This window comes from Zea mays, chromosome 6 (assembly GCF_902167145.1).
Source record: "Zea mays cultivar B73 chromosome 6, Zm-B73-REFERENCE-NAM-5.0, whole genome shotgun sequence".
Taxonomy (NCBI): domain Eukaryota; kingdom Viridiplantae; phylum Streptophyta; class Magnoliopsida; order Poales; family Poaceae; genus Zea; species Zea mays.
Genome location: NC_050101.1, coordinates 80,191,254 through 80,263,182, shown reverse-complemented (window position 1 = coordinate 80,263,182; position 71,929 = coordinate 80,191,254). Strand labels below are relative to the sequence as shown.

Here is a 71,929-nt window from a genome sequence, read left to right as displayed (position 1 = left end):
AACCAGCAACCTCACACAGCTACCAAGATCATCATGCTCAACTAGAACAATGAGAGATAGTGTGTAAGAGAATTGAGCTAACCTTCGCATCCTCATATATTTACTGTTGCAGAAAACTCGCCACAGTGACTTAGCCACACTGTCACGCACATAATATAACATACACCTCTGGTGAGATGTCGGCTCCATATGAACAACTCAACTTCTTTAATATCCTCTAGACCAGGTTTCTTGTACTCTTGCCAAATTAAGGTGCTGACGGCGAAGGCGAGGATGGTGGCTTGAAATCTGGATACTGCATACAGATCAAAGAATGATGAGCATAACCTGATGCAAACGGTGTTTTTATGCAGATGGCTAAGAAGTTTCAGGTTTACACTGACATTAGGGTATGGTGACTGAGGTCTGGGCCTAGTATTGACAGGAGATGAGCCAGTGCTAGCGTCTGCTATAGGTGCAGAATTGACCACTGCTGGTCCTTCAGTCATGGTGCTGCCAGCCTTCGTCTCGACTTCAGACTCCACTGACGGTGGCATAGGGGTTGATGGCGGTTTGAGATCTGGGTACTGCATGGAATTCCAATTGCAGAGTAATGAGTATGGCATGGGCATTCAGGCTCACTTGTGCAGTGGTTATAAATGTAAGGTTTACACTGACATTTGTATAAGGTGAAAGAGGTGTTGGCATTGCAGGATCTGATTCCGTGGTGGCTTCTACGGTAGCGTCCTCTGCTGGTGCAGTTGTTTGTGTGGCAGCAACTTGAGTCGTTGTTGCTAGTGCTGGTTGGCTTTTAGCATCGCCAGGTAAAGGTAGTAGAGCCTGCCTGATTTCCTGTAGATGAAATGAAGGAATTTCGTAAACCATAAATTTTTGCCATGAATATTCAAAAACCATTTTCTATGGAAAACAATGTTGGCTGGCAAAAAAGTACAGAAAGAAGTTACTTCGAAAACAATAATTCTCATAAAATTTCATCAGTAACAGTCCCATTGCCACTTCCCGACAATCTTTTAGTAATTTCACAGGAAATGGATGTGCAATGTCTAGGAGCACTGCCAATTAATAATACCACATATCGAAAAACAATTCATGGAAAGATTACATATTATTGTGGGAAATGTTCAATACCATATAAAGGCCATTTTAATTACACACTATACATATTACTCCGTACCAATAGGAATAAGAGCATCTCCAAGAGCTCCCTAGAAAATAACTCCTCAAAATCAGTTTTAAGGGGCATCTAAAAAATTAGTGAGGGTAGATTTTAATCCTTTCTCCAAACTATTCAGAAATCAAGTACACAAAGCTCAGCAAGGTCCCTTCACATCAAACTATTCAGAAATTGCAGCCAAAGGGCCAACAACAAATAGTCATGAGCTAATTATTGCCAAGACCCACTTCTAACTGATTTATATTTGGAAAAGGAACATAAGTGGTCAAAAGTTATTTCATGAAAGCCCCTACACCAAAAAAAGAATGAATATCATCGAAGAATAACATGTTGGACCTACCTGTTCCAGTATTGTCCAGATAATGAATGAAACTATTCTTGTGGTACTGCACTACTATGGTTCAAATGTGAGGATTACATTTATCAAATTTCATGTGAGGCTTAAACTGTTGGGCCAAACTGAAGCAAAGAAAATGAAGAGCAGAGGTGGGTAAAGAGCATACAAGTTTGCAACACTTTTGTTTATTCCTGATCCCCATTGGCCCATAGGATAAACTTGGTATTATCCTGCACCTGTCTTGGTCGACCTCTTCAAGTTTTTGCTGCACCATGTCACCATCACCTATCACTGTAATTTCACAGTAAGAAGCACATCGATACATGAATAATATAGTTTGTCTTGTAGACCAAGCAGCACACTTTTCTAGTATGATTTTAGGCCAACCAAAATCGCACCTTTGCTCTTCGTTGACAATATGCGGGTGAAAGATCATAGCATAGAAGTTTTAGGTTACATGCAAGAAATATTCAACCTGAATTTATAGGATTATCCCTTCACAATCAGTTGCACTACTTTAGTATCAAGAAGCACCTGTAGCACCTATAAAAAATTCAGGCTGAGCAAAGCCCCACCATCTTTCTACGGATGGTTTATTTGAGGTACTGATTTTGTTCCCTAAATGTTTGTTTCAAACAAACTCTTAAAATGGTTTATCTAGGTTGCTAACTTGCTATTAACCTATCATCTCTGGAAAAATAGGTTATTGTCCATCCTTGGCAGAAGCAAGCGCCATTGCTAATGTTTTAGTCCACCTCTCTAGAAATCAGCTTATTGCAGTATTTGATCACAACAGCAGAGTGGCTCAAAAAAATTGTATAAGGATACATCACTTGTTGTGAATAGGGTGAACTATTCCACTCAAAAGATAATTATGCAACGACACTTAGCACTCAACGAGCATTAGACTAACCAAGCCCGAAATCAGAATAATCAACCATATAGTACAACCTGTAGACTAGACACCACAGATCAATACTGATTAGGCCAAACTATTGAAACAACTTTGACATAATTATTCAGTTCAGTCTTCTCAGAAGGAAGTCACCCATTCAGCAAAGTTTTTTTGTTAGCGAATAAACTAACGATCATGCTAAACAGGTAGCATGCAAGGCAGAATGAAATTAACCTTTTGGCAAAGATTTCAGAGAATAGCTACACTTCTGGCTGAAAGCCTTGCATCATCTGGTACTTGAAACTAAGAAAAATAAACTCGATTAGTGATGTTCTTCAAATAGAAAAGTGAATTCCTCAAAGAAACACAGTAGAAATCGTGACAAGTACCTGTTATTTTGATTTTGTAGAAGATGGGGAAGAAGTAGTGTAGCGCCAGCACCAGGTGCTGCTGCAGCGCCTTCACCGTCGTCCGCTGCTCCAGTAGCGACACCTTATGCAGCTCCGGCCAGCATCGACGTGTTGCCCTCCCGCGTCTGGGTTGCATGGACGGCCGGCGCCAGCGACACCGGCGGTGGCAACACATATCCTGAAAGGAGAGAGGAGGAGGTGAGCAGAACTGAGAACCACTCGCGGCAAGGTCCGCTTCCGCGAGGCCATGGAGGTGAGCAAGGAGGGGGCATAGGGCCGGTGCTGGCACGAGGAAGAAGACCATGGGGCAGGGCGACAACACATGAAATAGAGAGGAGTGAGAACCGAGAGCATCATGGGGGGCCTCCGTGTGGCCGTGGAGGCGAGCAGGCAGGGGGGTCGCGGTAGCGGCGGTACGCGGAGGAAGAGGACGATGCAAGGCGACGGCACGGGAGGAGAGATGAGGGGTGAGGAAATCTGAGAAGCTAGGGTTTGAGATGCGGAGGAGCGTTTTGTATTTTCATAAAATCAGCTAGGGTTTTTTTGCAACATCGTCGCACCTAGGAAAGTTTGCATTTTCGTTTTACATTTTTTATACTATTTTGTTGACCAAAATTTAACTCTTATATTTTTAAATTCTAAATCGAAATACACTGAAAATCAAATCTGTTTTCGTTTCCTGGTCAGTAGCGAGAACGAGAAATTCTACCGGTAACCGGTGTTTCTCGAGCGAGAAACTCGTCCCTGGCATAGCCTCTCGAGGGCAAAGCCGATGGCCTTTTCATAAAAAGAGATTAGAAGAAAGAAGGAATTATTTAGATGCTGGATTTTTTATTCTGAATCTTTGAAGTGGCTGGGTTTTTAGAGTTTGACAATGTAAATGTTAAAGCACTGATATATTCAACATAGGATGTATATACCTTCCTAAACCCCTTGCTACATAAATGATAGGAATTAAAACAAAATGATGACTTAGGTCTGTTGTGTGACACATTAATGATCGAGTCACATGTGGATTCATTTTACCATCAATATCAAGTTGCAGAGATAAGTTTTACATTTTGTATCATATATATCATCAAACTAAGCCGAATTCACTATTTACTATGTTTTTTCACAATACGCCGTACCAGAAATATCATACGAATACGGTTTCGTATTTAGAAGTATCTAGTGTACTCACTAACATCTAATACATTTTTTATAGTCTATACGACTCTAATAATATCTTTATTTGAGATGGTTTCATATATAAAAGTGTCTAATATACTAACCAAAATCTAAGACAATTCTTGCAATCTTAATGACTCAAAAGATATATTTATTTGAGACGAGTTTCAATAACAATCCGTCTTAAATCAATATAAGACATTTCTTATGATGTAACTGTCTTAAAACACTTCTTTATTCAAGACGGATCTCCAACCAACCGTCTTACCTTACTCATGACCATATGATAAAAGACGCTTCTACAAAATGCATTGATATCCGTCTTAAAATGTGCGTCTTAAATAAGTATATCTCTAGTAGTGTTAATTAATATAAATATGACATTCAAGTTATTCTTGTTTTAAAGATGACATGAACAAATAAGGCATAAAGGAAGGTGGATAGGACTAAAGGGAGATAGATGTATCTCGAATTGACGGTAGTGCACATGCCTTCTTAGGGCAAACCAGGAGCTATGTGTAATGATGTAACGCCCCGAATTTTGGAGTTGAATTTTTTTCCTTTTCTTCACTCGCCAAAATTTGGGCGTTACCCTTTCTTTTTTTCTTTTCCCCTTGCTAAGCCTTGATCTTTTCCAAAGTTATAGCGGGATTCGGCTTGAGATCTCGTGTAAAGCAAAACCCTAAAATACTTTATTTTGTTTGCTGCACCATACCGAACCATGCATTTATTTTGATTAATTGAAATTGTGAAAGCATTCATCTAGAAAATGGGTTTTAGAAAAAGGAAAACCTTTTTCTTTTCCTCTTCCCCCTCTCCTCCCTTTTTGGCCTAGCTGCCCCCCTCGCGCGGCCCAGCTGGCCAGCCGGCCCAGCCGGCCTTTCTCCCCCGCTCTCTCTCCTTTCCCCGTTGTGGGCCCCGCGGCGGCCCAGCTGGCCTTGCGGCCCAGCGCGGCCCAGCCGGCCCCCCACTCCCCACGCCGCGCCCTCGGCACGGCGGTTGGAAACCGCCCCGCCCCCCTACGGGTCCCACCCGTCAGGCTCTACTCCTCCCCAAACCCCTCTCTCTATTCCCCTGCCCGACCCGCCCCGCTCCCCTGCCCCGCTCGCCGAACCACCGCCGCCGGTGCTCGCCCCCGCGCGGTAAGCCCCTCCCCCCTCCTCTCTCCTCTCCCCTCCCCCCTCCTTCCCCAGCGCTCGCCGGCGCCCTCCCCGTGGCGCGGTCGCGCCCGCCCGCGGCGTTCCGGCGCGGCCCCACCCGCCCGCGGCGTCCCGGCGCGGCCCCGCTTGCCCGCGGCGTTCCGGCGCGGCCCCACCCCGCCCTCGGCGCTCGCCGGCCCCGCCCGCCCCCGGTAGCCCGCCCCGCCCGACGCGCCTCCCCCTCGCGCGCCCGTGCACCCCGTCCGGCCATGGCGCGGCGCGGCTCCGGCTCGCCGGCGCGCGGCCGTGGCCCGGTGCCCCTCGGCGCTGCCCCCCCTAGCGCGCTCCCCTTCCCCCGCCCGGCGCGGCGCCCTCCCCGCGCGGCTCGCCCGGCCGTGGCCCGGCCTGGTTTGCCGGCCATGGCGGCTCGGCCCCGCCCGCCTTGGCGTTCCCCACCCCTGCCCGGCGCGACCGCGGCGTGCTGGCCTAGTGCGACCTTGAGCTCGGCCCGGCGTGCCCATGGCGCGCGGCCTTGAGCTCGGCCAGCGCGCGGCCCCGCACTGTCGGCCTCGGCATGGCCTCGTTGTCGCCCGCGGCGCGCAACACAGCGCGTGCGCAGCTCGGCCCGAGCGTGTGCACGACCCGTTCACGACGCGTCAGCACGGCCGTGCGTGTGCGTGCTCGCGTGATGCGCACAGTGCTTTGGCACGGCTCGCCGTGCCCTTGACGCGCTTGTCTACCCCCTAGACGTGCCCGTCTACCCCCCGTGTGTATTCCATGCGTAGTGATCGCGTTATTTAATTAATGAATGGAAACTCAAGTTGGAAATTGGTTACGTTAGGTAATTCATGTAGTTAATCATCCACCTTATTTAATGTTGACCAACTGAAAATGGTTATGATCCTATTAGTGCATGTGACTAATCCTTTTTGTTAGAGCTAAGTGGAACTAGAACACATAACGATTAGTTATGCGTCTACCCGTAATACGCCTCGAGTATAAACTTTAACCCCTATGAGACCTTCCCCCCGTCTCTTTCTAACCATGGCCAATGCAATATCGTATGTCATACTCTATGCATATTTAATCTATTTGTTCTCTTGTATGGTGTACTGTTTGTTTCCTAATTCGAATGGATGGATGTATGTATGTTTGCGCTCGCATAGAGAACGATCCGGTTGAGGAGTCCGAAGAACTCGCAGGAGAAGCCCCTGAGCAGCAGTCAGTTGGTGGAGGCAAGTGTCCCTTGACCTATCTCTGTCCTATACATACTTTAATTCACCTCCCGCATTACACATTGATACCTAAGGATTGACTAGCTTTTTGTTATCAATGTCTTTGTTTACCTATTTGGGTTGGATCATTATTGCTTAGTCTTATGCTATTGCTCAACTCTAATCAATGAACATGATGAGAATTATCAATGATACGCTGTTTTCCCCTCTTTTATTATGATGTTATACTTGCGACCTTCAAGGGGGCTCGAGCAGTTTCTCGAGTGCCTCTCCGTAAGGACCTGTTTGTTGGATGACCGCCCGAGAAAACAGTGCAACCATGAGGGTGGAATGGGGTGCCCTTAGCTGAATAATTAGAGGAACCGGGGTGTAGTTCGCTTAGCCGTCGTGCCGTCAATGTGGCTCGGTGTATGCGGCTCGCTCTGCCAAGCTTGGGTTCGCCCCCTTGGGGAGGAGTGCGGTGCATTTAGGAAACCTAACGGGCGGCTACAGCCCCGGGGAATCTTTGTAAAGGCTACGTAGTGAGACCCTGCCTACTCACCTTGGGAGTGTTCAAGGGTCCGTACAACCCGAGGCAAAAAGGGAATCACGTCTCATGGGTAAAGTGTACAACCTCTACAGAGTGTTATGAAACTGATATATCAGCCATGCTCGCGGTTATGAGCGGCCAAGGGAGCTCCAGTGATTAGTGGTACTTGATCAGAGATGTTCGGTTTGCAGGTGGCAATGAGATTGATGGTTCTTGGTTTTGACTCTGGTAATGGTAAGTGGTACTCTTTCCGTTTGGAAAGGAGTACGTTTGAGTTAATAACGTGGGTTAATCCTAAAACTTTGCTTTCTCTACTAGTAATAATAATCTAACCAACTAAAAACAACTGTTTGACTTACCCCCACATAAAGCTAGTCCACTACAGCCAAACAGGATACTTGCTGAGTATGTTGATGTGTACTCACCCTTGCTCTACACACCAACCCCCATCCTCAGGTTGTCAGCATTGCAACCACTGCTCAGGCGAAGATGAAGCCGTGGAAGGAGACTTCCAGGAGTTCCAAGATTACGACGAGTTCTAGGCATGGGTTAGCGGCAACCCCCAGTCGGCTGCCTGTGAAGGCCACATTTATCTATGTTTCTTTTCCGCACTTTGATTTATTGTAAAGGCTATGTGGATGTCTCAGACTTATGATGTAATCGACTATTATCTCCCTTTTTAATATTATTTGAGCACTGTGTGATGATGTCCATGTTATGTAACTGCTGTGTATGTGAATTGCTGATCCTAGCACGTACATGGTTCGCATTCGGTTTGCCTTCTAAAACCGGGTGTGACATAGGTGGTATCAGAGCCGTGCTGACTGTAGGACCGCTAACCTAGAGTAGAATGGTCGTTCTAAGGATTATAGACCTCTGTCCCTGCCTTGACTTTGATATCCCTTCAAAAGTTGGTCATATCGACCCAAAACTATGTTATACTATATATTATACCTTGCTGAAAATTGTGTTTTATTCTAATCCTTCATTTATTTATGGTTCATTACTTGCTGGTCATACTAGTTCTGTTCTCACTCTTTTGCTTGCGGTGTCTTTTGTAGATGGCTCGTCTTAGACACACCGCACGGAAGTCTGTCATCCCCTTCTTACCCTCTCGTCTCGCGGAGTGTCCGCTTCGCCGTCCCGTGGCCGGTCAGTCCAGTCACTTGGAGAGGCTGCACCACCGCCTGCATGAGGAGCAGGAACGTCGACGACAGGAGCAGCAGGGCTCTTCTTTCTCGCTCCAGCAGGAGATAGAGTCTATGAGGAGCTGCTCCCCCGTGCTTCCTCTGGAGGCGCCCCCTGCACCACCACTGGACGCCCCAGCCCCTGGAGTAGCTGCTGAAGGAGACCCAGACGAGGGAGGTGGTGACAACAGCTCGAGCCACGACACCGACTTTTCTGCTGACGAGGAGCCAGAAGGATGGGTTGCTTGACCCATCACTCGCGATGCTGCTCGCGGGTGTCACTTCCACAATGCGCTCGACACCCTGCTACGTCAGGCACTTGACCGGCGTACTTGGTCTATCGAGTATCGCTGTGTGGTCTACCAGCATAGTCGCGGGGTCTACCCAGACCGCTGGGAGGCGACCTGCTTGGTGCGCCGTCCGGAGAATAGTCTCCAAGGTGCGGAGGTCTGCTCAGAGCACTATTCCATCTCTGAGCGGGACTTGGCTGAGGCGGCCATGCAAGATGCCACACGACGTGCGCTTTCGCACACTACTGCTCAGTGCTCAGCGGGGTAGCCGACGGTCGCAATCTGAAGTATTACCCCCGTCGTCCATCTGGCAGCACAGGAGGCGTGATTGTTTCACCTGTTGGTGAGGACAATCCTAGGCTGAGCAGCACAGTCAACCTAGCCGCCGTGCTAAACACGGAGCTGGACCATGCATTAGACGAGCTGAGTAGGGCTCGTGCTGAGATCGCCCTGCTGCGGGCTGAGCGCGCGAAACGTCGTCACCTGGATGATGGTTCCCCCACTCCCGTCGGGACTCAGCACCCGTACCGCTCACCTCGGCGTGGACACCAGTCTTATGGCAATCCCAACTGCAAGACCAAGATAGACTTAGAACCATAGATCGTCAGAGTCAGATCTTGTAATTAATACGAAAATATATACATAGAAGCTATAGTCTTAGTGTTAGTCTCACTCTTAGTTAGTCTTAGTTAGACAGGGTAGTTTGCTTATCCTGTGCATTTATGTTTGTCATGATAAACTATGTTTGATTTGGATCTTTGTAATGACTGTCACCAGAGTGTGGGTATCCCCTGCATTTTGGTTTACCTATTATGTTAAAGGAGTTAGCTATCTAGTTGGGAAGCCTTTTATTCCACTTTCCTTCTTATCTGAGAAGTTGTGTTGGAGATCAGTAAAGATGCTCGTCTGTTCAGAGTTGTGGAGAATTCTATACTCTTTTCTTATGCTGCAAGATTTGCAAGATCAGTTCTGATGTGTGGTTGCATTCCGCAGATGTCAGAAAACAGGCGCAGAGGAGGAAGGCGTGCTCAGCAGGAGCAAGCCGCTCAGCAGGAGGAGGTACCTCAGTAGCAGCAACTGCCGCCCCCACCCCCGATGTCCATCGAGCAGATGTTCTTGATGCAGACTCAGGCAGTTCAAGCCATTGGTCAGACTCTGGACGCCATTCAGCAGCAGCAGCAACAGCCACCACCTCAACCTCAGATGCCTCAGATGCCCAGGGACAAGCGTGCTGAATTCATGAGAGGTCATCCCCCAACGTTTGCTCATTCTTCTGACCCCATGGATGCTGAAGACTGGCTACGTACTGTGGAGCGAGAGTTGCATATCGCTCAGTGTGATGACAGGGAGAAAGTTCTGTATGGTCCCCGTCTGTTGAGAGGAGCAGCCCAGTCTTGGTGGGAGTCTTATCTCGTCACCCATGCCAACCCCGACACCATCACCTGGGAATAATTCAGAGGTAGCTTTCGTCAGTACCATGTTCCTGTAGGTCTGATGGCAGTGAAGAAGGAGGAGTTCCTGGCCCTCAAGCAAGGGTCATCGTCTGTCAGCGAGTACCGGGACAGGTTTCTGCAGTTGTCTCGCTATGCTCCTGAAGATGTCAACACTGACGCCAAGAGACAGTACCGTTTCCTGAGAGGCTTGGTTGACCCTCTGCAGTATCAGCTGATGAATCATACCTTCCCGACATTCCAGCACCTGATTGACAGAACAATCATGACAGAGAGGAAGCGTAAGGAGATGGAGGATCGTAAGCGCAAGATCAGTGGACCCCAGCCTGGAAGCAGCAATCGTCCTCGTTTCTCAGGCAATCAACCTCAGTAGTTCAGGCAGAACCATCGTCCACCTCAGCAGCAGCAGTTTCAAAGGCAGTATCCTCAGCACCAGTATCAGAATCGCCACAACAATCAGTCAGGAGGAGGTCAGTTCCAGAGGCAGAATCAGCAGACACCTCGTCTTCCTGCCCCAGCAAACCAGCAGAACAGTCAGGCAGCACCAGCTCAGGTTGGAAACAGAGCATGTTTCCACTGTGGAGAGCAAGGCCATTGGGTGATGCAATGTCCGAAGAAGGCAGCCCAGCAGCAGTCAGGCCCCAATGCCCTAGCAAAGCAGAATGTGTCTCATCCTGGAGCAGGCAACCGCTCTCAACCGCGCTATAATCATGGGAGATTGAATCACTTGGAGGCTGAAGCAGTTCAGGAGACCCCCGACATGATAGTAGGTATGTTTCCAGTCGACTCCCATATTGCAGAAGTGTTATTTGATACTGGAGCAACGCATTCGTTCATTACTGCATCATGGGTAAAAGCACATAATCTTCCAATTACTACCATGTCAACCCCCATTCAAATTGACTCAGCCGATGGTAGAATTCGAGCCGATAGCATTTGTTTGAATGTAAGTTTGGAAATAAGGGGAATAGTGTTTCCCGCTAACCTCATAGTAATGGGTACTCAGGGAATAGATGTCATCCTAGGGATGAATTGGCTAGATAAGTATCAGGCAGTTATCAGTTGTGATAAGAGGACAATCAAGTTAGTGTCCCCACTAGGAGAGGAAGTGGTGACCGAGTTAGTGCCGCCTGAACCAAAGAAAGGAAGTTGTTATCAGATGGTTGTCGATAGCAGTGAAGCAGACCCAACTGATATTATCAAGGTTGTGTCCGAGTTCCCAGATGTGTTTCCAAAGGACTTACCAGGTATGCCACCAGAGCGGAAAGTCGAGTTTGCTATAGAGCTTCTTCCTGGCACCGCCCCCATCTTTAAGAGAGCTTACAAAGTATCTGGACCAGAGCTGGTTGAACTTAAGAAGCAGATTGATGAGCTGTTAGAGAAAGGTTACATCCGGCCAAGCACCTCGCCTTGGGCCGCCCCTGTCCTATTCGTGGAGAAGAAAGATGGCACCAAAAGGATGTGTATCGATTATTGAGCTCTGAATGAGGTTACCATCAAGAACATGTACCCCTTGCCCAGAATAGAAGATCTGTTCGACCAGTTGAGAGGAGCCAGCGTGTTCTCCAAGATAGATCTGAGGTCAGGTTATCATCAGCTCAGGATCTGACCTTCAGATATTCCGAAGACAACATTCATTACCAAGTATGGGTTGTATGAGTTCACTGTGATGTCTTTCGGTCTAACCAATGCACCAGCCTTCTTCATGAACTTGATGAACAGTGTATTCATGGATTATCTTTGTTGGGGGCCTTCGGCTTCCGAAGGTCCTCAAAAACATGATTTAACAATGTTTCTGGAGTAAAGTACATTAACAGGTATCTTCGGAGTCGGATCAGAGCCACAGTATGAAGAAGCACAAGGAACACAAAGGTTGGCGCAGAGCCGAAGCTGTGTGTAGAAGAGCTTCGGGAGAACGGCGGAAAAGGAAACCGACTTAAAGATGAAAAACCAGATTAGACCTCGAAGAATTATCATAGAGTTATTGATAAACGTAAAGGGCATTAATGTAATTTTGCATGGGCTGCGACCCGTGCCTATAAATAGGTGAACAGTATCCCCGTACTGTTCACGCTGACTTGGCATTCACTTTTGCGCCACATTTGTATTTTCTCTCCTTCAAGCCGAAGGTACATTTGTAATTTATTTTTGTCTACATAAGTAATATAAATAGTGTTGGGGACTTGTTCTCAAATGCTATGAGTTAAGAACAAGGCAACATAGAAAATGTTAATCGGTAAAGTCCTTCGTCCTTCGAAGCATTATTCCCCTCAGGATATAATGGTTTTCGGACGAAGGTTATGAAAGGTGTACCTTCACAAATTTACTATACAACAACGAAGGATGAATTATAAAGAATATAAAAGATAACATAGACAATTGTATATTATCATTATGTAAAAACAGAAAATAAAGTTGAATTACAAATGTACCTTCAATTTGAAGGAGATGAAAGTACAAGCGTGACGCAAAAGCGAATGCCAAATCAGCGTGAACAGTACGGGGGTACTGTTCACCTATTTATAGGCACAGCACACAGCCTATACAAAATTACATTTATGCCCTTTACATTTGATAATAATTCTATAGTAATCTATTGAGGTCTGAATAGCCTTTTCATCTTTAAGTCGGTTTCATTTTTTGCCACCACGCCGAAGCTTTCCTGCTCAGACCTTCGGCGCTGTATCAATCTTCGTATTATTCTGATCTGCTGCGATTCCGACTTGAGTCCGAAGATACCTGTTCACACATTATACTCCAGAAATATTGTTAAATCCTGTTTTTGAGGACCTTCGTAAGCCGAAGGCCCCCAACAGTAGCCCATCGCAATATTAATTTGTTTAAAATAATAAATTTAAATTGCGACATGGACGAAGGCTTTACGCCGAAGGTCCGAAAAAATACCTTCCCTTTGCTAGAATAGCAACATTCACTGACAAGCGGGGTCTTTCAATTTCCAACGCACTGGGCGTATAAATACGGTCATACCGCAAACTCATTTGGCACGCTCTCTTGCCATCTGCTCCTGCTCACTCGATTTTTAGCTCTTGTGCACTGAGATTTGCTGAGCTTTTAGTTTTGAAGCTTCGGATTTAAAAACAGTTTTTTAGTGTTTCCGAAGATGTCTGAAGATAAGAAGGCTACTGCTGAGATGAAGCTGAGTCTCGATGAAGAGAAGAACTTGGGATTTCTTATAGCGATGTCGAAGACCAATACAGAAAAAATCACTAAGGAGATTCTGGAAGGTTTGTCTGAAGACACTGGTGACAGCGATAGTTATGATGTGGACAGTGGTGGTGAAGACTCCGAAGATCGCCCCTGGCGACCAAGCCATTCAGTTTTTGGCAAGTCAGTTATCAAAGAAAATCATCTTGCCAACATGAGGGGAAGATACTTCCGGGATTTATCCATTGTGAGGGTCGACGAAGGAGAGAAAACTTGCCCGATCCCTAAGGAAAATGAAGTCGTAGTGTTCCGAAGCTTTTTGAAAGCTGGACTACGATTTCCCCTGAGCAACTTTGTTGTAGAGGTGCTGAAAATATTCGAAGTCTACCTTCACCAACTTACCCCCGAAGCAATCATAAGGCTGAATATCTTCGTGTGGGCCGTGAGAAGCCAAGGTCTGGAGCCTGATGCAAAAAGTTTCTGTAATATACACGAATTATCATACGAAACAAAACCTTGGGGTAAGGAACATTATCACAATAATTTTGGCTGCTACAGTTTCGTTTCTCGATCTGGGTCAAGCTGTCCCGTGCCAACCTTTCAGAAGAGATGGCCCGGCGACTGGATGACAGAATGGTTTTATGTGAAGAATGATCTGTCAGTACGAGAAGATATCAAAGGTATAATTATGCGCCCTATTTGGCAAAGCTTCGGCCTTCGGAGGCCGAAGGTTGAAATGAATGAAGCTGCCGAAGAATGCCAGAGAGCCTTCGGCGTTATCTGTTCTTTTATTGGAACGAGAGATTTGGTACAAGAGCATATTGCCTTCAGGGTATGGCCGCTTGCGGAGAAATGGGAAATGCTGCAAGAAACCATAAAAGAGGCCGACGAAGGTGGACTTATCAGGTTGAAGTACACTTTTAAGTTTGGAGATAAATTCGTTGAGCCAGATGATGACTGGTTGAAAAGTATTGAAAATTTAAGTGATGAACTGCTTGGGGCTTATTCGAAGGCCGAAGACACTGCACTGCCAGCAGCCTTCGGAGGCCAAAAAAAGAAGAGGCTGAATCGGGTGCTTGATGCCATCGGGTTCGTCTACCCTGACTATCGATATCCCATTCGAGGACAGAAAAGAAAAAACACAACCTTGGCGAAAGAAGAAGCTGCAACTGCTCCTAGCGAGCCAGAACCGAAAAGAAAAAGGATAAAGGTCCTCACACATCGGCCGCGCTATATTGAACCAGCTTCGGTGCCTGAGTTTACCGGGGAAACTTCTTCGGCCACCGAAGCTGAAAAACCAACCGAACCATCCTTGCTGCCAGAAGTCGCAGAAACGGCCGAAGCGCCAACGAGGATAGAATTGGAAGAACCAAAGATTTTGTTACCAGAAACGAAAGAGAAGGCCGAAGTGCCATCCACAGAAAAAATGGAAGAAGTGAGAGAAGCAACTGAGGGATCAAAAACATCAAAAGTTTTGAGTCCTGCAGCAAATATTGAGACAGTAAAAAACCAAAAAGTGCCAGTAGTGACTCCAAAAAGGAAGAGAATGGTCAATGTGCTAGATGTTCTGGAGACAATTAAATCTTCAAGCACACCTCCAAAGAAGACTGTTGTCATCCCTGAAGTAAAAACTGAAGTCTCTGATACTAAAGCTCCAGAGCAAGAAACTGAAACCGAAGCTGGGTCCTCAGAACCCACGAAGGTAAAATCCCTGGAAATTGAAGAAGAAGAAAAAATAACAGAGCCAACTTTTGTTGAAGAAATCAGTGCTGCTGCCCCCGAAGCATCCCCCAAAGTCCTTGATTATATTGTTCGCCATGCTTCGGGAAAACAATTATCAGAAAAAGAAAAACAAGAGGCCCAGCTCTACGCCCAAAAACTGAAGTATCCAAAGGGGGCGTTAATATTCAATGGCAGTGGGGAAGAAGACTTCTTGTACTGTCTCTCGGACAGCAAGGAGATTTCTGTCTGCCGGGAGATGAGCAAGAGCTTCGGATTCCCAACTCTAGAAGACGGACTCTCGGTGCTGTCGAAAGACGAGTTGGCCGACAGCTTGGCGTACAATAGTTTAAAGGTACAAAATTTGAGACCTTCGTATTTTTTGTTGAAATCAAAATTTTCCGTTTGGTTAAATGTATTGACACACACACATTTGTCTCTGCAGGGCCTTATACTTAGCAATGCCCTCAGGGCCCAAAAAGATGCCGAGGACGAAGGATGCGCTATAGCCCTGAGCAACCTTCGTTCCGAAGTAATCGAGCTGAGGAACGAAGGTCTCGAAAAAGATAAAATATTACACTCATTGATAAATAAGATAAAAGAAGACGAAGCTACTTTTAAAAGTCAAGCTGAAGCTCAGAAACTTGAAATCGAAGATCTTCGAAGACAATTGGCCAGAGCCAAAGAGGAACGTATGCTTGAAGAAACGAGACGAGAAATAAGCGACCAATGGGCAAATCATTTAGAGGGAACTGTTGAAGAGCTTCGTTCATCCAAGAAGAGATGTTATAACAAATCTATGGATTGTGTTAAGAGGTTGAAAACTAGCTTCGCCAGTGTTGGCGCATTTTCAAGTGAAGAAAACTTTACGAGAGGCAACCCCGAAGGCCCCATTGAATGGATTAGCCACGAAGCTGAGGCCTTCGAAGAAATTTTAAACAGCCGCGGAGATATATGTGCTTTTTCGGGTGCCAGGGGAATTGCCACCATCCTGGAGAAAAAAGGCTGTGAGCATGTAAAGATTTTGGCGCAATCCGAAGCCACCCTGCTCTCCGAAGATACAAAGGATCCTTCAGCCGAAGCTAGCATGGTTGGTGGAAAATTTTTCACCGATATCTGGGACAACGGTGGCCGAGAAATGGCACGAGAAATTATCCAAAGAAGCGAAAAAGGGATCCACGAAGCTAGAAAAGTAGCAGAGGCTGCTGAGAAAAACGCAGGGTCCGAAGGACAAATAGGTATTAACTAATGGTTTTTATTGTGTTGTAACTTTTGATTTTAAACTTCGCTCGCAATCTGTAATAGCAATGTAGTCGTATCCTGTCCTCCCTCAGATCCTACTGAAGCGTCTTCGGGCCCTTAGCCTAAGGATGACGATGAAATTAAAAAGATGGCTGAAGATATCATGGATGAAGTTGTCGATCGACTTCTGAACGAAGCTGCAGAAGTAGTACTTAGGGAGATGTAGGTGCTATTGTAAAAATATTTGAAGTGTAATATATGTAATATCTTGTAACCTTGAACGTAATACATCTGTTTTTACTGCTCAATTCTTTACGATGCATGAAATTTTACTCGCGTACCGTTTTTGAGTCTTTGACGAAAAAACACCTTCCCTTCTTTTCATGCTTCGTGAAGAAGAATTTCTACTTGTCACAACAATATCCATAGTATTCTGGTGAATAATATCCAAGCTTCGTGAAAATATTTTCCGAAGTTGCACTTCCGAAGATCGATAGTGTATTTCTTTGTAACTTGGCATGATTTTCCCCCTTTTTCAAAACATTCTTCGAAGGTCGATATTATGGCCCCCTTTTGTGCTATATGCAGCATGATGTATGATGCTTATGTTATGCGAAATGATGCGATGATGTTATGTTATGCAAAATGATGTTTATTCCGAAGATACAGGCACATCCTGCGATAAATCACATAAGCTTTTTGAATCAGTATTGACTTTTTGCTATAAGCCTCCCTTAGGAGCTTCTTCGCCTTTTACTTCTGCGGAATCAGCGTTTATTTTTCGCTGTAAGCCTCCCTTAGGAGCTTCTTCGCCTTTTACTTTCAGCAATATTCGCGTTGACTTTTCGCGCTTCGCCTTTTACTTAGGCGGTATCAGCGTTGACTTTTCGCTGTATGCTCTGCATTCCTTTTGGAACGACTTTGGAGCAGAAAACTTACACTGCGTTCCCTTTGGAACGGCTTTTTGTGACTTCGACAAACTTACTCTGCGTTCCTTAGAACGACTTTTTGTTACTTCGAAGAATTATCGATAATCTGAAGGTCCTCTTTGTTAGCGCAAATCTTTAAACTTCAACAGCTTAAGCCTGTGAAGAAAATATATTTTCTTTGTGGGAATCAACAAAATTATTTACATGAAACCTAAACAATGTCCTTTATTACACAGAAAATAAAACTGAATGAAAAAGGTTGCTATTAAGGTAGGATATTTGTCAATAGATGTGCTTTGACTCTGGCACAGTGCTGTTGACTGTGCGAGCTTCGGACTGTTCTCTGAAGTCCCTTTGGTGTGGAGCATATTGGCTCCCTTCTGGCTGCTGGCCTTGTTGCAGCGGTGGTGGAAGCGGAGGCTGTTGCCAGGAAGCTTGAGGTTGACTCGCCGAAGCAACAGAAACTGCAGGGTGATTGCCTACATACTCTGGGATGTAAGGCGAATGATACGAAGCAGTGTGCATGACCTGCTTCGGCTGAGCCTGTTGTGCTGCCGCTTCAGCTATTTCCTTTTGCTTCTGGATGGTAACATGGCACATCCTGGTGGTATGACCTTTGTTCTCACCACAGAATAAGCAAAAGATTCTTCTCGGTTGATCGCCAAATCTTCCGCCGAAGCCCCTGGCGCCTCTGCCTCTCGGAGCTGGTGGTCGGAAGGAGCCTTGCTGTTGCCCCGAAGCTTGTGAGGAACACTGTGGCCTTTGCTGTTGGCTCCCTCTATCATCATTTTGGGTAGAGTTATGAATTGATCTAACGTGCCTCAGATAGAACCTCCCTCCGAAGCCCCTGGTCATTTCAGAAAACCTGAAAGCCTCCTCCCTTCTTTGGCGAAAATCATTATCGGCCCGAATGTACTCGTCCATCTTCTGGAGCAGCTTCTCCAAAGTTTGAGGAGGCTTCCTAGCGAAGTACTGAGCTGACGGTCCTGGCCGAAGCCCCTTGATCATGGCTTCAATGACAATTTCGTTGGGCACTGTTGGTGCCTGTGCCCTCAAACGCAAGAACCTCCGGACGTACGCCTGAAGGTACTCTTCGTGATCCTGGGTGCACTGGAATAGAGCTTGAGCCATGACCGGCTTCGTCTGGAACCCTTGGAAGCTGGTTAACAACAAGTCCTTCAGCTTTTGCCACGAAGTGATGGTTCCTGGTCGAAGGGAGGAGTACCAGGTTTGAGCAACACTCCTGACAGCCATAACAAAAGATTTGGCCATGACCGCAGCATTGCCACCATACGAAGATACTGTTGCTTCATAGCTCATCAAAAACTGCTTCGGGTCTGAGTGACCATCAAATATGGGAAGCTGAGGTGGCTTGTAGGACGGAGGCCAAGGTGTAGCCTGCAGCTCAGCGGACAGAGGAGAAGCATCATCGAAAACAAAATTCCCATGATGGAAATTGTCATACCAGTCGTCTTCATTGAGGAAACCCTCCTGATGAAGGTCTTGGTGCTGAGGCCTTCGGTGTTGCTCATCCTGAGTAAGATGACGAACTTCCTCAGAGGCTTCGTCTATCTGCCTTTGTAGTTCAGCTAGCCTGACCATCTTTTCCTTCTTCCTCTGCACCTATTGGTGAAGCATCTCCATGTCTCTGATTTCTTGGTCTATCTCATCCTCTGGTGGTGTCGGGCTAACAGCCTTCCTTTTCTGGCTTCGGGCCTCCCGAAGAGAGACAGTCTCCTGGTTGTGGTCCAGCGGTTGGAGAGCTGCAGTGCCAGTTGCCGAAGCTTTCTTCGGCGCCATAGCGAAGGTTTATGATCGCCGAAGATGTTCAGAAAACTCAAAGAGTGGAAGTGAGTTCACCGGAGGTGGGCGCCAATGTTGGGGACTTGTTCTCAAATGCTATGAGTTAAGAACAAGGCAACATAGAAAATGTTAATCGGTAAAGTCCTTCGTCCTTCGAAGCATTATTCCCCTCAGGATATAATGGTTTTCGGACGAAGGTTATGAAAGGTGTACCTTCACAAATTTACTATACAACAACGAAGGATGAATTATAAAGAATATAAAAGATAACATAGACAATTGTATATTATCATTATGTAAAAACAGAAAATAAAGTTGAATTACAAATGTACCTTCAATTTGAAGGAGATGAAAGTACAAGCGTGACGCAAAAGCGAATGCCAAATCAGCGTGAACAGTACGGGGGTACTGTTCACCTATTTATAGGCACAGCACACAGCCTATACAAAATTACATTTATGCCCTTTACATTTGATAATAATTCTATAGTAATCTATTGAGGTCTGAATAGCCTTTTCATCTTTAAGTCGGTTTCATTTTTTGCCACCACGCCGAAGCTTTCCTGCTCAGACCTTCGGCGCTGTATCAATCTTCGTATTATTCTGATCTGCTGCGATTCCAACTTGAGTCCGAAGATACCTGTTCACACATTATACTCCAGAAATATTGTTAAATCCTGTTTTTGAGGACCTTCGTAAGCCGAAGGCCCCCAACAAATAGTAGTATATCAATAATAATAATGTTTACAGAAATCGTGTTACCTTCTGTATTTTGTTTGAATATTCTTCATTCTTTACTATAATCATGAAGGTACGTCTTTCATGACCTTCGCTCTCATAATCATTATATCCGAAGGGAAATAATGATTAAGAGGACGAAGGGCTTTTGATATTTAACATTTTATGTTGCCTTGTTCTTGATTCATAGCATTTGAGAACAAGTCACCAACATTGGCGCCCACCTCCGGTGAACTCACTTCCATTTTCTGAGTCTTGAACACCTTCGGCAAGCATCATCTTCGTCATGCCGCCGAAAAAAGATTCAGCAACAGGGGCTGGTACTTTACAGCCGCTGGATCCCAATCAGGACGTCCTTTCTCTTAGAGAGGCCCGAAGCCAGAAGAGGAAAGCTATTAGTCCAACACCTCCGGAGGATGACTTGGATCAAGAAATCCAAAATCTGGAGATCCTTCAACAACAGGTGCAGCGCAAGAAGGAGAAGATGGCTCGTCTAGCCGATCTTCAGAGACAGATAGACAAAGCTTCTGAAGAGGTTCACCATCTTGTTCAAGATGATCAGAGCCGAAGGCCTCCACGCAGAGAGCTCCATCAAGAAGGCTTCCACAATGAGGACGACTGGTATGAAGATTTCCATCATGGAAACTTTGCTTTCGATGATGCTTCTCCCCTCTCAACAGAATTGCAGGCTACACCATGGCCCCAGTCTTACAAGCCACCCCAGTTACCCATGTATGACGATCATATAGACCCGAAGTAATTCTTGATGAGCTATGAAGCAACCATATCTTCGTATGGTGGCAATACTGCAGTCATGGCAAAATCTTTTGTCATGGCCGTCAAGAGCGTTGCTCAGACCTGGTACTCTTCTCTTCGGCCAGGGACAATCACTTCTTGGCAGAAGTTGAAGGATATGCTGATAACTAGCTTCCAAGGGTTTCAGACGAAGCCAGTCACTGCCCAAGCTTTATTTCAGTGTACCCAGGACCACGAAGAATACCTCCAGGCGTACGTCCGAAGGTTTCTGCGTCTGAGGGCACAAGCGCCAACAGTGCCCAATGAAATTGTCATTGAGGCCATGATTAAGGGGCTTCGGCCAGGACCTTCAGCGCAGTACTTTGCCAGGAAGCCACCACAAACGTTGGAGAAGCTGCTCCAGAAGATGGACGAATACATTCGAGCTGACAATGACTTCCGCCAAAGAAGGGAGGAAGCATTCAGGTTCTCTGAAATGACCAGCGGCTTCGGAGGAAGATTTCACCCGAGGCACGTTAGGTCAATTCATAACTCCGCTCAAACTGATGATCGAGGGAGTCAGCAGCAAAGGCCACAATACTCTTCACAAGCTTCGGGCCAGCAGCAAAGTTCTTTTCGGCCGCCAGCGCCAAGGGGCAAAGGCGCCAGGGGCTTCGGGGGAAGGTTCGGAGATCAGCCAAGAAAAAATTATTGCCTATTCTGTGGAGAAGACAAGGGCCATACCACCAGGATGTGCCATGTTACCATCCAGAAACAAAAGGAGATAGCAGAGGCAGCAGCGCAACAAAGTCAGCCGAGGCAGGTCATGCACACTGCTTCGTATCACTCGCCTTATATTCCAGAATACGTAGGCAACCACCCTGCAGCTTCTGTTGCTTCGGCGAGCCAACCCCAAGCATCTTGGCAGCAGCCTCCACCGCCACCGCCGATCCAGCGAGGGCAGCAGCCAGAAGGGAGTCAGCACAGTCATCTTCAGCGGGATTTCAGAGAGGAGTCTGAAGCTCGCAAGTCAACAGCACTGTGCCAGAGTCGAAGCACATCTATTGACAAATATCCTACTTCAACAGCGGTTCTTTCGCATTTTTTACATACAGTATTACCTTTTTGTTAATAAGGAACAATTATGAAGAATTTAAATGTCTTTTTATTGAATTTCAAATTCATTGTAATACTTTCGTCTTTTACCATAATAGAAATATGTTTTTTTCCATAGGCTCGAGTTGCCGAAGCATACGAATTTATGCTGATTTGAAGGACCTTTCTATTACCAAAAATTTGATCTAACGGACATAGTACAAATTGTTCGATACAGTAAAAAGTCGTTCCCAAGGGAGCGCAGTGTAAGTTTTCTAAACCTACAGCGAAAAATAAACGCTGATTCCGCTGAAAGTAAAAGGCGAGGAAGCTCCTAAGGGAGGCTTACAGTGAAAAAAAAACGCTGATTCCGCTGAAAGTAAAAGGCGAAGAAGCTCCTAAGGGAGGCTTACAGCGAAAAATAAACGCTGATTCCGCTGAAAGTAAAAGGCGAAGAAGCTCCTAAGGGAGGCTTACAGAGAAAAGTCAGCGCTGATATAAAGTGTGTGTGCTTTATTACAGGGATATATATTTGCAGCACAAATACCATCTTGCATAACATAACATCATCACATCATTTTTGCATAACATAAGCATCATACAGCATAGTGCATCTGAAACAAGAAAGGGATACAGTGTTGATCTTCGGAGCATATTCTGGAAAAGAGAAAATCGTGCTAAGGCACAAGACGAATCGAGACAAAGAGTAGCCTCATTGGAGAGGCAACACAAAACTTTTTTATAGCTTCGGAGAATATTTCACGAAGTTTGGATGTTCTTCTTCAGAGAAGCAAACAAATCCTTGTGATATAGAAAAGATTTTCTTCACGAAGCATGAAAAGAAGGGAAGGTGTTTTTTCACCGAAGGCTCAAAAAATGGTATGTATGTAAAGTTTCATGCATCGTAAAGAATTAAACTATAAATAGATTATATATTACATTTAAAGTTACAATATATTACACATTTTACGTTTCAAATGTTTCTACAATAGCATTCAATCTTCTTTAAGCACTATCCCTGCAGCTTCATCCAATAGTTGGTTGACAACCTTGTCCATAATGGCTTCGGCCATTTTTCTAAATTCATCGTCCCCCTTCGGGTGGGGGCCCGGAGATGCCTCAGCAGGTTCTGAGGGAAGAAAAGATACGGCTATATTACTATTACAAACCGCGAACAGAGTCTGGAATTAAAAATTACAGCATGATAAAAACCACTAATTAATACCTATTTGCCCTTCGGGCTATGTACTTTTCTCGGCAGCTTCTGCTACTTTTCTAGCATCGTGGATGCCTTTTTCACTCCTTTGAATAATTTCTTGCGCCAATTCTCGGCCGCCGTTGTCCCAGATATCGGTGAAGAATTTCCCACCGACCATGCTTGCTTCTGGTGAGGGGTCTTTAATATCTTCAGAGGACAAGGTAGCTTCGGCCTGCGCTAAGGATTTTACATGCTCGCAGCCTTTCCTCTCCAAAACAGCAGCAATCCCCCTAGCACCCGAAAAAGCGCAGATGTCACCACGGCTATTCAAGATTTCCTCGAAGGCCTCTGCTTCGTGACTGATCCATTCCATTGGACCTTCAGGATTGCCTCTTGAAAAATTCTCTTCACTAGAGAATGCGCCAATGCTGGCGAAGCTAGATTTTATCTTTTTGACGCACTCTATGGATTTAACATAACATTTCCTCTGGGACGCACGAAGCTCTTTAACACTCATCTCTAAATGATTGGCCAGTTGATCACTAAGCTCGCGTTTTGTTTCTTCAAGTATACGCTCTTCTTTAGCTCTAGCTAGCTGTTTCTGAAGATCTTTAATTTCACGTCTTTGGGCTTCGGCCTGGGCCTTTGAGGCAGCTTCGTCCTTTTTTACCTTGTCCACCAATGTAAGCAGAATTTTATCCTTTTCCAGAGCTTCATTTCTCAGTTTAATAACTTCTGATCGTAAGTTGTTGAATGCAATTACATAGCTCTCGTCTTCGGCATTCTTTTGTGCTCTCAATGCGTTGCCTTAAAATTAAACCCTATTTGTAAAAAAAGGGGGGTTGGTATAAGAATAAAAGAATGAGTTACGAATTATAAAATTTGTAAACATCCAATTCCCATACCTTCAGGCTATTGTACGCAAGACTATCCGCAAGATCCTCCTTCGTCATAGCACATAATCCAGCTTCGAGCTTCGGAAACCCCATACTTCTAGACATCTCCTGACAGACGGATAATTCTTTATTGTCTGGGAGGCAGTATAGGAAATCTTCTTCGTTTGTCCCATTGAACACTAGAGCCCCCTTCGGATATTTCAATTCTTTGGCATAGTGATTAGCTTCAAAAACTTCTTCTTCCGATAATTTTTTCCCCGAAGCATGACGCACGATATAATCGTATAATTTGGAAGATGCTTCGGGGACAGCAGTATCAATCTCTTCGACCAAAGTAGGCTCTGATATTTTCATTTTTTCAGTTGCCCTTGCAATTTTTGCTTCTTCTGCTTCCAAAGGTATTACCTTGGTTGGTTCTGAAGGCCCGGTTTCAACTTCAGTCTGTTGCTTCGGAGACTTAGCAACGGATACTTCAGCAAGCACCTCAGAAGTTTCAGCAGCCTTTTTTGGGTTTGTGCTTGGAAGTTTAATTGTTTCCAAAACATCTAACACATTAACCATTCTTTTTCTTTTTGGGGTCACTGTTGGCCCCTTTTTAATTTTTGCTGCTTTAATTTCTTCTGAAGGACTTAAAATTTCTGATATTTTCGCTCCCTCAGTTGATGCTTTTGCTTCTTCCATTTTTTCTGTCGATGGCGCTTCGGCCAGCTCTTTGGTTTCTGGTAACAGAGTCTTTGGTTCCTCCAATTCTTTTGTTGTTGGCACTTCGGCCAGCTCTTTGGCTCCTGGCAGCGGAGTTGATTCCTTAGCTTCGGGGGCCGAAGATGTTTCACTGCCGAATTCAGGCACTGTGGCTAGTTCAATGTAACGTGGCCGGTGTGTGAGAACTTTCACCCTTTTTCTCTTCGGCGCTGGCTCGCTAGGAGCAGCTGAAGCAGTTTCTTTCGCGGAAACCGTACCTTTCCTTTTCTGCCCCGCACTGGATAATGGTAGTCGGGGTACACGAACCCAATTGCATCAAAAACTCGGTTCAGTCTTTTCTTTCTTCGGCCTCCGAAGGCTGCTGACATTGCAGTATCTTCGGCCTTCGAATATACCCCAAGCAATTCATCACTTACAGTTTCAATGCTCTTTAACCAATCATCATCTGGTTCAACGAATTTGTCTCCATACTTGAATGTATACTTCAGCCTGACTAGCCCACCTTCGTCAGTTTCTTTAACAGTTTCTTTCGGCATTTCCCAATTATCTGCAAGAGGCCATACTCTGAAGGCAATGTGTTCTTGTATCAAATCCCTTGTCCCAATAAAAGAGCAGACTACGCCGAAGGCCCGTTGGCATTCTTCGGCTGCTTCATCCATTATACCTTCGGTTTCCGGAGTCCGAAGCGCTGCCAGATGGGGCACATTATGACATCCTTAATATCCTCTCGAACCTTCAAATCATTTTTTACATAGAACCATTCTTTCGTCCATTCTCCGGGCCATCTCTTACGAAAGGTGGGCACGGGGCAGCTTGACCCAGAGCGAGCGCCGAAGCTGTAGCAACCAAAGTTGTTATGATATTGCTCTTTACCCCAGGGTTTCGTTTCGTATAACAATTCATGAATATTGCAAAAACTTTTCGCACTTGGCTCTAGGCCCTGACTCTTCACAGCCCAGACGAAGATTCCCATTCTTATTATTGCTTCAGGGGTAAGTTGATGAAGGTAAACCTGATATATTTTCAGAACTTCCACCACAAATCTGCTTATAGGGAATCGTAGCCCAGCTTTTAAAAAGCTTCGGAAGATAACGACTTCATCATCTCCGGGAGTCGGCACAGTTTTTTCTCCGGCATCTGCTCTTACAATAGACATATCCCGAAAATATCTCCCCCTCATGTTTTCAAGGTGACTTTGCCCGATAGTTGATTTCCCGAAGACTGAATGGCTTGGTCGCCATGGCCGATCTTCGGAATCTTCACCCCCACTATCTGCGTCATAACTATCACTATCACCAGTATCTTCAGATAAACCTTCTAAAATCTCCTTTGTAATCTTCTCCGTATTCGTCTTCGCTATTGACTCAAGAAAACCCAGATGCATCTCTTCAGAAAGGCTCAGCTTCATTTCGGCAGCAACCTTCTTCTCCTCAGACATCTCTTCGGAATTCTTGCCTCTCGTTTCCAAAGCTTAAAACTAAGGAGAAAACCAAATATTTGTGGGCAGAAAGCTTTTTGAGCAGGCAAAACAGATGGCAGGAGAGCGTGCCAAATAAATTGTGGCGAGCCCCTATTTATAAACCCATTATGTCGGAGACTGGAGGGTCCCATTTGCCAATGACTGTTGCTATTCTAGCAAGAGGAAGGTGTTTTTTCGGACCTTCGGCTCATAGCCTTCGTCCATTTCGCAATCTGAATTTATCATTCTAACAAATTAATATTGCGAGGGGCTACTGTTGGGGGCCTTCGGCTTCCGAAGGTCCTCAAAAACATGATTTAACAATGTTTCTGGAGTAAAGTACATTAACAGGTATCTTCGGAGTCGGATCAGAGCCATAGTATGAAGAAGCACAAGGAACACAAAGGTTGGCGCAGAGCCGAAGCTGTGTGTAGAAGAGCTTCGGGAGAACGGCGGAAAAGGAAACCGACTTAAAGATGAAAAACCAGATTAGACCTCGAAGAATTATCATAGAGTTATTGATAAACGTAAAGGGCATTAATGTAATTTTGCATGGGCTGCGACCCGTGCCTATAAATAGGTGAACAGTATCCCCGTACTGTTCACGCTGACTTGGCATTCACTTTTGCACCACATTTGTATTTTCTCTCCTTCAAGACGAAGGTACATTTGTAATTTATTTTTGTCTACATAAGTAATATAAATAGTAGTATATCAATAATAATAATGTTTACAGAAATCGTGTTACCTTCTGTATTTTGTTTGAATATTCTTCATTCTTTACTATAATTATGAAGGTACGTCTTTCATGACCTTCGCTCTCATAATCATTATATCTGAAGGGAAATAACGATTAAGAGGACGAAGGGCTTTTGATATTTAACATTTTATGTTGCCTTGTTCTTGATTCATAGCATTTGAGAACAAGTCACCAACAATCTTGATAAGTTTGTGGTGGTATTTATTGATGACATTCCGATATACTCTCAAAGCGAAGAAGAGCATGCAGATCATTTGAGGATGGTATTGCAGAGATTGCGAGAGCACCAGCTATATGCAAAGTTGAGCAAGTGTGAGTTCTGTATCAGTGAATTTCTGTTCTTGGGTCACATAACCAACAAACAAGGATTGGCTGTGGATCCGAAGAAAGTGACAGACATTCTGAACTGGAAGGCGCCAACAGATGCTCGAGGAATCGAGAGCTTCATTGGAATGGCCGGATATTATCGGCGATTCATTGAAGGGTTTTCAAAGGTTGCGAAACCAACGACAGCTTTGCTAGGCAACAAGGTTGAGTTCAAGTGGACCCAAAAATGTCAAGAGGCCTTTGAAGCGCTGAAATAGAAGTTAACTACAGCGCCTGTCTTAGTCTTGCCTGATGTGCACAAGCCCTTTTCGGTGTATTGCGATGCTTGTTACACGGGTTTGGGGTGTGTGTTGATGCAAGAGGGAAGAGTTGTGGCTTACTCGTCCCGACAGCTGAAGGCTCATGAGAAGAATTACCCAATCCATGACCTAGAGTTGGCAGCAGTGGTTCACACATTGAAGACATGGAGGCACTATCTGTATGGACAGAAATGTGATGTTTACACAGACCACAAGAGTCTGAAGTACATATTCACTCAGTCATAGCTGAATATGAGGCAACGAAGATGGTTAGAGCTGATCAAAGACTATGAGTTGGAGATTCACTACCATCCAGGCAAAGCGAACGTAGTGGCAGATGCCTTGAGCAGGAAGAGTCAAGTCAATCTGATGGTCGCTCGTTCGATGTCTTATGAGTTGGCCAAAGAGTTTGACAGGTTGAGTCTCGGATTTCTGAACAACACACGAGGAGTCACAATTGAGTTGGAACCTACCCTGGAGCGGGAATTCAAAGAAGCACAGAAGAATGATGAGAAGATCAGTGAGGTCCGGCGACTGATTCTAGACGGTAGAGGCAAAGATTTTCGGGAAGATGCAGAAGGTGTGATATGGTTCAAAGACCGCTTGTGTGTTCCCAATGTCCAATCTATTCGGAGGTTGATTCTCAAGGAAGCTCATGAGACAGCTTATTCGATTCACCCTGGAAGTGAGAAGATGTACCAGGATCTGAAGAAGAAATTCTGGTGGTACGGAATAAAGAGGGAAATCGCAGAGCATGTGGCTATGTGTGATAGTTGTCGAAGGATCAAGGCAGAGCACCAGAAACTAGCTGGATTGTTGCAACCATTGCAAATTCCTCAGTGGAAATGGGATGAAATCGGTATGGATTTCATAGTCGGATTGCCTCGCACTCGAGCTGGCTATGATTCCATTTGGGTAGTAGTGGACCGCTTAACCAAGTCAGCCCACTTCATACCTGTCAAGACCAACTACAGCAATGCAGTGTTGGCAGAGATGTACATGTCTCGGATCGTTTGTCTTCATGGTGTGCCAAAGAAGATAGTGTCAGACAGAGGAATGCAATTCACCTCTCATTTCTGGCAGCAGTTGCATGAAGCCTTGGGTACACATCTGAATTTCAGTTCAGCCTATCATCCGCAGATAGATGGCCAGACCAAAAGGACCAATCAAATCCTTGAAGACATGTTGAGAGCCTGTGCGTTGCAAGACCAGTCCGAATGGGACAAGAAGTTGCCTTATGTAGAGTTCTCCTATAACAACAGTTACCAGGCCAGCTTGAAGATGTCCCCATTTCAGGCGCTTTATGGAAGGAGTTGTAGAACTCCATTGCAATGGGATCAGCCTGGAGAAAAGCAAGTGTTTGGGCCAGACATTCTGCTTGAAGCTGAAGAGAACATCAAGATGGTTCGAGAGAATATGAAGATAGCGCAATCAAGGCAGCGAAGCTATGCAGATACAAGAAGAAGAGAGCTGAGTTTCGAAGTTGGAGACTTCGCTATCTGAAAGTGTCACCGATCAGAGGAGTTAGAAGATTCGGGGTCAAAGGCAAGCTAGCACCCCGCTACATTGGTCCGTATCAGATTCTCGCAAGGCGTGGAGAAGTGGCCTACCAGATCAGTCTGCTAGAGAATTTGTCCGCAGTGCATAATATCTTTCACGTGTCTCAGTTGAAGAAGTGTCTACGTGTGCCAGAAGAGCAGTTGCCAGTTGAAGGTCTTGAAGTCCAGGAGGACTTGACCTACATTGAGAAGCCAACATAAATCCTTGAGACCGCAGACAGAGTCACCCGAAGGAAGACCATCAGAATGTGCAAAGTCAGATGAAATCACCACTCTGAGGAAGAAGCAACCTGGGAGCGCGAAGATGATCTGATGGCCAAATACCCTGAGCTCTTTGCTAGCCAACCCTGAATCTCGAGGGCGAGAATCTTTTAAGGGGGATAGGTTTGTAACGCCCCGAATTTTGGAGTTGATTTTTTTTTCCTTTTCTTCACTCGCCAAAATTTGGGCGTTACCCTTTCTTTTTTTTCCTTTTCCCCTCGCTAAGCCTTGATCTTTTCCAAAGTTATAGCAGGATTCGGCTTGAGATCTCGTGTAAAGCAAAACCCTAAAATACTTTATTTTGTTTGCTGCACCATGCCGAACCATGCATTTATTTTGATTAATTGAAATTGTGAAAGCTTTCATCTAGAAAATGGGTTTTAGAAAAAGGAAAACCTTTTTCTTTTCCTCTTCCCCCCTCTCCTCACTTTTTGGCCCAGCTACCCCCCCGCGCGGCCCAGCTGGCCAGCCGGCCCAGCCGGCCTTTCTCCCCCTCTCTCTCCTTTCCCCGCTGTGGGCCCCGCGGCGGCCCAGCGCGGCCCAGCCAGCCCCCCCACTCCCCACGCCGCGCACTCGGCACGACGGTTGGAAACCGCCCCCCCTCTGCGGGTCCCACCCGTCAGGCTCTCCTCCCCAAACCCCTCTCTCTCCTCCCCTGCCCGACCCGCCCCGCTCCCCTGCCCCGCTCGCCGAACCGCCGCCGCCGGTGCTCGCCCCCGCGCGGTAAGCCCCTCCCCCTCCTCTCTCCTCTCCCCTCCACCCTCCTTCCCCAGCGCTCACCGGCGCCCTCCCCGTGGCGCGGTCGCGCCCGCCCGCCTGCGGTGTCCCGGCGCGACCCCGGCCCCGCCCGCCCCCGGTCCCGGTGCGGCCCCACCCCGCCCTCGACGCTTGCCGGCCCCGCCCGCCCCCGGCAGCCCGCCCCGCCCGACGCGCCTCCCCCTCGCGCGCGCGTGCGCCCCTTCCGGCCATGGCGCGGCGTGGCTCTGGCTCGCCGGCGCGCGGCCGTGGCCCGGCCATGGCGCCCCGGCCCAGTGCCCCTCGGCGCTGCCCCCCCTTCGGCGCGCTCCCCTTCCCCCGCCCGGCGCGGCGCCCTCCCCGCGCGGCTCGCCCGGCCGTGGCCCGACCCGGTTCGCCGGCCATGGCGGCTCGGCCCCGCCCGCCTTGGCGTGCCCCGCCCCTGCCCGGTGCGACCGCGGCATGCTGGCCCGGCGCGGCCTTGAGCTCGGCCCAGCGTGCCCATGGCGCGCTGCCTTGAGCTCGGCCAGTGCGCGGCCCCGCGCGGTTGGCCTCGGCATGGCCCCGTTGTCGCCCGCAGCGCGCAACGTAGCGCGTGCGCAGCTCGGCCCCAGCGTGTGCGTGACCCATTTGCGACGCGTTAGCGCGGCCGTGCGTGTGCGTGCTCGCGTGGTGCGCACAGTGCTTTGGCACGGCTCGCCGTGCCCTTGACGCGCTTGTCTACCCCCTAGACGTGCCCGTCTACCCCCCCCCCCCCGTGTGTATTCCATGCGTAGTGATCGTGTTATTTAATTAATGAATGGAAACTCAGTTTGGAAATTGGTCACTTTAGGTAATTCATGTAGTTAATCATCCACCTTATTTAATGTTGATCAACTGAAAATGGTTATGATCCTATTAGTGCATGTGACTAATCCTTTTTGTTAGAGCTAAGTGGAACTAGAACACATAACGATTAGTTATGCGTCTACCCGTAATACACCTCGAGTATAAACTTTAACCCCTGCGAGACCTTCCCCCGTCTCTTTCTAACCATGGCCAATGCAATATCGTATGTCATACTCTGTGCATATTTAATCTATTTGTTCTCTTGTATGGTGTACTGTTTGTTTCCTAATTCGAATGGATGGATGTATGTATGTTTGCGCTCGCATAGAGAATGATCCGGTTGAGGAGTCCGAAGAACTCGCAGGAGAAGCCCTTGAGCAGCAATTAGTTGGTGGAGGCAAGTGTCCCTTGACCTATCTCTGTCCTATACATACTTTAATTCACCTCCCGCATTACTCATTGATACCTAAGGATTGACTAGCTTTTTGTTATCCATGTCCTTGTTTACCTATTTGGGTTGGATCATTATTGCTTAGTCTTATGCTATTGCTCAACTCTAATCAATGAACATGATGAGAATTATCAATGATACACTGTTTTCCCCTCTTTTATTATGATGTTATACTTGCGACCTTCAAGGGGGCTCGAGCGGTTTCTCGAGTGCCTCTCCGTAAGGACCTGTTCGTTGGATGACCGCCCGGGAAAACAGTGCAACCATGAGGGTGGAATGGGGTGCCCTTAGCTGAATAATTAGAGGAACCAGGGAGTAGTTCGCTTAGCCGTCGTGCCATCAATGGGGCTCGATGTATGCGGCTCGCTCTGCCAAGCTTGGGTTCGCCCCCTTGGGGAGTGCGGTGCATTTAGGAAACATAACGGGCGGCTACAGCCCCGGGGAATCTTTGTAAAGGCTACGTAGTGAGACCCTGCCTACTCACCTTGAGAGTGTTCAAGGGTCCGTACAACCCGAGGCAAAAAGGGAATCACAGCTCATGGGTAAAGTGTACAACCTCTGCAGAGTGTTATGATACTGATATATCAGCCGTGCTCGCGGTTATGAGCGGCCAAGGGAGCTCCAGTGATTAGTGGTACTTGATCAGAGATGTTCGGTTTGCAGGTGGCAATGAGATTGATGGTTCTTGGTTTTGACTCTGGTAATGGTAAGTGGTACTCTTTCCGTTTGGAAAGGAGTACGTTTGGGTTAATAACGTGGGTTAATCCTAAAACTTGGCTTTCTCTACTAGTAATAATAATCTGACCAACTAAAAGCAACTGCTTGACTTACTCCCACATAAAGCTAGTCCACTACAGCCAAACAGGATACTTGCTGAGTATGTTGTTGTGTACTCACCCTTGCTCTACACACCAACCCCCCCTCCATCCCCAGGTTGTCAGCATTGCAACCACTGCTCAGGCGAAGATGAAGCCGTGGAAGGAGACTTCCAGGAGTTCCAAGATTACGACGAGTTCTAGGCGTGGGTTAGCGGCAACCCCCAGTCGGCTGCCTGTGAAGGCCGCGTTTATCTACGTTTCTTTTCCGCACTTTGATTTATTGTAAAGGCTATGTGGATGTCTCAGACTTATGATGTAATCGACTATTATCTCCCTTTTTAATATTATTTGAGCACTATGTGATGATGTCCATGTTATGTAACTGTTGTGTACGTGAATTGCTGATCCTGGCACGTACATGGTTCGCATTCGGTTTGCCTTCTAAAACCGGGTGTGACAAATGACAAGCGGAGGCAGGGAGCCACTATGGTTGCTGGAGTATTGTCTTGGCACTCATCCTGGCCTCAAGCACTAAATGGATCTGATTAGTTAGGTGAGGGTGAGCTCAACTGGTTGTAGGTTGTGTTCGATGAGTTGGTACTGGCGAGCTCATATGTTTTGGTTGACTATTTTGTGAGAGAAGTGAGAAGAGATGTGAGGTTGTAGAACAGAGGACCCCATCACCAACAATGCTTTTTAAGTAGCACGCACTTGTGGCAGTCCATCATTTTCTTAACTTCTCAATAGATACACCAATGATCCACCTATTTAAGTTGATTTATTTGTCCCTTTGACTTCTATATGGTACTAAATTATTAGTACACCATAGCATTAAAGTGAACCATTAACATTGACTATTGAATATTAATTTGGACTAAACTCACATTAATCTAACAATAGATTCATCTTCATTAATTTGTATATAGACATATAAATCAAGAGCTAAAACTACTACTATTTTAGAGGAATATTTTAAAACAGCTTCTTACAAGAAACCTAAGAGAAACAATTTGACAGCAGCACGAAAGCCATTGCACGTTTTTGAATGGGTCAAAGTCAAACTCTATTTACTATGAGGGGTTTTGCGTAGCACAAATAATCACCTGTATTGAATTGTAAGCATTGTCCATCTAACTATTTCAAGCGGTGTCTATTCAAGGGCTATCACTTTTGGCGGGATGCCAGAAAAAGAAACCCATCCGAAATTAGCCTGGCCTCTACTTGATCGATGCTTACATCTATCGATCATGCCCCACTAACAATACGATCCCGGGCTGCATGCATCGTCTATCTGGATCAATTCGAAACATCGGAGAGAGAGTAGCAAATAAACAACAAAGAGATTGTTGATTATCCAATTGGATCGTTCAAGCAGGATGAGCAACCGAACGTCGCACCTGACCGTCCTGCAAGTGCCCCGCCGCGGGGCCGTCGTTGTTGCCGGAGACGCGGCGGCGGCCGCGGACCCCTACGACGGACCGCAGCCGCAGACGGCCACCTGCTGCACGGCGCTGCAGCGTGGCGTGGCCCTCGACGGCCTGGCGCAGCCGCGGTACGCGCCGCTGCGGACGCTAGCGACCGTCGACGATGACGACGGCGACGTCGAAGAGGACGAGGATGGGAATCCCAAGAACAGCGGCAAGGACAAGAAGGACGACCACGACGCCGCCACCGCTATAAAAAGCGACGACAGCAGCAGGAGTGGTGGTAAGAAGAAGATGGTGCGCAAGTGCAAGTCGACGGTGGATGAACTGAAGGTGTCGCAGCTCATCCAGGGCCCGCGGCTCCGGCGCAGCGTCGGCATGCGCCGGGACTGGAGCTTCGAGGACCTCGGCAACGCCGCTTAGCAGCTAGCTAGCTCCGACAAGCTGGTACCACCGGCCCCACATGCATCCTGCGAAATACTCCACTGTGTTACACTGCACCGTACCTTTATTTGTACATGCCGCTGCAAAATAATACCCTCCAAGAATCTCACGCCGCGCTCGCAGTTAGTAACATCTGCCTGAAATTAATTTGTACATATATGTATGTACATTGTTGATGCGCGTATATGTACCCTCTCGAAGAGAGTGCAATTCTAGAATAGTAGTGAATTCAAATTGTCATGTGTCTTCAATCAGATTTATACAAAAAAAGCATCAGCGTTTGTAGCGTCAGACAAGATTAATAGGTTTGTCATCATGAAATATATTCCTAGATACGACTTTTTAGGTTCGAAAAAAATATATTCGTAGATTTGTCAACAATATGTTTAATTAAGCTATATAAATCCAATAATTTTGACCCATTTGTTAGTTAAATGCCAGCTTCAATTTTTTTTTTTTTTACAAAAGTGTTGACTAACCATATATAGAAGTAGTGGCTCAAAAGTGATTCAACCATCTTAATCGGCTTTTATGAAAGGAAGAAATATTTTGGAAGGGTTGGTCATTGTACATGAAACTATGCATGAAATGCACAAGAAGTTAGATCGGGTACATAAGGCTAGACTTTGAGAAAGAATACGGTAAGGTGAAATTGGTAAAATCGTACTTTTAACGAACTCTGAGAATGAAAGGCCTTTTTGCGGAAGTGGTGCAAATAGATTGATCAAATTGTAAGGGGAGTAAATGATGATATAGGAACTTTCTTCCAAACTAAGAAAGGACTACGGCAAAGTAATCCTTTGTCTCCTATTATTCAACCTAGTTGCAGACTAGCAATCTTGATATTTTTGAGCTAAGTTTAATGAAATGAAATCAATGGACTTGTCCCTCACCTGTTAGAAGATGGTTTGTCTATCCTCCAATATGCAGATGACACCATCCAGTTTTTAGATCATGATCAAAGATATTAAACTAGTGCTCGATACCTTTGAGCAACTATCAGGGCTTAAAAAACTATTTTTTTATAAAAGCGAGTTGTTCTATATGGTGTGCACCAACCATGGATTATGAACAAGAGCATACATAATTGTTCAATTGTAAGCTAAGGTAGGTGGCCTTCCTTTTAGGTATATAGGTGTAACTATGAATCATAAGAAATTATCAAACAAAGATCGAGCCCACATTAAAGACAAGTTCTAGAAAAAAAATTAATAAGTTGGAAAGGGAAGTTACTTTTAGTTGGAGGAAGGTTGCTCTTGATTAATTCAGCATTAACTAGATTACCATGTTCATGCTATCTTTTTTGAAGTCCCTAGAAAAATCCTTTAGAAACTATATTACTAACGATCATATTTTTGGTGGACTAGGCAATGTGATGAGCCTAAAAATAAATATCATCTTACTAAACGGAATGTTCTCTATAAATCCAATGATTTTCGTGCATAAGGCGTAAACAATCTAGACATTCAAAATAGATGCCTACTAAGTAAATGGTTGTTTGGACTGATAAATAAAGATGGAGTATAACAAAGACTTCTAAATAACAAATATTTTTCCAACAAAACTCTAACACAAATGCACCATCGACAAGGTGACTCCTATTTATGGTATAGCCATTTGAAAGCTATAGATGATTTTCTGGCCAATGGATCTTTTAATGTGCAAATTGGGGAACACATTAGATTCTGGAAGAACATTTGATTAAGAGGCATACTTCTTATAGAGTCATATCCTAATCTTTTTAGAATTGTAAGGAAAAAATGATGGGGTGGCAAATATCCTACAGTCCGTATGAAAGCTCTCTTGTGGGTTTTGGTGGTTTGAATGACAACCTAATTAAAGGTTTGACATGTGTTTCTAAGTGTTTAACAGGTTCTTATTGCAAAGCTCATAGGGTTCAACATAGGAGATCAAGTGTGATGGTCCAAAGGCTGAGATGCCTATGGATAATAGACATCACAAGCTAAGTGAAAATGGACATTGATTATGTGAGAGTCAATGTGCATGACTTGTAGTCAACTGGATTGAGCCAAGGATGGAGGCACGATATCTTCGAGGAACTAGAACAAGGGACAAGGTCAAGGTGACTGAAGTACCTAAAGCCAAGGTGAATAAGAGGCTCTGCAAAATTCAAGGTTGATAAGCTGAGAAAGGTCATGGTGTATTGATGATCACTACATAAGGACATGACTTGGAACCATTGAGGTATTCCTACGGTTTATGGCTCAATTCATAAGGCTCAAGATCATAGCTCAAGGAGATGGACATGGTCACTAGAAAGAGGAGTATCAAAGCCAGAACCTAGAAGCGACCCAAAGAGCTAAGTTCACTCTAAACTTTAGTTTGGGTCACTCCTGTGTTTGGATATGTTCTATGTGACCATTGCAGAGTGTTGGAGCTCATGGACAACCTTAGAAATCAAGTCAAGTTGACTTGAGGCTTTGGAGTCCAATCCCAACCTCAAACGGACCAAAAGGTGCAAAATGATGAACAAAATTAAGTATGCAAGGTTTTGAGTGTTTAACTATGTTGCATACACCTTCTACTATGTATATAATGCTTTGGGTTGCTCTCTAACTTGATTTGTAGAAAAAGTGTCATACGAGGCTCTTTTGGAGGAGAAACATAAAAGTTAAATAAAGATTAAGAAGAAGGTAACTTTTAGGGACTTGACACCCAGCCCAGTGCTCGTCCGTTGATGGAAAGCAGCAATTAGATCCCAGACTAGGGGCTAAGGGACCCTATAAACCCTTATATATATAAGTGCATAGTGATAATGTACTAATTAATTCTTTTGGAATAAAATGAGAATTTAGGATGATTAATGTCTTAAATGTGAGGCAGATTCTCTCCTAAATGCATATTAAACAAAAATATAAAAATATGCATCATGCTGGAGGTTCCTTGTTTGTGCACTTAATTGAAGACTTTAAATTTGAAGTTTGAATTCAATCAAAGTAAAATTTGGAATGGAAAAATGGAAAACCTAATAGGAAATAGAAAAGAAAAAAGAAAAGGAAATGAAACCGGTTTGGGGCCAAAACCACTGAATTCGGCTCACTTCTCCTTTTTTCTCACTCTCCACCGTGCAGCCTGGCTTCCCTCCTCTCAGCCCATTGCGCCCCGTGCTCGGCACACTCAACTCACCCCCGCATGTCGCTCGAGCATGACACTGGCATATAGGGCCCGCTTGTTGGCCACTCATGTGCGCGCGCCCGTCCTATTTATCTCTAGCACGTGGGCCCTCCTCCGACCACTGTTTCTCTTCTTGGCCGGACGACTCAGCGCGGGTTGTTGCGCCATCCTAGATTCCTAGCTGGGGGCCGGTAGGGCCATGCCCATCCATAAAACAGGGGCTACGACGATCACCTCGCCCTTCCGTGCGCCGCCATCAAGTTGTAGCGATCAGAGTTGCAAGTGAGATCGAGCGAAAAAGAGAGGGCTACGAGCGTAGAGAGCCACCGCAAGAGTGCTTCGTCTTGGCGTCGACCGGACCCTCGGGGTTGCACTTTGGGGCTTCCGCAGGCTAGAGGGTGTCACACCCGGATTTAAGGGATAAAGTCGGGTGCGTCTCATATGTGCGCCAAATAAGAACAACACATATAATGGCCAAGTGTATAGAGATAAATGTCACACACATTATTACATAGTGGAAGTGTCTTACAAAAATAAATGATAACAATAAAGCGAATGTTGTTCACTTATTCTCAAATGCTGTGAATCAAGAACAAGGCAACACAATTGTTAAAGATTAAGGACCTTCATCCTCCGAAGCATTATCTCCTTTTGGATATAATGATCTTCAGACGAAGGTCATGAAGGACACACCTTCATCATTTGTGAGAAAAACAATCCATAGAGATAATATATGTAATCCATTTATTCATTCATATATGTATTTTATGATATGCATATGAACATTGACAGAACTTATATAACATTAGTATCTTCGGCTTGTTTGAAGGTGTTGACGCGAGAGCAATTACAATCCAGCGTGAACAGTACGATGGTACTGTTCACCTATTTATAGGTATGGGACATAGTCCGGGTAAAAATACATTTATTACCTTAATACTTGTTCATAACTGTAGCCTAAATCAATAGGGATTAGCTAGTCTTTTCCTCCCTGGCTCGGCATTATGCTTCATCTTCGTCACGCTTTAAATCGAAGCTATTACTCTTTGACCATAACTTCGGCGTTCATTGTTATCATTCTCGGGCTATACCTTCATCTTGAAGACCTTCGACAGAGGAGAAAACTTCCATCATGAACCGAAGATCCCTGTAATAATCAATATTATGCTAGAAGCAAATGGTTAGTCATGTTTTTGAGGACCTTCGGAAGAGGAAGACCCCCAATAGTAGCCCCTCGCACTATTAATTTGTTTCTTTGTAACAAACTCAGACTGTGATACGAACGAAGGCCTTTAGCTGAAGGTCCGAAAAAACCTTCCCTTCGCTAGAATAGCGAATCGTTCTGAATCGTGGGACCCACCGACCAGTGGAGCTCTGAGTATACATATAGAGGCCTACGCTATGAATATTTTTTGTGCCATCTAGCTTTTTGTGCTGTGATTGCCATTTTAGCCTTCTTCTGTGAGCGCAGTTGTTTTTTGAGCTTCGCCATTTGCTGTGATCATCATCGAAATGGCCAAAGATAAGAAGACTGTAGACCCCACACCTACTGATTTTTATGAAGCAATGGAAAGGACTAACGTTGAAAAAATCACTAATGAGATGTTGGCTGGGCTATCTAGGGATTCCAGCGAAAGTGATAGCTTTGATGTGGAAAGTGGTAACGAGGATGCCAAAGATCGGCCATGGAGATTGAGTCATGTTGTTTTTGGAAAGTCCAGTGTTAAACAAGGACATATTGAAGGGATGAAGGGAAAATATTTTCACGATATATCAATTGTGTGGACTGGAGGAGAGAGTACCGTTCCTCTTCCCGAAGTAGATGAAGTAGTGGTTTTTAAATGTCTTATGAAGGCTGGGTTGCGTTTTCATTTGCACATGATGCTGATTGAAGTGTTAAATACATTTGATATATACCTTCATCAGCTTACTCCCGAAGATTTAATTAATGTGGGAGTTTTTATTTGGGCTATGAGGAGCCAAGGGCTAGAGCCAGATGCAGGTGCTTCTATAATATTCATGAATTATCTTACTAGACGAAGGCAACTAGGAAGGAGCAGTACCGTAACAACTTCGGGTGCTACAGCTTTGTGCCCCGCTCTGACGCAAGATATCCCGTGCCAACATTTTGGAAGAAATGGTCGGGCTCTTGGATGAAACAATGGTTTTATGTGAAGAATGATCTGAGTGAGAGGAAAGATGTGAGGGGCATTATTCAGCGTCCCATATGGTCACGATTCAGCATTAGAAGGTTGTCAGTTGCAATTAGGAACGAAGTGCAGGCGTGTTCAATGTCTTTCAACACCGTGTGCACTTACATCGATACCAGGGATTTGGTACAGGAGCACATTTCTTACAAGGTGTGGCCTCTTATGAATGACTGGGAGATGCCGAAAGAAACTGTTGCTGGCTCTAGCGAGGGTGGTCTGGTTTATCTAAGATACACGTTCCGGTATAGAAGCCAATTTGATGAGCCAAATGACGATTGGCTAGGGGCTGTTGAGGCAACCAGTGATGAGCTGCTGGGAGCCTACACGAAGGCAGAAGACGAAGCCATGACCATTGCCTTTGGTGCTCGAGGAAAAAAGAGACTGAATAGAGTTTTTGATGTGATTGGGTTTGTTTATCCTGACTATTGTTTTCCTGTTTGAAAACAAGGAGGGAAGAGAAAAATTGCCACTTCGACTTCTTCTGGTGCACAGAAGCCGAAGAGAGCTAAGGTCCTGACCCATAGGCTGAAGCTACATTGTTTAGAAAAGACGGTTGTAGTGCCTACGACAGAGAAGGTGAAGTTTGTTGAAAGTGCCGAAGTTATCCCCTTAGCTCTGGAAACAATTTTTGCTATGCTAGTCGAAGTTAGTGTCGATCCGGTAGAAGAGCCGGGGACAAAGAAAACAGCGGAAGAATAGTCAAAACTGTTGAGTCCCACAATAGCAACAGGGTTGTTGAAGCTATCAACTACTGCAACAAGGACTCCTAGGAAGAGGAGAATGGCTAGTGTTTTGGATGCTGTTTTATAATCCACTAAGTTGCCCACTTCTCCTACTACTGAAGTTTCTAATGATAAAATTGAAGATGCAAGGGAAGTAGCCACTGCAAGTGCTTCTACTGTTCATGCTGAAGCGGGTCCTTCGGGAGCTAATCTAGTAGAGCTGGTGATAGAAAATCTTCCAGAAAAGCCCACGTCACCTATTTCTGAAGCACCTACCGAGGGTGATTTGGACTATATTGTTCGACATGCTTCAGGAAAGCAACTAGCAGAAGAGAAGATTGCCGAAGTTCAACACTATGGCAAGGACCTGAAATACCCCTGAGGGTCCTTGGTATACGGAGGAAATGATGAAGTTACTTCCTTTACTGTCTACCAGACAGCAAAGAGATAAATGTCTGCCGTGAAATGATGGACAAAATGGGTTATCCAAAGCTTGAGCTTGGTTTGTCTGCAATGACGAAGGACCAACTTGCAGATAGCCTCGCCTACAACAGCTTGAAGGTTTGTAAACTTTGGCTTCACATTTGGTAATTTTTGTTATGGTGAATTATTTTTGTGGTAATTCTTATCATTATTATTTGTTCATTCTTTACTTGCCAGGGTTTAATTATAAGTAAAGCTTTAAAAGCTCAAAAAGATGTAGAAGTTGAGAGCCACCAAATAGCAATTGGAAACCTTCATTCGGAGGTTATAACTTTAAGAAATGAAGCTCTTGGGAAGGATAGAATCCTGCTCTCCGGTGGAAAGGTTAAAATCTAGTGAAGCCAGGCTTTCTAGCCTTTCTGAAGCAGAGCAAAGGATGAAGGGGCTTGAAGAGAGGCAATTGAAAGATGCAAAGCGCATTGCTGACTTGGAATATGCGATGGCTACTCAAGTGGAATTGCATAGATCTGAAGTTCAAAAATTAGAAAAGAAACTTACCGAAGTAACTGAAAATTTCAATGTGGAACAAACAAAATGTGAGATATATCTAATCTGGAATGATTGAGGGTGCAAAAAATTGTTGAGGAGCTTCGTCAAGCTAAAGAGGAATGCTTCAATGTTGCTTCGAAATGTGCTAATAATTTGAAGAATAGTTTTGCTAAGGTTGGTGCATTCTCCTCGGAGCAGAACTTTATCTGTGGTGATCCTGACAAGGTTATCTGGTGGATTAGCGGTGAAGCCGAAGCGTTTGAGGATATTCTTAGTGATAGAGGGGACTTTTGCGCCTTTGCCGGTGCTCGCGGAGCCGTATCGGTCCTTGAGAAGGTCGGCTGCGAACATACCAAGGCTATGGTTCAATTAGGGTTCTCAATTTCAGCCAACGACATTAAGAACCCTTCGGCCGAAGCCTCTCCACTAAGTGAAAAGTTTTACAGTGAAGTATGGCTGAAGGGTGGCCGAGAGATAGCTGACGAAGCTATTATAAAAAACAAAAATGAGTCTCATGATGCCTTGGAAGAGGCCAGAAAAACCGAAGAAGCTGCAGAACATGCAAGACTCATTGGTATATCCATCGTGACATAACTTCGTAAATTATTTTAGCTTTGGAACTAACAAACACTTGTATTGTGGTGCAGCTGAGCTCTCTCCCCCTCCGGAGCCATACGACCCTGAAGCTGATCCATCTCTGAAGGGGGCGCTTGATGTAATTAGGATCGCTAACGAAGCCGTTGACGAAGTTGTTAACAAACTACTAAACGAAGCTGCTGACAAAGTTTTGAAAGATGACTAGAGCTTGTTTATTGAGACTTTAGAATCTTTGTATGCAGTTTCATTTTTGTAAGGAACAATTATCAACTATTTGTATATTTAATGATGTAATATATTTCTTTGTGAGGCGTGAAACCTTCGTACGTACCGTTTTTGAGCCTCAGGCGACAAAACACCTTCCCTTCTTTTCACGCTTCATGAATAAAGAAAGAAATCCCCCTTCTTTGCTGAAGCAACTCTGAAGGTCTTGCCGTAATGTTGCATAAGAATACCATTGTCGAAGATATAAAAACCCTGATTATCAACAACTCTGTCAATGGCATGGATCTTGTATCGTTGATACGTTTTTTCATAACCCTTTGCCGAAGATGGACTTAACCTCATGGTTTAGCCGGTATGTTTGAAGGATCAATTTCCCTTCTTTTTCCACTGTTGTTGTGGATGTTGAATGATGTATGATGCGATGTCATGCAATATGATGTGATAGTATGATGCAAATGATGTTGATGCAAAATCATAAAAAATAAGACTCTGCATCCCCTTAAGGACCACTTTGGAGTCTCTTCACATTTTACTTAGGTGGTACTTTAGCTCTGCATCCCCTTAGGACGACTTTGGAGCTAAGCTCTGCATCCCCTTAGGAACGACTTTGGAGCTTCTTCACCTTTTACTTAGGTGGCATTCTAGCTCTGCATCCCCTTAGGAACGACTTTGGAGCTAAGCTCTACATCCCCTTAGGAACGACTTTGGAGCTTCTTCGCCTTACACTTGATGGTGTAACCTCAGATTCATTACAATAGGCAAAAGGTTGAACCTTCTTATATTGTCTTTAGGGGGGAAAATATAAAGGCAGAAAAGTAAAGATTACATTAAGTATGAATTTTTTGATTGAGCCCCTGTATTGCTTCAGTAAATATGTCTAGACTCAGGCACAATGATGTTTACTGTGCGAGCTTCAGACTCTTCATGTGTGTCACGCTGTTGCTGTGCTTGGCAGTTCCCTTCTGGCTACTGATTGTGAGGCAAGGTTGGTGCCATAGCTGGTGGTGGTAGAGGAGCCCATGCAGCTTGAGAGTGACTTGCCGAAGCAACTGATGTTGTGTGCTACTGGTTGCCCACATACTCGGGAATGTATGGAGAATAACACGAAGTAGTGTGCAGGACCTGCTTCGGTTGATTCTGCCGTGCTTTGACTTTAGCTATTTATTTTTGCTTCTGGATCATGACTTGGCACGCCCTTCTTGTATGTCCCTTGTCTTCCCCACAGAATAAACAGAACAACCTTCTTGGTTCGAAACTGAACCTTCCTCCGAAGCATCTTCCTCCTCTGCCTCTTGGAGCTGGTGGCCTATAAGAACTTTGTTGCGTCCCTAAAGACTGGGAGCTTTGCTGATGGCCTTGAGCGTGGTTTCCCCTATCGTCGCTTGAGCTAGGATTATGGATTGTTCTTACATGCCTAGGGTGGAGCCTTCCTCCGAAGCCCCTAGTCGTCTCGGAGTATCTGTTGGCCTCTTCCCTTCTCTGTCGAAAGTCATTATCGGCCCTGATGTACTCGTCCATCTTCTGCAGAAGCTTTTCCAAAGTTTGTGGTGGCTTCCTGGCAAAATACTGCGTCGTCGGTCCTGGTCGGAGCCCTTTGATCATAGCCTCGATGACAATCTCATTTAGCATCGTTGGTGCTTGGGGCCTGAGTCACAGAAACCTTTGGACATATGCTTACAAGTATTCCTCATGGTCTTGCGTGCACTAGAACAAGGCTTCGGCAGCTACTGGCTTCGTCTTAAAACCCTGAAAGCTGGTTACTAGCATGTCCTTCAGCTTTTGCCATGACGTGATCGTTCTCAGGCAAAGGGAAGAATACCATGAATGAGCCATGCTCCTGACTGCCATGACGAAGGATTTCGCCATGACAGCCGTGTTGCCACCATATGATGATATGGTTGTGTAACACCCTAAATCCATCAATTAAAAGTAATCATATTTAGTTTATTAATTTCCAATAGAAAGTTTTTTTTGCAAATAACGAAAAAGTGATTAAATTGAATAATTTCTTGAACAAGTAGAATTTTACCAAGTGATTGAATGCATTCATGTCAAAACATGTGTTTTGTTTGATTTGATTTTCGAATCCAATCTTTGGATTTTATGTGAGTGTCAAAACCTAATTTCATACAATAATAATATTTTGTTCGAAATAAACAAGTTTTTGAATTTATTCTGGTTTGAGAAATATATTTATGATCACGCATTATTTGAAATTATTTCTTGGTGTGGAAAGATTTTATAAAAATATAATTAGATGCTAATTAACTGTTTTCTGAAAATCACGTATTTATTTGAGTTAATAATAGTATTGGGTTTAGTATATTTTTTAGTATATATATTTATGTGTACATTCGCATGGGACAAATAATTTAAAAAGAAAAAAATCCCTCAAGTAGTCATGCTCGTAGTCTAGCCGCATGAAGCACGTTCATACTAGCGCAGTGGCAGTCGCCAGTCGGCGTTCTCTCCTCCTCGCTTTGCTGTTGGGCCCACATGTCATCTGCTCTTTCCATTTTCGTTCACTTCACGGTGGGCCCCACCAAGCCTGGTTCATCTTCTTCTAGCGGATCCTTCTGTTCGCTGCTTGTTCGCAGATTGACGCTCTACGCCTCTACCGATCTGCTTGGCCATGCCGTTGTCCCCTTCGTTCTGGCTTCCATGCCTCTTGCCGCCTCGCCTCCTTGGGCCTGCACCACACCATAGCCGCTGCACGCGCCAACAGTCGCGCCATCGCCGCTCGACAGTTTCCTTTCGTGTTCATTAATGGAGATTCTGATGTCCGTTACTATTTTCCATCACACGACGCTTCAATTAGTAATTCAATTCGTGATTAATTCGGCACTAATACTCCTCTCCTCCCCCACTAACCGCTCGGCTGTTCCTCTCCCCTCTCCACTTGCCCGGCTGTTTTCTCCACCATGTCTCCATTAATGTCGTCTGCTTCCCCTTCCTGGCGTCGCCCCGGCTCTCCTCATCACGCCTATAAATTCACAGCCGCAGTCCATGCTAAGCCCTTCCGTCGCCCTTGCTCACTCGTTCTCACATGCCCACACTCTCTCCCACGTCGTGCTGCTGCGCCTCCGCGGGATTGCTTCTCTTCGCGCATTCGCCAACTATGTTGCACCGACACTGCTCTGCTCCCGCGACATCGCTTGCTGTTTGCCATCGCCGGAGCGGCTGCCTGCTCTGTGCTCCGCCACCGCGACGACGCCAAACGCTCGACCCCAACTGATGTGATGAGGCCATCCGTGCTGGTTTCCAACAAACCAGAGAAGCCGAAGCTGACCGTCATCGTCTCATCTCGCCAGAATTCGTCGATGCCCCTACTTAGCCTCGTCATGCTGAAGAATCGGCGTCGTGCAGTCACATTGATCCCTGCGTTTCTTCCGTATTTAGACACCACGATAATATATTTTCTATCCACGATCCGAAGGTACCAGAAAGGTCGGATTTATTTTCACATCTACAGTTAAACATATTTTAGTTCTATGATATTTTCAGTTTGTAAAAAAAAAAGATTAATTAGAGTTCAAACAATTGGGTTCTTGTGTTGCTAGTTTTGTAAGTAGCACTTACAACAAATTACATACTTTTTTGTAATTTTAATTATGTTGGTTATAATTGATCTACGTACGGTTTTCTAAATAAGAAATTAAAAAGAATTATAGCCTTTATGTTCTTGTAACCAAAAATAAAAGATGGATATTTATAATAACATCTTTATATAAAATGCAAATTTATCAGCTACCCTTCTAGTATACCTTTATTTATGTAGATCCATGTTATAATTTACTATAAAATATACATTTAGAACCCAAATAAATTAGAAATGGTTTTGTTAGTTTCATAATTATGTGATAAGCATTTTAATTAGTATTTCCAACAGTTCACTCATTTACACGTTTAAATTTAAATTATGATTGTTATACTCGATTTATGTGTAGTTTTCAAATTATGAAGTTGAAAAGAATTGTAGTTCACCTTTTTAAATCATACTAGATAAATATTTATATAATTAGATTTAGATTTAGGTTTCATATTAAATATGTGTATGCTAGATAGGGATCTCTAATAATAATAATATAGCTTAATAAAGTGTCCCTGCTTTTGTAAACTAAAATGATACAATGTCAAACAGTTTTCTTATTAAAAATAAGATCATTTGTTTCTAAATTAAAATAACTTGTTTTGTAGGCATGATTAATTCGTCCATCAAATTGAGCCCATATTATTTATATACATCACTTAGTTTTTACTAAAGAATAAAATAATGAAATTAGTGATCATGTTCTTTAATAATAATTAAAATGTTAGTTTACATATTGTTTTGCATATAGTTTTCTTAATATAGAATATAGGTCATGCACTTTCTAATAAAAATAAGAGATAGTCATTTGTCCATTATCTTTTGCATAAAAGTTCACTTAAGGCATATATCATAGCTCTTCATAAATAGGTGTTCAACAATATGATCATTTCACATAAAATTTGTTTAAGGTGTTTATTAACTTTTCATAAAATTAATGTTTTATAAAGTGTTTATAACCTTATGAACCCTTACACTTAGATATACTACATATGGCTTTTATTAAAGATTAAAATGGTAGACCTAATATTTGTATATTTATAATTAAGATATTTTCATGCTAAGGCATTGTGTTATAAAATATAAAACCAAACCTTTTTAAAAAAGAACGTCTTTTGATATAGCCTTTGCTTGTGTTATTGAAGCAAAAACGAACTTTTATTACGTTTTCTTTTAGCTTATTTTATGATGAATGTTGTATGTTATTGAGTGGTGTTTGTTTCTTCTTGTTTGTTTGTGTGATATTCAGTGGTTGATCTAGTAGTTGAGAATCAAGTTCTATTCCATGGAAGAATCTCAAGTTTTCTATAAGCAAGGCAAGTGGACTTCTCCCTCTGCATACTCTGTTTGATCCCAAACAATACATATAATAAAGTTTACATTTCGATATGTGCATAATTTGATGGGTTACCTTTTCAAATACACCTAACCTTTCCAACCTCATTCCTTGATTAAACCTGGGTATTGTACTTTACTTTAGTAGCTATGCTATTGCTACAACTTTAAATTTATGCAGTCACTCTTGTTTATGATATTAATGTTCCAAATGGTAAGTTTACATTATTGTTGTCAATCCGATGATTAAACAAGATCATATGACTTAATTGGAACATGGTGTGACCACCTAGGAAAACAGTGCTACCATGAGGGTGGTATGGGACGCCCTTGGCTAAATAACTAGGGAAGTCTTATGTTGGGTGCTGGTCTTGGTCGACCGGAACGGGGGCATCTGCCAAGCGCTTATATTTCCAGCTCAGGCAGATTGGATACGGGCTTAGTTCCCAAGCTTTACCCTGTAGTCTGGACTATAAGTTAGGTTACGTCAGATGTGCTCTATGCAGTTTGACCATTTCCAACATATGCATAGTGAGGACTCTAGGGAAAAGCCTCGTAGTGAGACCCTAGCCAGTCACCTCGGAAGTGAATACGGGACTTGCAAACTTGGGCTAGAAGGGAATCGCGACTCATGGGTAAAGATGCGCCACCTCTGTAGAGTGTAAAACTGATATATCAGTCGTGCTCACGGTTACGAGCAGCCTGGACGCTCACATGATAATCAAACTTGTAGATGAAAATAAATCTTGATCGATTTTGTTTAAGCGATATGCTTAAGTGGTTCGCTCAAGTGGTTGAGCTTCATGTTGATGATATTTTGGTTCAAGTGGTTCTAAGCTTTATGCTATGAATATTGCTGATGCTTAATATGGGTTTGGTATATACTTATACTTAGTAATCAGGTGTTGATAATAAAATGTTGACCACCTAAAATGTTAACTGCATTAAACTTTAGCCTTACCTTGTTACCTTGCATTTTCACCCCACTTGCTAAGCCCCAACCATAAGTGAGCTCACCCTTGCTTAATTTTGATTAGAAGTTTGCAGATGAAGATATGATGGTGAACTCGATGGATGCTAGTCTAGTGATTCCCCCGGTCATCTTCCTGTGGAAGGATGTCCATGTTTCGCTATACTTTGATGAATAAAGGTTAAGACATTATGTCTGTTCGAAGTGTAATATGTTAATATAATCTTTATTTACGCTTTTATGCATTGTTATTTTGATATATTACACTTGTGACGTCAACATATGTGTGGAAATAGATCCTGGCACACATATGCTATTCATTCGGTTTTGCCCTTTAAAACCGGTGTGACAGGTTGCCTCATAGCTCATAAGGAATTGCTTCGGATCAGAATGCCCATCATACATGGGAAGCTGCGATGGCTTATAGGATGGTGGCTATGGGGTAGCCCATCATCAAAAGCAAAGTTACCATGAGGAAAATCATCATACCATTCGCATCATTGATTGGACTTTCTTGACGAAGCTCTCTCTGTTGTGGCCTTCATCCTTGGTCCTCTTGCGTGATATGACACATTTTTTTGGCAGCTTCGTCAATCTTCTTCAGAAGTTCAGTTAACCCAAGCATTTTCTCTCTCTTTCTCTGCACTAGCTGGTGTATGGCCTCTAAGTCTATGATCTCTTGGTCTAGCTCCTGCTCCTGTGGTGTTGGGCTGGTGGCCTTCCTTTTCTAGTTTTGGGCTTCTCTCAGAGAGATCCCCTCTTGGTTGATGTCCAGCGGCCAAAGGGCAGCCCCTGGCGCTATTGCCTTCTTCGGCGGCATGACGAAGGTGGTTGCTCGAGCTGTTGCCGATAGTGGTCGTTTGAGTTCACCTGAGGTGGGCGCCAATGTTGTTCACTTGTTCTCAAATGTTGTGAATCAAGAACAAGGCAACACAATTGTTAAAGATTAAGGACCTTCGTCCTCTGAAGCATTAGCTCCTTTTGGATATTATGATCTTCAGACGAACGTCATGAAGGGCACACCTTCATCATTTGTGAGAATAAGAATCCATAGAGACAATATATGTAATCCATTTATTCATTCATATATGCATTTAATGATATACATATGAACATTGACATAACTTATATTACATTAATACCTTTGGCTTGTTTGAAGGTGTTGACGCGAGAGCAATTACAATCCAGCGTGAACAGTACGGTGGTACTGTACACCTATTTGTAGGCACGGGACGTAGCCCGGGTAAAAATACATTTATGACCTTAATACTTGTTCATAACTATAGCCTAAATCACTAGGGATTAGCTAGTCTTTTCCTCCCCGGCTCGGCATTATGCTTGATCTTCATCACTGCTTTAATCCGAAGCTATTACTCTTTGATCATAACTTTAGCGTTCATTGTTATCATTCTCGGGCTATACCTTCGTATTGAAGACCTTCGATAGAGGAGAAAACTTCCATCATGAATCGAAGCTCCCTGTAATAATCAATATTATGCTAGAATAAAATGGTTAGTCATGTTTTTGAGGACCTTCGGAAGAGGAAGGCCCCCAACAGCGAAGTAATAATTATTCCTTAGCGCCATAAAGCTGACTGTGAGACACCACCTAGACTTGCTCGTACTCCTCGTAGTAGCCCTCCTCCTGGGATACCTGCTCTTCACCTATGGGGGGTTTATATATCGCAAGGGTGAGCTCACAAAAGATCATAGCCTAAGAAGTTGTGGGGAATAATGTGCATGAACTCACCAAAGGTGGGAGCTCATGTGAAGTGTATGGCTGAGCAACAAATAATGGTTACAAATGAGCATTGCTTTTAATCAGTTAGTCAAATTTTATTAGCAGTTACTAAATGTAAGTGGATACCAGCCCAAAGTAATAGTAGATCAAAATTAATAATAAAACCACAATGCGATGCAGATGACAAATTGAGTTTAATTTCATAAGTTAGTCATGCGAGAGTCCTGAGCTGCTCATGACCGTGAGCATGGCTAGTATACCAGTTTTACACTTTGCAGAGGTTGTACCCTTTACCCACAAGTCATGCTACCCATTTGCCAAGGGGTCTAGAAGTCCCATTCATCTCTACCGAGGAGACGAGGCAGGGTAACACTACGAGGCCTTTACAAAGTTCCACTAGCTTCAAAAAACCCGCTACGGTTTCTGAGGAGAGCGATATAGAAATCCCTCGTTTGAAAATCCATCACAGCACAATCAACCCGAGAACCTCCCTACACTGACAACTCCCCTACCGCCCTTGCCCCTTTCAGGTAAGGTAGACCTCCACTAGCTTTCCTAGTTAGTCAGCCAAGGCCGTCCCATTCCACCCTTGTGGTGGCACGTTTATCTCAAGTTAAGCTCCATGTTCCAATTAACACTATAGTCTTATCATGAACAGAATAGAACAACAATAATAAAGCATGATCATGAATAATAATTATCTTAACACCCAAAACCACATATAGCAATAGCAGAGACTACCCAAAAAGTTCAGTGGTAAATAAGGTGTAAAATGACCAAACTAGGGTGACCTATTGGGTCCCATCAAAATTAAGCCTAAGCATGCCAAAGTGATTATAGAGAACATTATTGGGTAAATAGAAGTGGTCAAGGGCACAACTTGCCTTAAACAAGCTCCTGCTCAGTATTTTCCACCTGCTGAGCACCTGGGTCCTCGGTTGCTTGCTCGTCTACTCGCAACAATAGAAACAAACATGGTATAGGAGAAATTAACATCACACCAAACATCAGAACAGAATGCATTATAATATTCTACACATCGTAACGAGACCACGGGTTTGAGAACCACCAAATTCGGAGTTACGGTTAACTAGTTACGATTTTCCGAAGGTTTTAGGTGTTAGATGTAAAACAATTCAAGTGTATAATTGTAACCTATATTTCATAACAAAATAAAGTTTCCAGGTGATAACAATAATATTATGAATTTAATGCAACTGGAATGGATAAAAAGGAGTTAAAATAAATTAGTTATGAATTGAACAAGTTTCTGGAATTATTTCCCTACTAAAAATCATTTTGTGGCTTATTTTATTATTCCTAGTATTTTATTTGGACTGCAGACATAAATACCAAATACTATGGTGGCGTTTGGTTGAGCGTTTGTAACGGTAACATTAATGTAATTAAATAAGAGTGGTATCTATTACCATGGAAATGAAGAGCGCCAATTGTTTAGATAAAGCTGGTAACGTTTTCCATTCCCTTTATGCTGTTTGGATGGTCCTGTAGGTAATGAAGCCTAACAGCCACACATAAGCCTAGCAGCCGCTAAGAAATACTGATTTTACTTCAAAATTATGAACTGTCGTAGCAAACTAAATGGCACACAGAAATACTGATTTTATTTTCAGCTTTGCGCTAGCACAAATAACATGTTCTAAACAACAACTTTATACTAGTTATTTTCACAAACAGTTGACAGCACAGACAACCAATAAAGCTAGCAGCTTTATATGTCTTGCTGAACAGCAAATAAAGCTAGCAAATATAATAGGTTTCAAACAACGGGTTATTTTCACACACAGTTAACAACACAGACAGTCAATAAAGCTAGTCTTAGAAATTCATAATTTTCATGATCTAGAAATGTCTTAGGATTTCAAACGTCTTCAAAATTCAACTTCCAGAAGTTTATATGCCGATCACTCTTCACCAAATGCTCCTAACATTCTTCATTGATAATTTGACAAGTCACTTCCTTTGAGCTTCATCTGAAGAAAGGATATAGGTCTATAAACATGAGTACATACAAGATCAACTAGTATAAGAGATTAATTCTGAAATTCAACTAGTTATTACCTGCAATCATGTTCAGGATGAATTCTCTCCTAAGAGTCTCAGGAAGCGCGAAAAGCATCATCGTCTGATTAGGGACCTTCACAAAAACAGCAACGGCTTTGAGCAGTTCACTACCCCCAAAACCAAGTCTAGTCAACTCAACAACAGACTTCTCTTGTAACTCTTGCATTTGATCCTTTTTTGCTTCCATCTCCATCACTTCTGCCATCCTTCCAAAGTGTTGTGATGCTTTGTTAAGATTACCACGAATTCCACTTGCTAGATCCAAGAATGGGTCACTTGACATATTATCTTTGTGTTTCTTCCTTCTTTTGCTGCTCGATGAAGTTGAATGATCTGAGTTCCTATTATCCATAGACCGTTGTGGTGTATCCATAGAAACCATATCCTCTTCCACTACTGGACAATCTTCTCCCATAGCTATTTCATTCTCCATGTTAGTTACAGCTGTAAGGAAAATGGACCCTGGGCCATTTGGCTAAATGAGTTTTGGTGTTTGATGATTAACACAACCTGTGAACTAATGTGTTTGCTAGTGTTTATGTTTATAGTTCATAGGATGCGAAGAGGATTGGACTAAGACACTGAGGATGCAACACCTCAAATGAGGACATAAAAAGAGCTTAGAAGTCCAAGACTCAAGACCAACGGAGCCCAAGAACAAAATACAGAAGACCAAGAAGATGGGCAGTCAGCTGGCGCACCGGTGGCACATAGTTGGCTCACTGGTGGCACACAGTTGGCTCACCGGTGGCACACAGTTGGCTCACCGGTGGCACATAGTTGGCGCACCGGTGGCACACAGTTGGCTCACCGGTGGCACACAGTTGGCACATAGGACAGCCAACAGAGTTTTCTGAGATGAGGCACCGGACTGTCCGGTGTGCACCGAACAGTCACTATTCACTGTCCGGTGCACGTAACGGCTAGCTATCAAAACTAGTCGTTGGCTGCACACCGTTGGCACACAGTTGGCTCACCGGTGGCACACAGTTGGCTCACCGGTGGCACACAGTTGGCTCACCGTTGGCACACTGTTGGTGCACCGGACTGTCCGGTGTGTCAGAACTAGCCGTTGGCTGCACACCGTTGGCACACAGTTGGCTCACCGGTGGCACACAGTTGGCGCATCGTTGGCACACAGTTGGCGCACCGTTGGCTGACAGGACTGTCCGGTGTGCCACCCTTGCAGCAGCCTGCTTTTCAACGGCTAGTTGAGTTGGGGCCTATATATACTTCACCCAATCAGCCATTTGAAGGTGTGGGACCCCAAGCAACATACCAAGGCATATTGTAGACATTTCCAAGTGCTCAAACACCCAAGTGCTTAATAGAATCACTCGGTGATTAGCGTAGGTGCTTTGCGAAGTGCTTAGGTTAGTTAGACCGCATTAGCGCCTGCTATAGGTGAATCCTAGTTTGTTGAGTGAGTTTAGACAAACCACATAACCCCTCGGCTCTTGTGTGGGCCATTGTAATTGTACCGAGTGGGGCGAGAGTCTTGCGAGACCGTGACAACCGCGTTTGTGTCACGGCCACCACCGTGTACCGGAGGGAACGAGGCCCGCGGCGTTTCAGCCGGAAGCTCGATAGTGGAGACGGCGGGGAGCGTCCGAGAGGAGCCGGAAGCGGAGCACCACTTGCGCGTGGAGAAGGCCCGCGGCTCTCTACGGAGTTACTCGACCGTGGTGCTTGGCCCTCGTGTGGGCTTCCCTTTGCGTAGGGGCACCAACGAGGATTAGTCGGGACCTTGCGTGGTTCCGGATACCTCGGTAAAAATACCGGCGTCATCCACAAGAGTTTGCTTCTCTACTTTGCTCTTTAAGTTTCCGCATTTATATTAAGCATTTAAGTTTCAATCTTGTATGCATACTTATTTAGTGTTGATTGAAACTTATCCATTGCGGTAGAGATAGCAACACTTAGACAAAACCTAGATTGCACTTTCTAGTTTGATTATTTGCATAGGTTTTGCTCTAGGGATTTATTTGTGGCCTAGTTTAGTAAAAGTTTTAGAAGTCCTAATTCACCGCCCCCTCTTAGGCATCACCCGTTTCCTACAAGTGGTATCAAAGCCCGGTTTGGCTCATTTGAAACGCTTTAGCTTCACCGCTAAAAGAGCCGACACTTTTTAGAGGAAGGGATGGATACCCATAGGCCACCACACTTCGACGGCACTAACTTCCCATATTATAGTGCTAGAATGGCTTGTTACCTAGAGGCCGTTAATCTAGGTGTTTGGTGAGTCACTCGTGACGGGATGAAACCCCCCAAGAATCCCGAGAAACCCACCACGAGTGAGGAAAAAGAAATTCATTTAAATGCTAGAGCAAAAAATTGCTTGTATGAATCTCTTAGCATGGATATTTTTAATCAAGTATTCACCTTGAAAACTGCTAATGAGATTTGGCTAAAATTGCATGAGCTCCATGACGGCACATCAAATGTCCGTGAGCAAAAACATTGCCTAGTCTTAAATGAGTATAATTCCTTTGCTATGAGAGATGATGAGCTTGTTAGAGATATGTATTCTCGTTTAAATCTAATCATCAATGAGCTCAACTCTATTGGCATAAATAAGCTAGGTGATGTGGACATTGTAAGGAAGATTATCTCCCTGCTACCGCAATGAAGATATGGGAGCATCATCACCATCCTTCACAACATGGAGGACTTGAGTACTATGACCCCGACCATTGTGATTGGGAAAATCACGGCTTTTGAGATGTCACGAAAAATGTGTCGGGGAGAGGAGCCAACTTCCTCAAGGCCATTTGCCTTTGCATGTGATGAAAGGAAGGGTAAAAAGAAGGCTCCCACTCCAAGTTCCTCAAGTGAAGAAGAGGAAGAAGAAGAAAGTGATGATGATGAAGATAATCAACCATGCACATCATCCTCCGAGGACGAAGAAACAATCCGACGTGTCGGAAAGGTAATGGGGATGATCCACAAGATTAATCTAATGGGTGTGCCCCTGCAGGTAGAAGATATTCTCTTTAACATTGACAGGAAAAAGCAAAGAAAGAGAGGATGCTTCGCATGTGGGGAGAAGGGCCACTTCAGGGACAACTGTCCAACTATGGCCAAACCCAAAAAGGAGAGGAGCAAAGGCAAGGCGCTAACAAGTGTTAGAACTTGGGATGACTCTTCAAGTGAAGATGAACCTCCAAGGACGCGCAGCCACCGGTCCTCATCACGCTCATCACGGTCATCACACAAATGCCTTATAGCAAGAGGTAACAAAAGTATTCCATCCTCTAGTGATGAAAGTAGTAGTGATGATGAAGGTGAGGGAAAGCCCTCCGTAGATGAGCTTGCGGAAGCCGTTGAATTTTTCCAGGATGTTTGCACTAAGCAAAAAGCTCAAATTAAAACCTTGAAAAATAAGTTGATTAGCTCCCAAAATGATTACAAAGGTTTGCTAGAAAAATTTGAAACTTTTGCAAACTTAAATAGTGAGCTGTCAACTAAAATTGAGCTATTAGAGTCTAGTGCTCCATCCACTGCTACCGATGATGGCCTTATTAAAAAGAATGAAAAACTTAAGGCTAAGTTAGCTAGCTCCCAAAATACAATTGAAAATTTGCTAGAGAAAATGGAAATTCTTAGCATACACAACAATGAGCTAACTACTAAGCTAGAAAACATTGGTAGCACCCCAGAAGTATCTTTGATTGAAATACCTGAAATTATTAAGAAAGATGCTTCTACTTCCTGCTTTGATTTAATTGATGATTCTAACCCCTGCAATCAAGTTCTTGTTAAGAATATTATTATAGAAACCTGTTCTGACGAGATTGCAAAGGAAAATGAGCAATTAAGGCAAGAAGTGGCTCGCCTCGGCAAGGCTTTGTATGACAAGAAAGGCAAAGTCAAACAAATCCGACCTCCACAGGATAACACCACTGTCGGAGTGAACAAGCCTATGGAGGGAGAAACCGTGATTTGTAGGCTATGCCACATGGAAGGTCATAAGTCTTTCCAATGCAAGGCAATGACCGGGGATAAGCAAAAGCAAAAGCTCAAGCAAAAGCCAACAAGCAAAATCTCCAACACCTACATCAACAAGGTGGACAAAAGGCTGCTACACCATATTTGATCAAGAAGAAAAAGAATGGAAAGGTGATAGAAATCAAGGCCAACAAAGGAAAGGGGGCCAAACACATCTGGGTGCCAAAGGAAATAATTTCAACCATGAAAAGCACCAAGAAGGTTTGGATCCCGAAAGGGAAGTGAGTGGACCGAAGGTCGTCGGGAAATTTGGAGACTTGGCAAAGTTGGGATGTATATCATGGGATACATCATATTGGATCAAGTTTAATTGCCAAGTGGGTTAGTGAAAATTTTGGACCCAAATTTCCCAGCCATGACTAAGGTAACTAGATTTATTGTATTTCTTATCTTTAGATATGCATATCTATCTACCTTGTATCTAGTTTACCTTTTATGCCTAGTATTTACTTTTGTTTTAAAATTATGCATACTAGGTAATCACATGGTAGGACTGCTTGTCTTTAATTCAAATACTTAAGCAAACCTACATGATTTAAAACGTTTATTTAAGCACGGCACATAGCTTCTCTATCACTCCATAGTAAATGATACATCAATTGATAACTTTGAATTCTACAAGTTGTATCATTTAACTTATATGTGCCAAAGTTCGGATTACAGATAATCTACCCTCTTGATATCAAATCAAAGTGCATGTCTCCTACAAGTATTCAAAACTTGTATGAACACCTTTAGGGGGAGATTACTCTATAATCTAATACTTTGAGACTAACACCTTTTCAAGTATATTTTTATGTGATAGTCTCATTGTAAGGAAAATGAAGTCCCCGGAGAATGACAACAAACTTCCACTGCAAAATCTCCAAGAACTTTTATGTCTCACAAGCCTGCCATTGGTTTTCAATTGGTCTGCCATTGACTTTCGATTGGTATCTTTGAGACTACATTAAGTATCATTTACATGTCTTCTCCAATATTTGATTAGACTATATTTCATATCTTATACTTCCCATGTTGCTATAAATGCATATACTATTAACTCATATTTTGTTACCTATGCATAAGGGAAGTTAGTCTATTCAATTTATGTCTTGCACCTCTATTTCTCACATGCTTTTTCCTAAGTAGAAGATCCCTGTCAGGGGGAGTTTTTCTTCGTCTCTAAAGGGGGAGAAAATTCTTTCTAAAGGAGAACTCTCATTTAGGGGGGGTAATCTTTTAGTGCTTCTATTGATATTAATGGATAATTCTTTAGAGAGTGCAAGTCTTATTTGCTTCCTATATGCTTTTAATGTCTTCCTTTTCGATGGTTGATGCCAAAGGGGGAGAAGTTGTAGGGACCAAAGCAATGAAAATGTTATCAAACACCAAACACCACCAAATTAAAAATTTGATCTTTCAAGTGTTTTTTGCATTTTGGTCTAAAATAGGAAGTAATTGAATTATGGAGTTAGGGGAGGCTTAAGTCCATAATATCACTAAGTGGGGATAAAACATGCATCCTAGCAAGTAGATTGCGTATTTTCATTCAAATGTTTGTTATATTTGCTTGCTTTGGTTGTGTTGTCATCAATCACCAAAAAGGGGGAGATTGTAAGGAAAATGGACCCCGGGCCATTTGGCTAAATGAGTTTTGGTGTTTGATGATTAACACAACCTGTGAACTAATGTGTTTGCTAGTGTTTATGTTTATAGTTCACAGGATCCGAAGAGGATTGGACTAAGACACTGAGGATGCAACACCTCAAATGAAGACATAAAAAGAGCTTAGAAGTCCAAGACTCAAGACCAACGGAGCCCAAGAACAAAATACAGAAAACCTAGAAGATGGGCTGTCAACTGGCGCACCGGTGGCACACAGTTGGCTCACTGGTGGCACACAGTTGGCTCACCGGTGGCACACAGTTGGCTCACCGATGGCACACAGTTGGCACACAGGACAGCCGACAGAGTTTTCTGAGAGGAGGCACCGTACTGTCCGGTGTGCACCGGACAGTCACTATTCACTGTCCGGTGCAGTAACGGCTAGCTATCAGAACTAGCCGTTGGCTGCACACCGTTGGCACATAGTTGGCTCACTGGTCGCACACAGTTGGCTCACCGTTGACACACTGTTGGTGCACCGGACTGTCCGGTGTGTCAGAACTAGCCGTTGGCACACAGTTGGCTCACCGGTGGCACACAGTTGGCGCACCGTTGGCACACAGTTGGCGCACCGTTGGCTGACAGGACTGTCCGGTGTGCCACCCTTGCAGCAGCCTGCTTTTCAACGGCTAGTTGAGTTGGGGCCTATATATACTTCACCCACTCAGCCATTTGAAGGTGTGGGAGCCCAAGCAACATACCAAGGCATATTGTAGACAATTCCAAGTGCTCAAACACCCAAGTGCTTAATAGAATCACTCGGTGATTAGCGTAGGTGCTTTGCGAAGTGCTTAAGTTAGTTAGACCGCATTAGCGCTTGCTATAGGTGAATCCTAGTTTGTTGAGTGAGTTTAGACAAACCACACAACCCCCTCGGCTCTTGTGTGGGCCATTGTAATTGTACCGAGTGGGGCGAGAGTCTTGCGAGACCGTGACAACCGCGTTTGTGTCACGGCCGCCACCGTGTACCGGAGGGAACGAGTCCCACGGCGTTTCAGCCGGAAGCTCGATAGTGGAGACGGCGGGGAGCGTCCGAGAGGAGCCGGAAGCGGAGCACCACTTGCGCGTGGAGAAGGCCCGCAGCTCTCTACGGAGTTACTCGACCGTGGTGCTTGGCCCTCGTGTGGGCTTCCCTTTGCGTAGGGGCACCAACGAGGATTAGTCGGGACCTTGCGTGGTTCCGGATACCTCGGTAAAAATACCGGCGTCATCCGCAAGAGTTTGCTTCTCTACTTTGCTCTTTAAGTTTCCGCATTTATATTAAGCATTTAAGTTTCAATCTTGTATGCATACTTATTTAGTGTAGATTGAAACTTAGCCATTGCGGTAGAGATAGCAACACTTAGACAAAACCTAGATTGCACTTTCTAGTTTGATTATTTGCATAGGTTTTGCTCTAGGGATTTATTTGTGGCCTAGTTTAGTAAAAGTTTTAGAAGTCCTAATTCACCCCCCCTCTTAGGCGTCACCCGTTTCCTACAACAGCCTCACCAAGCCCCTCGGCCCCTTCTCCAGTAGCTATGTCCTTGCCATATATAGCAGCCAAGGTATCAAAATGTGGAAATGCAATACCATAAAGTCCCTTTGCATCAGGATTATCCTACAAAGAAACAAACTTTTCATCAATAATACAGTAGACTAAATTGTGTATGAACCTGTGTAGTATATTCAGAAACCAAGGTAGGAGATATCGATGTTGTTACCTTACAATGGGCTTCATATTGTTGTTTCTCACATTGCACCATTTTTCTGTTGTCATCCCAATTAAAACCACTCTTAGCAAGCATGGCCTCAATAGCACCATACTTGGTCCTAAAATGCCTCACTCTAGACTCAATGTGTGGAATAGCACTGAGACCACACCCTGGTAGCCTTGCTTTGAGTTCATTTTCTAGAACAAAACAATACCCATTCTTAAAACCTCCCTCACTTTTCCACTTTGGATCTAAAGATATCTCATATAGTGATTTAATTAACTCCTCATCCTCATAATAAGTCCAGATCCTTTTGTTTTTCCCTCTTCCCCGAGCAACACTTGAGCTCTCTGATTGGTTCATGTCCTACAAGAAGTATTTATGAAAGTATAAGCAACATGCCAAAAATAATGAATAACATCAAAGACAAAAGGTACAAACCTTAGTTATTAGACCTAGCTCTATATCTATTATACATCCCCTGAGCAAGATTATTACGGAAATCAGTCCATTCATTAGATGTTGAGACACCTGTGATAAATTCTGGTTCACTGATTTCTCCATCCATAACTTCAAATGATGCATCCATAGCTGGCTCCTCATCATTTTCAAATGGGTCTCTAGACATATTTTGCAAAATTAAGTTGTGCAAGAGGGCACATGCCATTATAATTCGACTTTGAGTCTTGATTGGAAAAAACGATGGAGACCTTAAAATTCCCCACCGACCCTTGAGCCTTCCAAATGCCCTCTCAACAATATTCCTAGCTCTAGCATGGCACAAGTTGAAGTACTCCTCAGCACTATGTGGTGGGTTTTGAGTAGTGAAACCTCCTAGATGGTACCTCTGTCCTCGATATGGTGCTAAGAAACCATTTGCATTTGTGTAACCAGCATCAACAAGATAATAGCAACCTTAACATGGAAAAAAGAAAGTATAAGTTTAACACCAATAACTATGCCTAAATAATTGTTTTTTCAATATGAAGGGACATAACTCGCCTTGAGGGACACGTAATCCATCCGGCCTCGAGATGGCATCTCGAAGCACACGCCCGTCATGTGCAGAACCCTCCCAACCAGGTAAGACATATATAAACTGCATGTCGGTGCACAAACACCCAACACATTTGTCACAATTTCTCCTTTTCTTGACCTATATCTCCCCTTCAACTTAGTTGGGACAGTCACCTTTACATGTGTGCCATCCAATGCACCCAAGCAACTCTATTATAATCCAAATAACAAATAGTATTAATATTGTTCACCTATTACTAAAATCTATTAGATAGATTTCTATTAACAAGTTTGTTACCTTGAAGTGCTTCCATCTAAAGTCTATGCAGCCCTCAGGTATAGGTTCTGGTTTCTTAAGGAGCAATTGGTGAAGCTTCAATACTGCTAGGAGGCATGCATTGAAGTTTCTGCTCACTGTCTCACCACTCCTTAAGAAGAAACCCCCCATTGTTCTATTCTTGACATGATGAGCTAGTGTGTGTAAGAATGCCGCTACTATCTCTCCCAATGGTGTATTTCTTGTACCCCTCAAACCACCAATATCTCTAAGCATATCACACAATATATGAAATGTTCTCCTATCCATGCGAAGGTCATTTATACACTTAACATCGCTCTCACAGATTAGATGGTACATACGTTGTCTTCTAAGTTCTTTAATCTTTATCCTCCTTTCTATCTTCCAACACTTCCACTTATGTGATAGTACTAATAAAGCCAAGATATAATAGTACATAAGCATAATGGCAGATGTCACATTTCTAAATGTCAAATTTCTCTTCCGCGTTCATGTAGATAAAGGAAGACGGGCCATAGTGCTGTTCAAGGATAGTATAGAAAAATCATATTAGAAAAAACAAACTCAGTGCATATATAGTAGGTTCTTTGAGCACAATATATAAACAAGACAAGAAAATATATTGATGATGATGATCTCAATAAACAGATAGTAAATGAAGGGAATGCGTATATAGAATTTAGAGTGGAGTACAGATGGACTCACGTATGTGAAATATGGGAGACTTCATATGCTAAGATGATGATTCTAATGCACATCGTTGATGGCATGCATCACGAAGTGATGTTGTTGGAAAGAGATAAAAGAAAATACGAGCAGATGGAAGAAAGAATCGTAATGCTAAAGCAAATAGGCAGATCGAGAGGGAGATAGATTTTTTGGCTGGACACGAGCTGAGCTTGAAAAGACGTGTCTGTGTGGGAGCTCCGTTCTCCAACGGGCAGCGGGTCAGTGCACGAGAGCGACCTGTGGACGCCGGGTGGTAGAGGCCCCAGGCTGTTGTTCGCCAGCTGCAGCACGGCGAGCCGCGTTAGCTGCCCAAACTCTGGCCGGATGGTGCCAGTGATCCGGTTGCTGGTGAGCGACACCCACTCGAGACCGGTGCAGTTAAACAACTCGACGGGGATGTCGCCGCCTATGAAGTTTTGTTGAGGATCAGTGTGCGGAGGCCGTGGCATTGCCCGAGCTCCGCGGGATCCGGCCCTCTAGGCCGTTGAACCACATCAGGCCTTGTTCGGTTAATCCCGTTACCCATGGATTGGATGGGATTGTAAAAAATTAAGAAAGAGTTTGACTTGATTGGGATTTAAACCCACCCAATCTCACTCAATCCATGTGGATTGGGAGCTAACCGAACAAGCCCTCACCAGGCACAGGCACGAAAGCCGTCTGCCGGTCGCGAAACGACGAGGCGCTCGCCCGCCACCCCGAGCGACAGGCTACTGCGACTGCTAGGTGCCTTGGTTCGCATCCCGTCAGGTCACCACCCATAATGGAGGGAGAGGGAGAGAGGGAGAAAGGATAGAGCTACTGCGACTGCGAAGATCCACACCACCCATACTGCTACTGCGAAGATCCCATCAGGTCACCACCCATACTGCTACTGCGACTGCCAGATCCACACCACCCGACGGGATCCAGAGAGGGAGGGAGACAGGATCCAGAGAGGGAGGGAGAGGGAGAGGACGATACTCACCGGTGAGGGGCGACGGCCGATGCGGGGGAGGCGACGGCCGACGCGAGGGAGGCGGCGACGAGAAGGGAGGCAACGCGAGGAAAGCGTCGCGAAGGAAAGCGTCGGCGTCGCGAAGGGAGAGGAAAGTGTCGCGGATCGAGTGATATTGATTTACTGGGGAATTGAATAAATGATGTATTTGATTACATGGTATCTATTACAGACTACATCTAACCAAACAGTTGTATGGGTATCCCTTTACAGACGTAATTAGATCACGTTACATTTGGTGTAACCAAACGCCTCCTATAGGGTTTACTATAAAAATTCAAGGCACGGTTGTAATTACTTTACCCTAGCAGTGGTCGGCGGGTTGATTTCTATAAAGTCCAGTCGCTGGTACGCAAAAGCGCTCAGCCCAAGGGGTATCTAGCCACGCGAGCCATTCGATCTAGCACCTACGGTCCGAATTAGATCCGGTACACTTCAAACTAGTAAGTAACCTAGGCCGCCTGATCCGCATCCTACGGTTCAGATTTTAAACACCCACGACCACACGGATTCGTCCGATCAAGATCCAACCGCCAGTATAGACCCTGGCCAAACGGACACGCTACTTCTAATCTGGGCCCTCCATCAGTCGATCAATGCTATAGATCAAATAGACAGGTCCAAATACTATCCATCCGTTGGTGGAGCATCCAACGGCCAGGCGGACAACTCTCCAGTGCCTCCCTTCCCGGTCCGATCACACGCCGGCGGAGGCACCTAGCTCCACGGCAGCGCCATGGCTACGCCCCGTGCACACCGCCCCTGCCCCCAGCGAGCCAAAAAAAAAAATACCATGACCCTAGGACCAAGATGGCGAGCACAGGAGACAAGCGCAGGGGCGGATGACTCCGGCGGGGTCGCGACATCCCATCGCAGAGACCCAAGCTAAGCGACATTGTAGCTACTCCGATGGGTTTCTTTCTCCAGGCACAAAGGTACTAAATTGAACGAGACAGATGCACTTGATTGCGGTACCTTAGGTCAACACACGCCAACAGGCCCTCAGAATGGGAGATACGGTGCTAACGTCGAGGAGCGAGGGTGCTCCGCCCAGCGAGCTTCATCGGCGATTCCCCCCTTTTTCTAGGACGATTGCTTCGCTGCTCTCGAAACGGAGTTGGCGAGGCTGGCCTAGGATGAAGGAACGCAGGTGGGCGGCTCTTGGGGGCACTATATACTTGGCGATGGAGTCCCCTGCAATCACGCGGACGTTGGAGCTCAAGCGGTTACGACGACTTTTTCTCGACCAACCCAGCTAGCCAGGGGAAAGGGTCCCACCAATGGCGATGTCGCAGCAACGAGCACAACCGGATTTGGGCAAACGGTGGCTAGCATGAACAAATTCGGCCTAGATGCTTAGGGATTCCCCTTTTCTTTTTTTTGTTTCCAAATTCTAATTTTCATATTTATATATGAGTCAACATCTCAAATCTAAATGATCAATCAAAATTTTAGCATGAGATGCATACTCATTTTAATCACTAGTTGTTAAAATCAAAATAATTGTGTTATATGCATAGAAAGAGAAGGAAGGAGAGAAAATAATAATAATAATAATAATAATAATAATAATAATAATAATAATAATAATAATAATAATAATAATAATAATAATAATAATCGTATAGACTTTTAAAAGGTCTCATATTCATACATATTTATATCTACTCCAAAATTTGGGTATTCCAGAGGGAGGGTGGTCGAAGCCGCGCCACTCGGCATTCATCGCCAGCGCCTCCGGAATTGCTCGCCGTCGATGATAGTCCGCCGCGGACTGCATCCCTCCGCAGTCAGAGCACAACTCGACGCAAATGTTGATATGAATTCCCGCGTGTTCGTCGTATTCTATTGCTCGTGTAGCGTGCTTCGGCTTGGAAGTTGTGGCTTGATTATGGGATAACGCCACTCGCCGGCGTAAACTCCGCCAAAGTACGATTGGCGCCGCTGCAGAGCCTGGGTGGCGGAGGGGGAGGGAACGTTGGGGTCGCATGGACCGTCGATCAAGCGGCGCGTGGCTGGGATTAAAAGACGATGTACTGTCTCGCCTCATCGGCTACGGACCGTAGATATTCGATCTAGCGATCGGGATGGATCTCGGTACATTAAACCGGGACCGTTGGATTTGGATACAGTGGGATCGAGGGAATTGTACATCTAGACCGTTGATCTCGGGATCAAAGGACACCGGGGCGTACCGCTTCGGATGAGGGGCTAATCTAGGGCCGTTGATCCACGTATCCATGGTCTGAATCAGATCTCTGGTAGATTAAAATCATAGCCGGGTGATCTTAGATCCAACGACCAGTATTTCACTGTACCCCTTCGGCTAGGATGACTTACAAAAGAGCCCCTCGAGTTATAGTTTAACAACTCGCCGTCTAGATTAGTTCAAACGAAATTATGGCTAGGTCCTAAAATTTACAAAGTAGACCCTGGATTTCAAAGAAATAGTGGCCGCAGTCCATGAATTTCTAGATATGGATAAAATTAATTCAAATTTGATTTTTAATGCCAAAGTAATTCTAAAAACCTTATAAAATGCATAACTATTTCATTTTAACTCCTTTTTGACTCGTTCTAGTTGCGTTGACTTTGTAATAAAATTATCTAAGTGTTAATAGTACTCATTGTGGCATCTCACATACTTTTATAATTAGATATCTATTTAGCTTGTGTTTATTTGACTAACTTTTAGTAAAGATTAATTGGATCATAATTACTGTTTGACTAAAGTAAGATTTATAATCAAGTTGTGACCTGGAATATATCAGTTTCCACTATTTAATATATTCTAACATGAATTATAAGAATGTGGGATTCATATTTACTATTTAATCACCTACACTTTGGAAAATCATATCTTATTCATTTTAACTTCGATTTTAGTGGTTTTCGAACCTACGATCTCGTAGCAACACATAGATCATTATTATGCAATTTGTGCTCATGTTTGTTGTGATGTTAATTCTCCTATACCTTGTTTGTTTGTATTATTGCGAGTAAACGAGCAAGTGACCGAGGAAGCCGGTACTCAGCATGTGGAAAATACTAAGCAGGAGCTCGTTGAAGGCAAGTTGTGCCCTTGATCACTCTTCTTTACCCAATAATGTTCCAATTAATCACTAGGTATTCACATGCACTAGAGTTTGATTCTAGCTTGGTGAACTATCTATACCTCATTTGGAATTTCGCAAGATCAACTTGTGTATGTAGCATGCTATGGGAAATGGTGACGCCTAAGAGCGAGGTGAATTAGGACTTCTAAAAAACTTCTTTCTAAACTAAGCCACAAATAAATCCATAGAACAAAACTTATGTAAATAAGCAATCCAGAATGTGCAAACTAGGTTTTGTCTAAGTGTTGCTATCTCTACCACAAAACCTAAGTTTCAATCCTAAATATTCTAATTAGAAAGGAGAGATTGAAACTTAAGTACTTAATGTAAATGCGGAAGGTAAAAGAGCTAGTAGAGAAATCAAACTCTCATGGATGACACCGATATTTTTGCCGAGGTATCTGGAACCACACAAGGTTCCGACTAATCCTTGTTGGTGCCCCTACGAAAAGGTTAGCCCACGCGAGGGCCAAGCACCACGGTCAAGTAACTCCATAGAGAGCCACATGCCTTCTCCACTCGCAAGTGGTGCTCCCCTTCCGGCTCCTCTTGGACGCTCCCCGCCATCTCCACTATTGAGCTTTCGACCAAAATGTCGCGAGCCTCTTTCCCTCCGGTACACGGTGGTGGTCGTGACACAAACTCGGTTATCATGGTCTCGCAAGACTCTCGCCCCACTCAATACAATATTACAATGACTCACGCAAGAGCCAAGGGGTTATGTGGGTTTTTCTAAACTCTCTCAACTAACTAGAAATCACCTAGAGCAAGCGTGTAAGCGGTCTAACTAACCTAAGCACTTCGCTAAGCACCTACTCTAATCACCGAGTGATTCTATTAAGCATTTGGGTGTTTGAGCACATGGAAATGTATATAACTTGTGTTGGTATGTTGCTTGGGCTCCCACACCTTCAAATGGCTGGTTGGAGGGGTATAAATAGCCTCCCCTCAATTATAGCCGTTGGACAGAAAGCTGGTTGTTTCTGTCATCAGGCGCACTAGACAGTCCGGTGCGCACTGGACATGTCCGGTGCCCTAGTCATGTTAGTCGACCATTGAGGGCTATAGCAGTCGACCGTTGGAAGACCCATTGCCGACAGTTGGCCAGACTGTCCGGTGCTACAGAACCCGAGAGTCCAGTTTTGCGGAGCTCTCTACGCAGACTGTTTAGTGCACACTGGACAGTTTGGTGCACATCGGACATGTCCGGTGCACCACTAGAGGGATGGCTGACTACCCACTTCTTGGATTTCTTCACTATTTTCTTGGGCTTCTTTTGGTCTTGAGTCTTGGACTTCTACACATCTTTTAGGTCTTCTTTTGAGGTGTTGCATCCTTAGAGCCTCAGTGCAAACCTCTTCGCATCCTGTTAACTACAAACACAAACACTTGCAAACACATTAGTCCACAGGTTATGTTGATCATCAAACACCAAAATCAATTAGTCAAATGGACCGAGGTCCATTTTCCTTACAATCTCCGTCTTTTGGTGACTGATGACAACACAACAAAGCAAGCAAATAAAACAAATATTTTGATGAAAATATGCAATCTACTTGCTAGGATGCATGAAGGTCCCCATAATGTGAGATTATGGACATAAGCCTTTCCCTAACTCCATAATCCACATACTTCCTATTTTAGACCAAAACTACTTGTAGAACCAAAACTACTTGTAAGCTCAAGATTTAAAATTTTTAAATTTGGTGGTGTTTGGTGTTTGAAATAATTTGAATTGCTTTGGTCCCTAAAACTTCTCCCCCTTTGGAATCAAACACTGAAAAGGAAGACATTTAAAAGCATATAGGAAGCAAATAAAAGACTTGCCCTCTAAAAAGATTTCTCCCCCTAAAAGAGTGTTCTACCCCTTTGAAAGAATATTTGTCCCCCTTTGTATGAAAGAAGACATACTCTACCTGTCGGAGATCCTCTACTTAGAAAGAGCACATGTGAAAGAGAGAGGACAAGACATGATTGAATAGACTAACTCCCCTATGCATCGGTAAAAGATATATTCTAACAACATATGCATTTAGCAACATGGGAAGCATAAGATATGTAATATAGTCTAATCACAATCTGGAGAAGACATGTAAATGATACCGATAGTGGAATGAAACCACTTGCGGAGCTTGAAAACACTTGTAGATTTGGAGTAGAACCTTACTGTCTTTCTCCAGGGACTCCATTTTCATTCAATGAGACTACTAAACACATAATAGACTTAAAAGCAGGTGTTAGTCTCAAAGACTTAGATTATAGAGTAACCTCCCCCTAAATATGTGCATACGAGTTTCGAATACTTGTAGGAGACATGCACTTTGATTTTGAGATCAAGAGAGGCAAATTATCTATAATCCGAGCATTGACACAAATAAGTCAACATGACACGACTTGGAGAATATAAGTTTGGAGACAAAACATTAGTGTCATCCATTTAGGAATTTTAAATAAGCTATGTGTGAAACTTAACTAAACATTTTAAACCATGTAGGTTTGCTCGAGAATATGAATTGAAAACGAGCATTCCTGCCAGATGATTGACCTAGTATGCATGCATCTCTAATCAAAAGTAAATACCACATGTAAAACTAAGCATGAAAGGTAAAACTAGATACAAGAAATTAGATACGCATATCTAAAAACAAGGAAATTCAATAAATCTAGTTACCTTAGTCATGGGTGGGGAATTTGGGTCCAAAGTATTCACTAACCCACTTGGCAATAGACTTGATCTGATGTGGTGCATCCCATGATATACATCCCAATTTTGTCAAGTCTCCAAATTCCCCATAGTCCTTCGGACTTCTCACTTCCCTCTTGGGACCCAAACCTTAGTGCTTTTCATGGTTGAGATAATCTCCTTTGGCACCCAGATGCATTTGGCCCCCATTCCTTTGTTGGCTTGCTTGTTGGCCTTGATTGCTATCACCTTTCCATTTTTTCTTCTTGATGGTGTAGCGGTCTTTTGTCCACCTTGTAGATGTAGGTGTTGGAGATTTTGCTTGTTGTCCTTTTCTTTTACTTATCCCCGATCTTTGCCTTGCATTTGTAAGACTTGTGGCCTTCCTTGTGGCATAGCCTACAAACCACAGTTTCCACCTCCACGGACTTGTTCACTCCCGTAGTGGTGTTATCCTAAGGAGGTTGGGTTTGTTTGGCTTTGCCTTTCTTGTCATACAAAGCCTTGCCTAGGCGAGCCACCTCTTGCCTTAATTGCTCATTCTCCATTACAATCTCATCCGAACTTGTTTCTATAACAACATTCTTAACAAGAAATTGATTACAGTGATTAGAATAATCAATTAAATCAAAGCAAGAAGTAGAAGCATCTTTCTTAATAACTTCAGGAATTTTAATTAAAGTGCTCCTGGGGTGCTACCAATGTTCTCTAGCTTACTAGTTAGCTCATTATTATGTATACAGAAGGAAAATGGAAAATGGAGAATGTGCATAGACTTCACTAGTCTTAATAAATCTTGCCCAAAAGACAATTTCCCCCTACCAAGAATATACAATATTGTCGACTCAATGGCAGGATGCGAAGTCATGTCCCTGCTCGATTGTTTTTCGGGATACCACCAGATTTACATGAAGGAGGAGGACAAGGCAAAGACAAGTTTAATAACACCCTTCGGCACATACTGCTTTGTGCGAATGCCCGAAGGCTTAAAAACGTCGGCTCCACCTTCTCAAGGCTACCAAAAGCATTCTAGAGAGCAAGATGGGTCGCAACAATTTCACCTACGTCGATGACATAGTCATCGCAAGCAAGAATAAAGAAGACAATCTCTAAGACCTCACAGAAACATTCGCCAACATGCGTGAAGCCAGACTTTGCTTAAACCCCCAAAAGTGCATATTCGACATTCGGCAAGGCAAGATACTTGGCTATCTAGTATCCCATAGAGGCATAGAAGCAAACCCAAGTAAGATATAGACCATAATGGACATGGCTCCACCTCAGTCGACCCGAGATGTCCAATGATTGACAGGAAGACTCGCAGCGTTCAACAGATTTATCTCACGGTCCACCGAGCGGTGTCTCCCTTTCATGAAAATGTTGCGCGGAGCCAAGGACTTTGCCTGGGGCCGTAAGCAGGCTGCAGCCTTCGAATCACTAATGCAGTACTTGTATGAACTCATAACTCTAACTAGCTCAGACCCTGCATTACAACTCATGCTTTACGTTGCAGCATCGCCCAACGCGGTCAGCGCAACTCTGGTACAAGAAAGGTGCAAAAATGGCAGGCCCCAGTATTGTCCGGTCCACTTCATCTCTGAGGTCCTCACTAGTTCCAAGTGCAACATGACAGAACTAGAAAAGATAACATACAAAGTCATCATGGCTTCACACGAACTCAGACATTACTTTGAGGCACACAAAATAAGAATCACCACTGACCGAGGTCTAGGTGACTTATTCAGAAATCCCGAAGCATCCGCCAGAATAGCCAAGTGGGTAGCCGAGCTCTCTGGCTACAATGTCACATTTGAGCCAAGAACAACAATAAAATCCCAGGTCTTTGCTGATTTCATACTAGAATGGATAGGGCCTTCGGACCCACACCAGCAGAGCACAGAAAAAACTTGGACCATCTACAACAACGGTGCATGGTGTCATGCCGGGGTAGGCGCTGCAACAATCATTACATCACCCTCAGGTATTAAATACAGATAGGCCACGCGTCTCAGCTTCGCGCTCGAATCAGACAAATGCACAAACAACATAGCAGAATATGAAGTTGTTATTCTTGGACTTCAAAAACTCAAAGCCCTAGGGGTAACAACATGTATAGTCAAAACCAACTACAAGATTGTCGCAGGACACATCGAAAAGGAATATTCTGCCAAAGAGCCAGTCCTTATGCAATATTTATCAGCTGTGCAAAGCCTGGAAAATCAATTCAAAGGGTTCACATTACAGCACATAGAGCGGAGCAAGAACATAGAGGCCGACATGCTAGCAAAAGCGGTAGCGAAAAGCGACCCCCTGGCATCAAATGTGTTCTTCCACAAAATTGGCACACCGGCCATAAGAAATCCCGAAGGCTAGCAAATCATAGAAGATCCTGAGGGCCACAGAATTGTAAATCTAATAATGACCGAAGACTGGTGTGCACCCATAACCCTATATCTTCAAGGCCACTATCACCCCATTAACCAGGTCGAGGCCAAAACATTGAAGCATCGAAGCCATGACTTCGCAGTGATAGATGGGCAGCTATACCTTTAGGGCTACTTTGGGAACCTCAAATCCCCTTTGGGATTGGAGGGGATTGGGGTGGAAATGAACTAATTTCGTGTCCAATCCCCTTCAATACCTAAGGGGATTTGAGTTTCCAAACTAGCCCTTAGGGAATAAGTCAACCTATGCTCAAGTGCATCACAACGGTCGAGGGCATTGAACTCCTCTGAGAAGTCCACAGAGGAATATGTAGTTCACACTCAGGGCCTGAATCCCTTGCCACAAAGGCCATGTGCTAGAGTTTCTACTGGCCAGCCATCGTGTGCGTGGCAAACCGAGTGGTCCACTCATGGTGAAGCGTGCCAAAAATTATCACCTAGAGTGGGTGCCCCTCGCAGTTCACAAAGCTGATCGCCCACTCCTGGCCATTACCACGATGGGGCCTTGACATAGTCAGACCATTGCCCACTGCGCAAGGCAACATCAAATTTGCTTTCATTGCAGTAGAATATTTCACCATGTGGATCGAAGCAAGAGCTGTATCAATGAACATAGTGAAGATAGCACAAAAGTTCTTCTAGCAGAATATCGTCTGTCGCTTTGGAGTCCCCTCTGAGTTGACGGTGGACAATGGAAAACTATTTGACAATCAAGATTTCAGTGAATTATGTGCTTCCATTGGTACACAAGCATTCTTTGCATCAGTCTACCACCCACAATCCAATCGGTAAAATCTTCACCGCAACCAAAAAAGACTACTAGAAGATAAAAAGGGCAAGTGGGCGGAGCAATTACCCGAGGCCATGTGGGCACTCAACACAACTGAGTCCCATGCCACCGGGTTCACCCCATTCAGACTAATGTATGAAACAGAGGCAATGACTCTGTACGAGCTCAAGCATGGCTCACCTAGGACAAACCCCAAGGCCATCCCAGACATCGACGAGCCGACAACAAAAGACTTCCTTGACGGGGACCATATCAATGTCCTCGACACATTAAGCAAGTACCAAGTAGCAACGAAGGCCTGGAGAGACAAAGCCATCACTCCTAAAGAATTTGAAGAGGGGGACCTCGTTCTCATCTAGACTAGTAGAACAGAATCCAGAGGCAAACTCAGGCCAAAATGGGAAGGACCTTTCATCATAAAAAAGAAACATCCCCAAACACATACAGACTTGCAAGGGAAATAAGCGAAGACCTTGAACATTCATTGAATGTAGACAATCTAAGAAAATTCTATCTGTGAGACGGCACATAGCCAGGACCTTCGCGCCTTCGTAACAATTCCTGACACATCACTCCGATTAGGCCCACCCTCTTTTCCTCGCAGAGGGCGATGTTTTTAATGAGGTGGTGCAATGTAATAAAATAAACAGGAAAATGCCCCCACAAAAGAAAAAAGTATGTCTCGAAAAAGTTGAAAAAGGCAGAGAGGTCGGCCTTCACCATTCAACGGCAGGATAGTCACCACGACGGCAAATCTTAAGTCAGCCATTGTGTGCGACAAATCAAACCTATCTGGGCAAAAAGTCACCTAAGGGTGCAACCAGATTCGCACAACAAGTGTGCCATACCACCTAAGGGTGCGAAGTCGTCTAAAAGATGCAACATCTATCCTAGCAAAAAGCCACCTAAGGGTGCAGCCGAATTAGCACAACAAGTGCGCCATACCACCTAAAGGTGTGAAGTCATCAGAGAGACACAAAATCTATCCAAGCAAAAAGCCACCTAAGGGTGCAGCCGGATTAGCACAAGCAAGCGAAAATACCTAAGAGCGCGAAATCACCACTTACAGAAAAAGGAAAAAAATCCTTAGCGCATTCAACAAACAAAGACTCACATAGCCATTCCTCGGTGAAGGGGGGCGAGGGCAGCGTTTTCACTTAATTCGCCAAGGCACGACTATCCCAATGTAAAATATTACAAAGGTTCCACCTTCAGGAATCAAGCCAGCCTCCCGCAAATTAAACAACATAATCCTAAGCTCTTTGCCGTAAAAAAGAGCCCTAAGGTCGTATTCTTCAAAGCCTCGACCGATTGTCGCCGCAAGGATGATCCGGCGAGGTCCCTCATCTGACCACACCCTATCCCATCCTTAAGGACGCCGAGGTTACATGTGGAGCACCTCATGCAGCGAAACCTACATACGAGGCACATCCATTCCCATATGATGATGCCTCCGGGGGCCTCCAATGCCTTCGGGTGGCTCACTAGCTACTCCCAATCTTCGTTTCGGTTCTCCAACTCTT

At 44.3% G+C, this 71,929-nt stretch overlaps 3 protein-coding genes across 3 annotated transcripts; 1 reads left to right on the top strand and 2 right to left on the bottom strand.

Moving 5' to 3' along the window:
- Positions 1 to 88: 88 nt before the first annotated feature.
- LOC109940444 (protein THYLAKOID RHODANESE-LIKE, chloroplastic) lies at positions 89 to 1,713 on the bottom strand. Its single transcript, XM_020539969.1, has 4 exons — positions 1,678 to 1,713; positions 658 to 831; positions 384 to 566; positions 89 to 295 (listed from the first exon to the last, which is right to left on the bottom strand). The coding sequence occupies exons 1-4, from the start codon at positions 1,711 to 1,713 to the stop codon at positions 248 to 250; spliced, it is 441 nt and encodes a 146-aa protein (XP_020395558.1). The 3' UTR covers positions 89 to 247.
- A 31,088-nt stretch (positions 1,714 to 32,801) lies between these two features.
- On the top strand, positions 32,802 to 33,643 carry LOC103629468 (uncharacterized). The gene has a single exon (XM_008650581.3). The coding sequence runs from the start codon at positions 32,912 to 32,914 to the stop codon at positions 33,380 to 33,382; it is 471 nt and encodes a 156-aa protein (XP_008648803.1). The 5' UTR covers positions 32,802 to 32,911; the 3' UTR covers positions 33,383 to 33,643.
- Positions 33,644 to 50,969: 17,326 nt separating this feature from the next.
- LOC109940316 (uncharacterized) lies at positions 50,970 to 60,181 on the bottom strand. Its single transcript, XM_020539786.2, has 5 exons — positions 59,648 to 60,181; positions 58,774 to 59,559; positions 58,342 to 58,698; positions 58,130 to 58,238; positions 50,970 to 51,445 (listed from the first exon to the last, which is right to left on the bottom strand). The coding sequence occupies exons 2-5, from the start codon at positions 58,936 to 58,938 to the stop codon at positions 50,970 to 50,972; spliced, it is 1,107 nt and encodes a 368-aa protein (XP_020395375.1). The 5' UTR covers positions 58,939 to 59,559; positions 59,648 to 60,181.
- Positions 60,182 to 71,929: the final 11,748 nt, after the last annotated feature.

Excerpts from the sequence above, each read along its gene's own strand:
- LOC109940316 (XM_020539786.2), bottom strand. The coding sequence starts at position 58,938 with ATGATGAGGAGCCAGCTATGGATGCATCATTTGAAGTTATGGATGGAG. Across the intron at positions 58,239-58,341 it reads AATATGAAGCCCATTGTAAG|GATAATCCTGATGCAAAGGG; the intron begins GTAACAACATCG and ends GTTTCTTTGTAG. Across the intron at positions 51,446-58,129 it reads AGAAGGGGCCGAGGGGCTTG|GGTCCATTTTCCTTACAGCT; the intron begins GTGAGGCTGTTG and ends CAAATGGCCCAG.
- LOC103629468 (XM_008650581.3), top strand. The coding sequence starts at position 32,912 with ATGAGCAACCGAACGTCGCACCTGACCGTCCTGCAAGTGCCCCGCCGC.
- LOC109940444 (XM_020539969.1), bottom strand. The coding sequence starts at position 1,713 with ATGGGGATCAGGAATAAACAAAAGTGTTGCAAACTT. Across the intron at positions 567-657 it reads CTCTTTCACCTTATACAAAT|TACCCAGATCTCAAACCGCC; the intron begins GTCAGTGTAAAC and ends AATTCCATGCAG. Across the intron at positions 296-383 it reads CTCAGTCACCATACCCTAAT|TATCCAGATTTCAAGCCACC; the intron begins GTCAGTGTAAAC and ends ATCTGTATGCAG.